The following is a 66,313-nucleotide window of genomic DNA, read 5'->3' on the forward strand; positions in this document are numbered from 1 at the left end:
GGATCGTCGAACTGGAAACTGTTTGGAACCGGAGCGCAAAGATTACATCCGAGCCCGATGGCGGAAAAAAACAATCTGAAGATGGAGCCCAAGCGCAATACCATCCAAAGGAGGAGTCACCGACCTCGTGACTTCCAAAGACTTTCCAAGAGGAAAAACAAACTGCAAACATCCGGGCCCAACACCAGATGCCGATCTATGCAAAAGTGTGTAATCTGCAGCTTATATGCCTCGAACTGTTTGTTTTGAGCACCTGCAGCAGCCCACAGGGAGAACCCAAGGGGAGGGCAGAGGCACTGTAGCAGGATGGTGGCATAGATTAAAAGTTGAGGTTTGAGTAGCAGTTCTTACTGAAAGTCAAAGAGCTACCATTGTGTATGAGATTTACCAACAGGCCAAGATTCAGTCACTGGGTAGAGAAAAGAAAACTATGCCTTTAAAATTGCAACCCTTCCAGAAAGTCAATGATGTGTAGCATATTAATGTTCATTAGAGAAAGTAATTTACTACTGTTAGACTTGGCATCTTTACCCTGTCTTTTTGACCTCTCGGTTTTGGCTCCGTTTTCGCTGGTTTAGTGTGTCTGCACACTTTCTCACTGAGGTTCAGTGTTAAAGTGCAAGTGCTCTTGTTGTAAATTGTATTATGGATTGGTGTTTGCCTGATTGGCACATTTGATTTACTAGTAAGTCCCTTGTACAGTGCCAGAGCCTGTAAATCAAAAGCTACTAGTGGGCCTGCAGCACTGATTGTGCCACCCACAGAAGTAGCCCTCTAGAGGTATCTCAGACCTGCCACTACAGAGTCTGCGTGCAGCTTGTAACTGCCATATCGACCTGGCAGCTGCACCCACTTGTCAGGCCCTAATCTGCCCTTTGCTTACACATAAGTCACCCCTAAAGTAGCTCCAAGGTACCCCTGTGGGCAGGGTGCTGTGTATGTTAAAGGTAGGACATGCACTGGTGTGTCTGACATGTCCTGGTAGTGTATTACAGTGCATTTCGTTTTCACTATGGAAAGACTATCTGTCCTATAGGATAGAATGGGAGTTTTACTTTTAACATCTTATAAGCATAACTTCCCATTGGGACAAGATAAGAAAATGGAGTTTAGTATGCCTGGACTCAGAATGTAAAAATGCATATTTTAGTAAAGATGATTTTTATGTTCTGTGTTTGAAAATAACACTTTTAGAAAGTAGGTATTTTCTTGCTTGGCCATTCTGTGTGCCTCTGCTGGGGTTGTGGATTGACTCTGGCTTTGGAGTGACAGGGGCTGGGGATGTGAATTCTCTTCAGACAGCCATTGGAGGGAGGGGTGGGGGGGGTGGGGTTGAGGTGTTTCCTGCCTTTTGTTGATGAGTCAGGGCTGGGCTGAATAGACCTGGGCTGCATTTAGAGTAGCGGGAGGAGATTTTGTTGCACCTGAATGAGTCTGGTCTCCTTTAGACAATGCTGTTTCCACCTCCTGCAGGGAAGTTGGGCTGGAGAGGGCCAAACTGGTTTGGACTAAGCAGACATTCTCTGCCCGGCAGAACAAAGGAATTTTGAGTATAAATATTAGGGCCCAGACCCTAGAACTCACTGGCATCAAGGAACCTGCCAAGAAGAAGAGCTGCCAGGAAGAGTACTGCCCCTCAATTGGTTGTTGCTTTGTTGGGTTGGCCTGCAGTTCCTGCTTCTGCCTTGGGCAGTGAAAGGACTGGACTGAACTTTCTTTACTTGTGCTGAGTATCTCCAAAGGCTTGAATTAGAGTGTAAAATTTCCATTAAAAAGATGCATAAATCCAGTAGAAGGTAGAAGCTGTTTAATAAATAGGGCACAGTACTGCTCAGTCCAAATCAAGGAGCACAATGAATAGGGATTCCAGTTCTAAATGCAATCACAACTAACTGCAAGGCAGGTGCCAGGGTTTAAAGTATTACAGGGAAATTAAAGGGGAAGGAATAAGAATAGAAAAGAAAATACAGCAATGTAATAGGCAATGTAACACATTACTCCCCTTAGGGAAATTTACGAAGAAACATTAATACATTTAGAAACTCGTTTGCCATTCCAAACTTTCCCGTCTTGAGTAACAATACTGTTGCGATTAAGTTTGACAACTATAATGGGTCTACCGAATTTCATCTCACCCTTCAGTAGAACACCAGGCTTTCGTATCCTTAACCATTCTCCGACCACAAAATGGGGTACTTTAACTTTCATTCGGAGGTCATAATAAAGTTAACTTCTCTGCTATTTCTCTTCCACTTTGTGGGCTATATCCTTCTAATTGATTTCTGAGCTATGGTTCCCTTTGGCCTTTTTAAACCACCAAGGGCACAAATTGGAAACTGTTTCTCTTCCCTTTAGCAAACGAAAAGGGGAAACTTCAGAGGTTGAGTGGGGAGTTATCCGGTACAACCACAACTTCTTCCTCAATTTATCCTTCCACTGAGACCCAAAATTCTGTGCCCATAAAATGTCCTGTTTGAGAACTCTGTTGTATCTTTCCACCTAGCCATTCCCTTGAGGTTCGTACAAGGCTGTAGTGACATGACGAATATTGAAGAACCTAAGAAAATCGGTCATCTCACGATACTTCATTTGTACACCATTATCTGAGATGAGAACCTTAGGGCAAAAATGTATTTTAAGAACACAATGACGCTCTCAGAAATAGCATGAGGGACCAGCTTCACCTCAGGCCACTTGGAGTGGTAATCGACCATTACCAAGGCAAATCTACAGTCCTGAGGCAAAAAATTAAAAGACCTGCTACGTCCAGACCCACCTTTTGCCATGGGTAAGCTGGCCATTAAATGGGAATGAGAGGTGCTGGATCACATTTAAGCATCTTCTCACTGCTCACACATTCAGGACACTCTCCCACCATTCTGTCGACATCTGTCCAAACCAGGCCACCAAAAGATGGATAAGTCTTTTCATAGAGGACATTCCCAAATGGCTCACAGATAAAATATGACTACGAAGAGACAAGCGTGGGTTGCACTTTCCTTGTCTAAAAGTTAGGTCACCCTCTATGACTAAGTCATTGGAGATCTTCCAAAAAGGAAATAAGTCAACTGAAACTTAATTTGACGGCCATCCTATTCTAGTATAATTGATAACCTCACGTAAAAGGTCATCCTCACTCGTGGCCTTTTTCCACATCTCCTCATTAAATTTCCCAGATATGACCTCAGAAATGTCAGCAACAACTTCATCTTCACACACATCACTGGTATTGTAAGGAAGTCTGGATAAACAGTCTGCAGTAACATTGATTTTGCCTGGAATGTACTCAACTGCACAACAGTACTCTTGCAAGCGGGACATTAATCTGGCTATACGGGCAGTGGCATTAACACCCCTCCAGGCGTCAAAATAAAAACCAAAGGCTTGCGATTTGTCCTTAAAATAAATCGCGCACCCCAAATGTAATTGCAGAAATGCTCCACACCCCGACACATGCCAACAATTCCCTCTCAATTACAGCGTAATGCCTCTCAGTAAGGTTAAGTGGGCGGGAGGCAAATGCAACATTCCACTCTTCTTTTACCGCACGTTGGGATTACACACACCCCAGACCATATAGGCTAGCGTCAACAGTGAGTATACAAATCTTCCCTATACAATAAGGTTTCAGTGTGGGAGCAGCCATCATTTCAGCTTTGATACTCTCAAAAGCTTTCTGTTGCTCTTCCCCCCCAAAGAAATACAGCATTTTTCCTAGTTAGTTCTCTTAAGGGTTCCATTTTGGGTGCAAAATTCATAATAAATTTGCTGTAGTAACAGAGACCTGAAAAGGAAAGAAGTTTGTCTTTAGAGTCAGGAGCTGGTGCCTTTAAAAATAACAGAGGGATTTTTTTGGAGCCACCCCGTCTTTGGACAGCATATGTCCAAGATATTCAACAGACTCTTGAAACAGTTTGCATTTACTGTCTTTAAGACTCAGTCCATATTCTTTGAGGATAAGGCATACATTTGAGATGTTCTGTGTGTGCTTTCATGTCCGGAGAGAAAATAAGGATGTCCTCCTAGACGCACTTCACACACGATTGCATGTCCTTAAAGAGATGACACATGGACCTCTGGAACACAGAGGCCGTGTATGGCAATCCAAAAGGCATCCTTTTGAATTGGAAGAGACCTCGGGGGTGATGAAGGCAGTCATGTGGCGTGACTCCTCGGCCAGTTCAATTTGATGGTACGCCGACCTAAGGTCCAGAGTGGAGAATATCGTAGCACCTCCAAGCATGCTTACCACCTCGTTGATATTAGGCAATGGATGGCAATCGACCAGAATTGAATATGCTACTTACCAGTATGCATCTGTTCTTGGCATGTAGGGCTGCTGACATTCATATCTGTGCATAGATCGCCGCCTAGTGTTGGGTCCGGATGTTTGCACGTTGTTGTCCTGGAAGAGTCTTCGAAGTATCCTGAGATAGGTGACTCCTCCCCTGGACCACAGTGCGCATGGGCATCCTCTCCATCCTCAGATTGTTTTTCGCCATTGTGGCAGTGATGGAGTAGATACAGAAAGTGATGAACATGCTATACAGTAATTCTGAGAGCTGCAGCTGCTACAGGCGCCGGGGAGGAGGGTGGGCGATATGAATGTCAGCAGCCCTACATGCCAAGAACAGATGCATACTGGTAAGTAGCATATTCAGTTCGAGGCATGTGGGCTGCTGAATTCATATCTGTGCATAGAATACATAGCAGTACCTCCCATTAGCGGCAGCTACCAGTGCCAGCTGCAGCGGTCTGAAAAAGAGTTTTGAGAACAGCCTGTCCTACAGCTGCCTGCTGTTTTGAGTGTACATCTATACAATAGTGTTTGGTAAATGTATGTATAGTGGACCATGTGGCTGCTCTACATATATCATGTAAAGGAATGTTTCCCAGGAAAGCCATGGAGGCCCATAACTTACGTGTTGAGTGGGCTCGTGGGGGAATCGTTAATGTGCGTTTAGCCTTTTGATAGCAAATTTGAATACATTTAACGATCCATCTGGCTATACCTGCTTTGGAGATGGCGTTGCCTTTGTGTTGTGGGGAAAAGGCAACGAAAAGTTGTTTTGTCTTCCTAAAGTTTTTAGTTCTGTCTATATAGTACATGAGGGCTCTTTTGACGTCTAGTGCATGGAGCATTCTTTCAGCGACATTTTGTGGATTCTGAAAGAAAACGGGCAGTTCAATCGTTTGATTCATGTGGAACTACGATATTACTTTAGGCATGAATTTGGGGTTGGTACGTAGTACGACCCTGTTTGCGTGAACCTGTATGAATGGCTCTTGAATGGTTAGTGCCTGGAGTTCACTAACTCTTCTCAATGAAGTGATTGCTACTAGAAAAGCCACTTTCCAGGTGAGGAATTGAATCTCACATGAGTGGAGAGGTTCGAAGGGTGGACCCATCAGTCGGGTGAGGACCAAGTTGAGGTTCCACACTGGTGCTGGTGGGTGTCTTGGGGGAATTACTCGTTTAAGTCCCTCCAAAAAGGCTTTGATGGCAGGCACTCTAAATAAAGAGAGGTGCTGCCTGTTTTGGAGATAGGCTGCTATTGCGGTTAAATGGATACGTATTGAGGTGTATGCCAGATTGCATCGGTATAGGTGTAAGAGGTAACAGATTATGTTTTGAATGGATGCATCTAGCGGGTTAATGTCATTGTTATTGCAATAAATGACAAACCTCTTCCATTTGGCTGCATAGCAAGCTCTGGTAGTGGGTCTCCTAGCTTCCTTAATGATCTCCATACAGTCAGGTGGCAGGTTTAGGTAGCCAAACTATGACTTCAGGAGCCAGATCGCCAGGTTCAGCTGTTGCGGATCTGGGTGCTGAATTTCTCCATGGTTCTGCGTCAAATGCGCGGGTTTGATCCGTAGCCTTTGATGCGGCACCACGGAAAGTTCCAGAAAGGTGGTGTACCATGGCTGGCGTGCCCATGTTGGAGCGACCAGGATGAGTGTCAGTGAGTGTTGTCGCAGTTTGCGTGCCACCAGCGGTATCAACGGCGCTGGGGGAAAAGCGTACGCAAATCTGCCGGACCAGTTCATCCATATCGCATTGCCCTGCGACTGTGGATGTGGGAACCTGGCGGCAAAGTTTTGGCATTTTGCGTTTTCGCTTGTGGCGAATAGGTCTATCTCTGGATGACCCCACTGTTGGAAGTACGGTTGGAGTACTGACGGGTGTAGCTCCCACTCGTGCATCTGGTGGCTGTGTCTGCTGAGCAGATCCGCCATCTGGTTGTCCTTGCCTGGGAGGTGTTCCGCCATGAGGAACATGTTCCTCTGAATGGCCCACTTCCACATGCTCTGAGCCAGATGAGACAACTGTGGAGAGTGCGTTCCTCCCTGCTTCTGTATGTAGTACATGGCAGTCATGTTGTCCGTCCGGATCAACACGACTTTGTTGCACAAGTGTACTTTGAATGCCTCCATGGCTAGGAAGATTGCCATCAGTTCCAGAACGTTGATGTGCATCTTCTTTTGTTGTATTGTCCATAGTCCCTGCACTGTGTAATTGAGTACATGAGCTCCCCATCCCTGGAGAGACGCGTCCGCTGTCAGTATTATTTGTGGAACAGGCTCGTGGAACGGTCGGCCCTTGCAAAGGTTTTGTGGATTCCACCAATGCAGAGAGTTGTATGCCCGACCGCTCACCAACACTAGGTCTTTTAATTGCCTGTGAGCCTGATTCCATTGACGTGCCAAGCACTCCTGAAGCGGGCGCATATGTAGTCTCGCGTGCGGGACTATGAAAATGCAGGAGGCCATCATGCCTATCAACTGCATGAACACTCGCGTAGGAAGGGAGTGTTGGGGTTTGAACTTTGAGATCAGCATATGCATGCCGTTGATCCTCACTAAATTTGGCTGAGCTGTGGCTGCCAGTGTGTCTATGGTCGCACCTAGGTACTGTTGGACGTGTGCGGGTTGGAGATGTGATTTTGGGTAATTTAGTGAGAATCCCAGACTGTGAAGAAGGTGAATGGTGCGGGACATGTGGCTGGCACATTGCTGGGCTGACTTTGCCTGAACAAGCCAGTCGTCCAGGTAAGGGTAGACGTGCATGTGTTGCCTCCGTAGATGTGCAGCCACGGTAGCTAGGCACTTTGTGAAAACCCTGGGTTCTGAAGGGAGAGGGCGTCACTGTTTGTTTTTGGGGGAGGACCTGGTATTGCCGTAACCGCGTCCTCTGCCCTTTGTGCTGGAGCCACGATATCCACCTTGTGTGTTCTTATCATAGGTACTTTGTGTGCCCCCTTTATTGTAGGTTTGCTGTGACCCTTGTCCTCTACCCGCTCCTCTATTTCCGGGGCGACGAAAGGAGCCACTACGAAATGTCTGCGTTTGCAGAGCCCCCATTGATTTTGCAGTGTCTGTGTCTTTTTTTATCTTTTCTAGGGTGGTGTCAACCTCTGGTCCGAATAAGTAGTCGGGGTTGACAGGCTGATTGAGGATGTTATTTTGAACCTCAGGTTTGAATCCGGAGATTCGTAACCAGGCGTGTCGTCGTAGCATGACGCTGGTGTTTATGGCTCTCGCAGCTGTGTCGGCGGCATCCAGTGCACACTTAATGGATGCGTTTGTGAGAAGTTGTCCCTCCCTGATGAGGAGCTCCGCTGCCTCTTTGTACTCGTCTGGTAGGTGTTGGAGTAGGGTCTCTAACGTGTCATAGTGTAAGCGATCGTAGCGAGCTAGGAGCGCCTGTGTATTGGCAATGCGCCATATGTTTGCCGCCTGGGCTGCAATCCTTTTGCCGGAGGTCTCTAGAACCTTGGACTCTTTGTCCGGGGGAGGAGCATCACCAGTTGTCTGCGAGTGTGCCCGTTTGCGAGCATTAGCAACTACGATGGAGTCCAGAGGTAACTGGCCTCTAATGTACGTGCAGGCTTGTATTTTTTCTCGATCCTGGGGTTTATTACCCGTGCCCTGGTGGTTTCTTTGAAAATGTCCTTTGCTGGCTTGAGGACACCTTTCAACATGGGCAGAGTCTTTACAGTCCTCTCTGAGGATGCGAAAGTGTCCACCAAGAAATCGTTCTCGATTGTGTCCGAGTGGAGTTGCACTCCATGATTGGCTGCGGCACGTTCAATGAGGGCGTTGAATGCAGCAGTGTCCTCTGTGGGAGACGTTTTTGCGCCATAAAGCTGCGTGTCCTGTGTATCCAGAGCGGCACCTGGGTCTACAGGGTCATCCCAAACTTGATCAGGGTCCTGCTGGCCTTCAGGGTCCATATCCCTGGGGTAGGTGGTGTCGTCACCCATGTAGTCCTCTACTGCATCCGTGTCGGAGTGCGTCGGAGAGAAGGACTGTGGATCTGGGTAAGAGGTGTGGAGGCGTTCATAAAGAACGGGTTCCGAGTCCGCCGGCAGTTTTTGCTTTAGCGGGATCCTGTAAGAGTCCAAAGCCTGCTCGGAAGTGATCTTCCGCTTTCGGAGCATGAGCCTGCCGGTGTCGGCGTCGAAGTGGGACGGTGATGTCCCAGTAGGAGAGTGTTCAGTAGATGGGGGCCTTGTCTGGGTGACACGTGTTCTGATCTCGAATAGTTTCGGCGCCGTGGATGGCGGCAAACCAAAGGTGATGTTGGTTGGTGCCGAAGGTGCCTTTTGAGCCTTTTTCGGCTCGGAGCCCGACGTGGCCTGGAGGGCTGCCTTTTCTCTGATGCGTTGCAAGGACGCTTGAACTTGTCGCACCTGGAACGCCGACGGTTCTTTGGCGCCGAGTGGTTCCGTAGAGGTAGGTGTGGACTTCTTTGGAGCCACAGGGTCATAGAGTCGAGGAGAGGTAATAGCTGTCGACGGCGTCGATGATTGGACCGTAGTTGCTGCTTTCGAGGTGGATTGCGATGCAGCGGCCATTTTAACCTTGGTGGTCGGTGCCGATTGTTTCGGTGCCGGGGGCCGAGGCGCTTTGGCGGTACCGATGGCCTTTCTCTTTGGGTCGGCGCCGACATCGGCTGCAGCGAGTTCGGCCCCGAAGTCCCTTTTGGTGCGGTCAGAGCAGACTGGTTTGACTGGCGTCGAAGGTGTGGTGGTCCTCGAGCCGATCAGTATTTTCACTTTCGGTTTCTGTTGAACCGGTGCGACGATTGGTTTCGGTTTCGTGGAAGGGAAACCAGTCTTTTTGGGTAATAATGGCTCTCGCTGTATGTCCGAGGCCGGGCCAGAGGGCGGGGCCGAGGAACTGCGGGATTGGTCTTGGGTAAGGCCCGAAGGCGATCCCTCGACCGGAGCCGTAGACTGACGCACTGGGATATCTTCTGTTTGGACGGGTAGGCCCTGCTCGTCACCAGAGCTACCTTCTTCGGCCCCTAAGGCCTCATCGTAGTCTCCTACCTCATCGTCTGCTTCTTCCCTGTGAAAAAGCTCTTCATCTACGTCTTCCGATCTGGAACCGTGTTCGGAAGCGGGGCTGGAGGGTATGTTTTCCACGCTTTCAACATCTTCGTCCTCGGTGCTGAAGATGTTGGTCGGGGCCGGTGCCGCTTGCTGCGCTTCAAGTCTCGCGGCTCGTCGATTCCGTAGAGTCTTCTTGGATCTGAATCGGGCACAGGCCATACATTTCGCTTCGTCGTGATCCGGTGAGAGGCATTTGTTGCACACCGGGTGGACGTCGATATGTGGATATTTTGCGTGGCAAACAGGACACCGCTTGAATGGGGTCCTCGATTCCATCGTCGATGTAGGGTCGATGGTCGGATATAATGGATCCGAAAAAGTTGTTAAAGTCGCTAAACTAACCAGTAAACTGTCGATACCGATCGGGAACAGTACCGACGAAAACTAAAGGCCTTTTGGCCTGAAAACTAAATTTTCCTAACGTGAGTCAAGATAAGCACATCCGAACCCAATGGCGGAAAAAAACAATCTGAGGATTGAGAGGATGCCCATGCGCACTGTGGTCCAGGAGAGGAGTCACCTATCTCAGGATACTTCGAAGACTCTTCCAGGACAACAACGTGCAAACATCCGGACCCAACACTAGGCGGCGATCTATGCACAGATATGAATTCAGCAGCCCACATGCCTCGAACATTAGCATTTAGGGCTCTGAGGTCAATGCATAGCCTCAATGATTTGTCGTGTTTGCATGCCAACACAATCGGAGAAACACATTCAGAAGATTCCACCTCTTCAATAACACCCTCATCTAACATCTCCTTTAAGGCATTCCCTAATTCTTCCCTCACGTTAATAGGAACATTCCTGAGTTTGTCTAACAGGGGGCACTCCTTGCTTAAGCTTAATTAAATGAGTAAAGCCCTTGAGCTTGCCTATGGTCTCAGAAAATACTTCCGGAAAGTATTTTTCAATAATACAAGGATCAGCACTATCCTCTACCACCATGACAGGTTCTTTGCTGCGGGGATTGAGAATGATCCCTAGTCTCCATTGGTCCCTCCAACCCAATATGTTAACTCCCTTCTTGGCCACATACAATTTAATGAAAGCAGACCTTTCCCTAAACTTTAGGTCTGAAGCAATGTACCCCATAGTCAATAGTGGACCCACCAAAACCTTGAGCTATGGTTTTAGGAGGGCACAGACTCCTCGTGGACATAGTATTACCAAATTTTTCATTGAAATAATTTTCTGTAACAATTGACCAAGGTGACCCCGAATCTGCCATAAGTTCCAAGTTTTCATTTAAGAGTTGAACAACACACTTTGGTGAACTCAAAGTCTCCCCTTCGAGAGCACATATATTGACTAAAGAAACTACAATACCTCTCTCACCTACAGGGTCGTCATTAGAAGGCTGAGTACATCTTACACAGGAAACTTCACTAGTCTTAGTGGGAAAACTTCTACCTTTGTTTATGGTTTTCTTCCTGTCATCCCTGCAGGCTCTAGCAAAATGTTCAAGTCTACCACACTTGACACATTCCTTTCCTATAGCAGGATACAACTTGAATGAAGCCACATGGTTAGTACTACCACACCTATAACATTACACTTCTGTCACTACTTTTTCCTACCAAGGGCGTTTAGGCAGAGTTATTGGTAGAGTTATTCATGGCACAAACCTCATCAACACTTGTGTTACTCTTATCACCTTTAGCATTGACATCCTCAATGGTTTTTAGCCATTTTTACTACTGTTCAAATGCTTTCGCAGTGGCTATGGTGTCGTGTAAGTTAGGATTCCCTCGAACCCACAATTGCTCCTGTATTTTTTTGCTTTTAACATTCACAATTATTTGATCTCTAATCATTTCATCTGCTATGACTCCAAAATTACAAGAAATGTCCACGGTTCTAAGAGCAGTTAAAAAAAAACCAAAAGATTCAGAATCCCTTTGTGATCTAGTATAAAATGTATATCTATTTAAAGCTATACTGGTGGTGGGCTTAAAATGTGTTTCCATACGTAATAATGCTTCATCAAAAGTGCTGAGTTCGCCTTGCACCACTGGAAGAGTTCTGAAAATAGCTTGACCCTCAGACCCTAAACAATGAAGAATACTTTTTTTCTCTTTCATTTACCATCCTATCTCCATCAATGGCTTTCATAGAAGTAAAAAATTCCTCCTTCCATCTGGACCAAGGAATAGGAGGATCACCCTTGGATTGAAGAAATGTGACAGGAGGTTCAAACTGCATGTTAAGATAAATACTAGCAATCCACTTATGCAATTGCAGGAATTACAGTATAACAGTACAATAAGAGCCTTATATAGTCACATATATCGGAAGAAATAATTAAAGAATTACGGGTAGCTATGCACATCAGCGTGGTGAGGAGATGTTAATAATTTAAATTTGTGCACAATAAAGTAACATGACCATCAATACCTTTAGTTAGAAGATGCATAAATCCAGTAGAAGGTAGAAGCTGTTTAATAAATAGGGCACAGTGCTGCTCAGTCCAATTCCAGGAGCAGAATGAATAGGGATTCCAGTTCAAAATGAAATCACAACTAACTGCAAGGCAGGTGCCAGGGTTAAAAGTATACAGGGAAATTAAAGGGGAAGGAATAATAATAGAAAAGGAAATACAACAATGTAATAGGCAATGTAACAGAGCTTGCCTCCTATTCTGAAGTCTCAGGGTCTACAAAGACTTCACTAACCTCTGGAACAGTTGTTTCAGTTTCCACAGAGAAGGAAAAGCAACCGACTTAGTCAAAGACTCAGTCGCTGGCTCTGTCTCCTGAAGGTACTGCCGCATCTTGCACGGCAACCCTGGTCTCACCGACCACGACAACTGCTGCCACCCCCGAGCCGCTGCTTGCACCGTGACCTATGAGCATCGCACTGCCTTGCTTCACTTCGCCGCCCTGGTCTCACCAACGGCATTGCTGCCTGCTGACTTCGACACCTGCGACCACATCGTGGCTGAGGGCACTGCTCGTAAGTTTCACATCTCACCGCCTTGTCCCACACCGTAGTCTGGACCGACCGACACCAGCTCCCGCTAACCGGCTGTCACTTGCACCGTGACGTGCCAGCCCTGCAACAAGCACCGCCTCACTCCAAATCGTAGTTCTGGTCTCACTGATGCATCTGGACGACCGTCACCGAGCTGCTGCCTGAACCACGCCATGAGGGCACCACACACTGCACCGCTTCACATCGCAATAACGTCAATTGCCATGACCACCTTGCACCAACGCGTTGGCTGTAACTAAAAAAGGTACTGTTTAAAAGTCTGCTGACACCCCTGACCGACACGGGTCAGACGGAACTGTTTGAGTCTGTTTTCAGTATCGCGGTAGCCCCGGATGGAGATACAGACTCGGAAGAGCTGTGTGAGATATTTCTGCAATTTTAAAGGATATCTTGCAAAGTATATATTTTTAAGAATTGTATGTTTGTCTTCTTGTTTTGGTCTTAGGTTAGATATATAAAAATATTGGATATTTTTCTGAACTGGTGTGGCGTCCTTTTGTAGTGTTTTCACTGTATTACTGTTCGTTATGTGCAAATGCTTTACACACTGCCTGAGATAAGCCTGACTGCTCGTGCCAAGCTACCAAGGGGGTGAGCAGGGGTTATTTTAGGAGTGTAACTCCGTTATCCTGACCAGATGGAAGGGTCCCTATTAGGACAAAGGTGCAAACCATTGCCAACTTGAAATCCCCATTTCTAACTACTCCATAGAAACCTCAACCAGTAGTTAGCTCATGAGGCATCTGGGGACTACAGGCATGCATATGGAACAAACTGTCCTATAGGGGACAATGTCAGAGTTACTATCTATGCTTTATGGCAGATAAAAGAATAAAAGTTTGCCTTATGACTCGTATAGACTTTCAGAAATAACGTGGCATAAGAGTCACAAAGGTAAATTTACATTTTTGTGTACATTTACTACTCCTTGGTATTCACAAACTACATATGATGTTTCACTACTTCCACTCTCTATAATTGTGTGCGGAGCTCTCTGCACAGAATCGGCAATCAGGGTGGAGAACTCCGCACACAAGTATAGGGAGTGCAGAGTCGTAAAGCTCTGCACAGTCTAAATACCAAAAAGTAGTAAACTTACACAAAAGCGTGAGTTTAACTTTGTGAACCTGGCCCATGATCTTTACTTTATTGGTCCTAAGAATGATTTACTTGAAAAATCCACAGTGAATATAGCCCCGCCCTGATTAATACCTTCGAAATAATTATTTCCTCTGGTTCCACGTACTGGTCGAAACGCGTTGGCTCCTACCCGAGAGAGGCTCAGAGCAACCTACATAACACTGCTTGCACCATACTAGGTGCACTTTAGTATAATGTTTGAAGCGCATGACTGGAGTTTGTGAAATAACCCTCTGACCTTTCTAGGACCTGTTGTAATTTAGCGTATTGAGGACAAAAGAAAATAGTCCCTTTACTGTATGCGAATAAGTAGGACTGCTTTTAGTGTAATAGGGTCACTTTACTTAACATCAATATAATTTGAATTATTGTTGGTCACTAATCACATGTACGTATGTAAATAGTTTCTATGTCACTTGTATTTGTCATTTGTTGTGCCAAGAGTTTTTTTGTACAAAAAATAAAAGGAGTAGGTCTTAATGTGTCACGTGGAAGGAACTTCCTTTTTTCTAAACAAAGTATAAAGTATATTATAAATAAATCTAACCCAGGGTTAATTAAGAAGACCGCTGTAATATAAGAACTATCCCATTGATGGTGTCACAGGTATTTCCTTTTTCGAGTTCATGCAAGGACTCCCCACTGAAAAAGTAGATGAATTTCTAAAACATACTTTGCGAGGTATACACCCTGGAGAATTTTGTCCTTAAATAGCTGGGCATTCTTGGACAATGGCCGAATTAATGTACCAGGTTTTCCCTATACAACCAAAGTAATGACCAGTAACAAAAGAAGCCAATAGACCTGTCAGAGACCACCCAGTGTCACTTATGGGGCTACAACAACTAACCAGAAGCATCTTATAGGAGGATCTGAAGGGTAGCTACATCTGAGCCATGTCGAAAACGGCTGAGATTGTGGGAGCATTATTATAAATTTACGGTGAAGACAATCTTTACATGAATGTACAAGATAAACAGATCCAAAGCGAACATTATGACTGACAAATGTGACTGTTCCTTGGAGTAAACTTGGTGATCTTGTGATCAAGTAACCTTTTCATAGACATTGATAAAATAAGTTCAACACACCCATAATCGAGTTGAGACAACTGTTGAACAGTCAAACATGTGACTGAGCAAGGGGAGGGCGTGGCGCCAGCTCTTAGGTGCCTAAAGTTGGAAAGGAAAATACATTAGAGGCTGAGAATGGATTGTTAGTAATGGTAAGCAGGTTAAATCTAAAAATTAATGGAGAGCAGAAAGTTGTGATGTTTAAAAAATGCAATACTAGTTCGTGAAAATATACTAGAGGCACTATGCTAAACAGCCTTTCAGAGGACAGGCATTTGAAGAATATGGCTATGTCAGTATGATTCTGAGGTTTCAAGGACATGTGCTACCCATTCCAAGAGGAAGAAAATGCTGTGAGCTGCCTAATGTTTTGTTTCCCTCTTCACTTTCACATGTTAAATGCATTTCAGGTCATTTACCTCACAACCCCCTAACCTCCTGCCCAATCATAAGCTGTTTATGCACGGGCCTCCTCAATGACATTTAGAATATTCTGATGGGTTTTGGCAATGAGGAAGCCCTGGGAAGCTTAACTTTGTTTGGCTGAGACCTGTTAGGTGAAGCTGCGCTTGCCGCATGGGTTATTACAGTATTGCAGTAACCTGTGCCGCTATGTGTGCAGTTCCCAAGAAATGGTTTGTGTTTGAATACTACGTACGGATTGCTGCCACCCTTCTCAGTCCACTGTTCAACCTGCCAATTTCTCCACCACTCCGGAAAGAATATGGTGATACCAGTATTATGTATGCATTATGGACTAGTCAAAAGCTTGTGTTGCTGACACAGAACTGTCTTAGAGCTGTACTGTAGTGGCATTTATATGGAATTTCATGCCTCACTAGGCACAAAAGCATCGAGCTCACTGGTATGTGGTTCAACAGACAAAAAGTTCAATCCCCAAATAGTAACTATAGAACTCACAGATAAAGGTAACATTGTGAAGAAAGGTTTTCAACATAGATAGGCTTATGTAATTTCAGAACATCACACAGTGGGATTTAAACGGTTCAAGCAGCTGGCTTGGAGTAGGATGGTCAGAATGGTGGCACAGAGGGATTTTGAATTCACAGATGTCAATAAGATGGCAAAACATGATGGCAGCACTAAAATGAAGAACAAGGCACCAGACATGCCAACTTCTCAGCACTTTTAATGTTGTTACAGATCGTACACGTGCCATTTAAGGCGTGGGTCAGAGTTCAACAATGCTCGTAGGTTTGTCAGTGTCTCGGAAGAACTTTGGAGCATGATGCAACATCCAGAGAACTGTGGCCTGGAACAGTTGAACACACTCACTTTAGAAGGATGATTAGGCAAGGGCTCACTTTATTTTTGAAAAGTACTCTTTGCTGTCCTTCACTGTGGGCTTAATTGTATCTTTTCCTGGAGTCCAGCCAGCAGGACACACTATAAGGAGGAGAAAAATCCGTAAGTACTATAGAAGAGACATCTAACCCTACCCACCTTCTGAGCAATTGCTCAGATCCTCCCTTTCAAGGCTCTCTTCCCAAATCGCAGCCCAACCCTCAACAAGCCACCCACCCTCAACTCACAAGTTCTAACCTCCAATCTCTCCCTGCATCCCAGTTTAGGCATCTTAATCACACCTCTCCCCATTGAATCCTGCCTACTGAGCCTTTAAAGAAACAGAAGGGGCAAAAATGGGTGAAGGGGCATGAAGTGCCCAAACATAACCTTATGTCAGAGCTTTGAATACAACTCAGATTGGAACTGGAAACATTAAAAGCATATTTATAACTTCAATGTTTTGACCCTAAGCTACAAATAAGAGCTGTTGCTAGCAGATTAACTTACAGCTAACAGACTTCATTGCCACTCAAGCTTAGTGGACAGGTAGTAGAACAGGTATTTAAGTTCACTAAACAGATCATCATGAAAGATAAGTGTAGATGGCCAGCTACTTATACATAGCTTCCTGGCATTAAACTGTCTGCCAGTGCTGGCAGATCAGTGAACCGTGGCGCACAGCAAGGTTTGTTAGAGAATCGATGCTGTGGTTTAAAGAAAGAACTTATGCTGCCAGTCAACAATCACTAACCCGCATGTTTCCAACAGAAAAGCAAAGCATATAGGGCCATATGTAGGAAGCCAAATTGCGATCGCAAATGCTGAAATTCGCCGAATTTCGGCGTTTGCGATCACAATTTGGGCAGTGTGCTATGTAGCACACAAAATCCCACACGCAAAGTAAGGAATCGCAAAATTTGCGATTCCTTAGTTTGCTAATGCATTTATTCCTTAATGCAATGTAGGAAGCACCCAAGTTGTGCGATTTTGGCTTAAGGAATCGCATATTACCATCAACCTCAGGTTGGTGGTAATTTGCGATTTCTCTGAAAAATGCACTTTTTTGCATTTTTCAAAGTGCCATGTGGCGCACATACATGCCCGTAGCGCATGTATGTGCGCCACATGTGCACACATGTTTATTTCAGGGGTGCAAAAGGGTGTCCTATTGACACCCTTGCAACCTTGAAATTGCATTCTCAATTTGCGATTCTCTAAGTGAGAATCGCAAATTGAGAATCGCAAATTGAGAATGTCTTCCTATTCATTCCTATGGGCCTTCTAGCCCATTGGAATGAATGGCAAGGTATTCCTTATTTGCGAATCTCAATTTGGGATTCGCAAATAAGGAATAGGTGGGAATCGCAAAATATTTTGCTAATCCTACCTACATTCCGTTTTGCAATTCTCTAATTGCGATTCCCTAAAAATTGCAATCAGAGAATCGCAAAACACGTTTTACCTACATATGGCCCTTACTCTCTTTGCCCTACACGTTGTATGTTTTTCCTGCAGTGCATGTAGATCACTTGTCAAGAAAGAAAACTAACCTGCAGAGGTAGCTAACTAAGTTCGCTCAATTGAGAAAAGTAACCTTGTCTTTCCCCCCTTATGATAAACCGCACACTCACCATCACCGTGCTCGTCTGTGAACTGGAAGGCTTGCACCAGCCGCAGAATCTCATCAACACTGCGACCCACAGGCAGGTCATTGATGGTGATCTGGCGCAGGATTCCCTTATCATCGATAATGAAAAGACCTCTGGAATACAACAGTACAAGATGAAGTGGGGTAACCGATTTGGACTTATGAGCTAGGCCAGTATATGCCCAAATATAGGAACAGCACAGCACTGCATGGTAATTGAGGAACTTTCCTCAAGGAGAACCACTCCAGACTGAAGAATTTCCTCACCTGAATGCAATACCATCGGCCTCCTTCAGCACACCATAGTCCCTGGCGATGCTATGAGTCAAGTCTGACACCAGCGGGATGTCCATGGTACCCAGTCCACCTTCATTGCGTGGTGCGTGTGTCCTGCAATAGAAGAGGGTCAATAAAGACTAGGTTACTCCAACAATTCTGCAAAGCTGGGTATATCCAAGGTCTGGCAACTGCCCATTAAACAAATTAAGGAAAAGAACCCCTCTTGCAAACTTGCGCCAGCCAATCACCATGTGGTGGTACTGGAAGCAGTGCCTTACATGTTAAATACTATGCAGATAAGTTCATACATAGGCTTCACTACATATCTGCCAGATTATAAGCCCATGGCCTGGCTGCGGCAGCTGATTTCATCAGGTGTTGGTTTGATTTTAGCATTTATATAGCGCAAGAATGCCCTAGGGCGTCTAGGCGCTTAGGCGCTTATACCAGCAAGATCAGTGAGGTGCCGAAGGAACTGTGTAAGACCTAGTTAGTTGGCAAAGAGCCAGGTTTTTAAGGATTTCCTAAATGCCAACAGCGTGGGGCTGTTCTTTATGCTGGCTGGAAGTGCGTTCCATGTTTTGACCGTCCCTTACAGAAAGCTTCTTCCACCCCATTGGGTTCTCTTCATCCGGAGGGCGGGGGTGGGTTGTAAGTTTATGGTGTGCTGAATCTTAGATTTCTGGAAGGCGCATATCAGATCAGGTGTTTCTTCAGAAATTGGGGATGCAGGGTCTTAAACGATAGGCATTGGGATTTAAACTTGATCCTCTTGTCCACTGGGAGCCAGTGCAGAGTTTCTGAGACAGTAGGAGACTGGCTGGGACCTGGGGATATCCAGCTGTAGCTTCTGCAGAAACTGTTTGGATACCCATGTACAAGGCATTACCATAATCTAATCTGGACAGGGCTAGGGCTGTTACAAGTGTTTTCAGAGAGTGAGGTGGGATAAATGGGCAGACTTTCTGGATCATTTTAGGATAAAAAAGATAGGAGTGTATTGATCTGGTTAATAAGAGTCAGTTTGTCAAAGATGAAACGTAAGTTCCTGTGACTGGGCAGAGTTAATTGACCTGGCAGGTGATGCCTGAGTTGAGTGCTACTGGAAAGATCTTCGTAAAACTTGGATAAATTATACTACATTGAATGTTGCTCCGATGTTTGGTTCCCTTTACGTGGAATGATATTTCAATAGAGGAACAAATACTATGCAAATGCTCGGTGCAGAATGAGACTTGTAGATGTTGTGCCTTTGTTTCATGAAAATACTATCATGACTGCACTGTTGAGGTGTCAAACTCCATCCTTAAGGTTATGTTGATGTATCATGGTGCACAAAATAAATTTAAAAAGTTCATACAGAGGTATGCACGGCCTATTTCTATTAAAGAGCTTTACAACAAAGTAGCAATCTTAGGGAATATCAATAATTACAAAAGCTAATCAGCACCCTGAAGTGAAAGGTGATCAGGGCACCAAGTTCAAAACTGTGCAGGAGTTAAAACGACGGCCACTGGTACCACAAGGGCCCACCCTGGTCAACAAGAGTTTGCTGCACAATCAGTCTCTGCATTCTGTAGTAATACAGTTTTTCCTGCAGACACCAGCATGTTGAGTACAGACAGCAGGCACAGGGCAGATTCTTGGGTGTTACAAAGCAATACAAAAATCCACACAAGGATGTAGATGTGCTGTGACTAAGTAATCAATGTGGTCCCATTAGAAAATGGCATAGGGTTCAGTCTCTAACATACATTCAGTGCTCCTACAGTTAGAGTCCATATAAAACCAAAGAGTGTTTGGGTAGTGCGAGTGCAATGTCATAACAATTGGCAGATGCAGCAACTCTAGTGACGTTTCTGTGGTACACAGATTCTAAAGACCAGTTTGGCTTTGCCCCGGTAAGGCAGGAAGCAGAGTTCTGCAACTCAGACCTACTACTGTGCATGCAGGATTGTAGAGGCACGGATTGCCACCTACTCCAGGGTACAGTTTGCACAAGACCCCTACTGAAATGTGCTTGTCTGATTAGTACAAGAAGCACGCTAAAAAGTAGTATTAAAAAAATTAGCAAAGGAATAATTGGACCTTCGGACCTAGGGGTTTTGCAAACACCTTTTAGCCATGCAGCACTGCAAGAGAGTTAGCGAAACAGGCTGGGGCGCAGAAGCAACACCGGGGTCAGGTGTGTAGGTGTCTACTGTTTGCTGTCTGGTAGAGAGGGAGAGCATCATGGAGCAGTGGGCTGGGAGAATAGCAAATGAGCAAGAACACAGGTGGGGAAGCATAAGGGCGAGTGCATCAGGTAATCATCAGTAATGCATCTATGCCACAGAGGAGGGACAAACAAGCATGGAAAATCTGGTAACTCACAAATAAAAGGCCGGCAAATGAGTGACAATGAAGACAACCAATAGCAAGCAATATGTGGACTCCAAGCCTACTGTTCGCTAACAATATTTCACAATAGAATAGGCATACATTGTCTAGAGGGTGAGATCCGAAAACGAGTGCATGCTCAGCTTGTTTCGGGCTGCATGGGATCTAGGGATAGGCTACCTATGTACATACATTACACCAGATGGGATGAAGAGCACAGCTACACCAAGCTGCCGCAGCATTGCACATGAAGACTGAACCTTACTGGGGCAATAAAAGCACCCGAGCTCCAGCTAGCCCTATTAAGACTCTACATGTACCAGAGAGTGGTGGTTGGAGAGTGGTGGTTGGTGTTCCTAAAAATGGTGCGGCTTCATACTTCATACCTCTTTCAAAATTTTCCTTTGGTGCCCTCACACGCAAATGTACTGATATACTCACTGTTTTTCACTCAGACACTTGCACACTTACACAATCACAGAATCGCACTCACATCTACTGGTTCTGATTTGAAATCCTGTGGTAGAGCTGACCTGCTTTAATAAAGCAGCAGGTTCCAATTGTCAACTCTTTCTTTTAAGACTCCTCTTCTTGTCTATACTCTGCATACATCCTCTGAAAACAGCTTACAGTCACGTGCATGTTTACCCTAATACTTATTATTGTATCTCTGCTAATTGCCCACAACTTCTCCTTTGAAAGTCAGATCATGCAATCTAATATCAAATATTCTGTTAATCTATGAATATCATCCAATGCAAGAATTCACATACTCCTCCCCCCCCCCCTTAAATATCACACCCAACACTAACTACTTTAATCTACCACATATAAACTGGAGCAAACGCATAGCATGATTTTCTTCAGAGCTCAAGACTTAACTGAATGAAGCACCATGATTGCGACTAGCCACTGCTACCACAAGGACCCACTGTGTTTTGCTGCAGGGCCAGTCTTTGAATTCTGCAGTAAAGGTTTTTGCTTCAGACACCAGTGTGTTGGGTACAGAGCAGGCATAAGGCACCGGACTAATCACAATAACCAAAAACGCCTTCTAACCCTGCATTCCAGAGCAGTGTGCTGTCTGGCATAAAGCACTGCGATGGCTCATCTGGGGGATTAAGTGTTATATAAGCAGGCTGCATAATAATTCGCTTTTACTGCTTGGAACTTACACTAGACAAAACTACCAAAGGTCATGTCCATCAAGTACTGTACCAACCCGCAGCAATAGGACACTCATCAACTGAACAGAAAAGGAATAACCGACTACATCTATTGCATGCCGCTGACCAACTGAGGACTTTCACTTTGTCCACCACTGTAGGTCTAAACTAGCTATATACTACGACTGCTTATTGACCTCTCACAATTACGATCTGCTCAGTCCCAGGAGATCTCTCAATTTCTCCCTTTAACCTATACCTGCTCAAGATCATACACCTTAAAGATAATATCTCAGAATGCACAAACCAGTGCAGTAAGCAGCTAAGTGGACTATGATCATGAAATACCATAAAGGGACCTGGGGAGCTACAAGCTTACTGAAAACCATAAACTACATGCCTCATGCACTTCATCCATCACATGGCTGAGCGTGCATCCCATAACACGATAACTGCACCAAGATGGTCATCCCCTACGACATGGAAAAGCATGCTGCAAAGGTTCAAAAAAAGATAACGCAATCATGCACCTTACGTGGTGTAGTGCAGCATCTAAGAGAAACTGGGTTGTTATTGAGTAGGGTGTTGACCCTGCTCAAGCAACAGCCAAAGAAGTCACTAGATTAACTTGTGCTTAAACCATTTGGTAGCTTGGCACACAAGCAGTCAGGCTTAACTTGGAGGCAAAGTGTAAAGTATTTATGTAGCACACAAAGCAGTAATTAAGTGAGGAGGGTGGGCGCACACTGCCTCACATCCCAGCACTCAATTTGCCCCGATGCATCATAGTAAATGCAGTGCATGATAACACTTCGGTGTCAGGCTTTAGTTTTTCACCCTTGTTGGTGCAGCCAGTGCTGTGCATCTCTAACACGTGTTTCAGGATAGTTGTCCTTCAGTAGAAAGCAACACATTCTTTTTGGGGGTGCTGGAAATGCTGCCTTAAGTCTTCTCATGTCTCTGTATCAACCAGAGCTCGTCAGCACATTAGCTCAAGGGAGCCAAACTGCATTTAATATGATGCATCGGGGCAAACTGAGTGCTGGGATGAGAGCCAGTGTGCGCCCACCCACCTGTTTGAAAAGGCTCCCTTGAGCTAATGAGCTGACAAGCTCTGATTGATGCACCTGCGCCCAGCAAGTGGTACAGAGACCTGAGAAGACTTTGGGCAGCATTTCCAGCACCCCCAAAAAGAGTACATTTTAATAAATTTGACACCAAAAACAAAAATCCAATCGGTAGAAGCAGTTATGACTCAAGTTTACGGTACAAACTAGCACCTGAAAGATCTAAGCACAAAACAGACATCTAGTTGCGCTAGATCGGGTCAAAGTCCCAAAATATGGCTGACCGTGATGGAGAAATTTAAACAAACAATGTCTGAGAAAGTGGAAATTCAGCAGGGCTAGGCTGCTGGTGGTGTTGGAGGAGGAATCCTCAATGAAGAGCTACTGGACAAAGTCTCAGTGAAGATTTTCATGTTTAGAATTAGTCTTTTTTTTGGAAGTTAAAAGTCTCCAGCAGGACAAGGCTGGAGCGGACGAGGGCTCCACAAGGCCAGATAACCCTTCTACAAAAGGACCGGTAAACAGGATTTGTTCTTTCAGAGAAGAACATAGCAGGAGCGGCTGCAAAGTCAATCCGACTTGCAGTGCACCTTCGGCAGACAGATAAGCAGGTTAGTTCTAGCCTCCTCTCAGTTCTTAGAAAATCTTTGGCTAAAAACTGCTCAATGGCATACGTTTTAGATTTTGGCTATCTGGACTTTAGCACCACTTCCAAGGCTCAGGGCTGGAGAGGCACCGCTTGGAGGGTTGGGACTAAATTAAGATGGGTCCAGGTGTGGGTTTACGACGGTTGGAGTCTTCTTTCCCTGAAGCTCTTATCAGGCCAGCCAACTAGCCCTTGAGTCACTCTGGTGGTCCTGTTTTCAAGAAAAAGAACAGGGCTCAAGCAGCAGGGCATGCTTCTGAGGGCTCAAGGCAGACTTCAGGTAGCAGAGCAGTCCTTCAAGGTGCAGCAAAGCAGTCTTCTGAAGTACACAGCAGGCAGTCCTCAGAGTCCTTCCAAAAGTCAAGAAAGCGAGCTGAAGAGTGGGTCGGAGGGACCCATCTTCAGTGCCTTTGTAGAATTAGTCGTTTCTAGAGAATTCCCTTTGAAGTACTTGGTTTCATGCCTCCCCTGCCCTTGTTCCAGCCTGGCTGCCTGAATCATGCAGTGGTGAAGGCAGGTCACAGTTTATGGATTTGCAAGTGGGGCTGTACACCCCCCCCCATCCTGCCAGTGATCGCCCATGCAGGCACACCTACTCCCTCTATTGTGTGGTTGTCTGGAAGGAATAAACAAAGTCCCTCTGCCATCTACACCCAGGACCAGGTTGCAAGCACAAAATAGTTAGGGCAGAAAAATACCAACTTTCCAAAAGTAGTATTTTCAAAAACTGAAACTTAATATCAGACAGCCATTTAAGGGGATATTAAATTACTACATCTTTGACACCAAACATGAAATTTCTATCTGTTCGCAATTGAAGATATCACTTATTAAAATTAACAAGGCAACCCAATGTTATCCTATGGGAGAGGTAGGCCTTGCAGTAGTGAAAAACTAATCTGAGAGTTTATTACCAGGATATGTTAATTTTAAATTTATATGTCCACCCTTTCAGTTACAATGCACTCTGTCCTATAGACTTCCAAGCGCCTACCTTTGGGGTCACTTGTGTGCAATAAAAGGGGAGTTGGAGGCTTGACAAGGAGGTTATTTTGACAATTCAATTTGGCAGTTTAAAACTGCATTTAGACTGCAATGGTAGCCCCGGAACATGTTTAAAGGAGCTACTTAAGGGGGTGGCACAATAAGTGCTGCAGGTCTACTAGTAGCATTTCATTTACAGGCCATGATATATGGTATACCACTTTACTAGGGACTTCTAAGTAAATTAAATGCCAATCAGGTGTAAGCCAATACCAACTCAAAAATAGGAGCGTGAAGTTGAAAAATTTGGGAGTGGCCCAGTAAAGAGCGCCATGTCCAACAGTTTACCCAATTGGTGGGTCAAGACCCATTGGTGAGTCGCAAATGTCCTGGTCTATGTAAATAATATTTTAAATGATTAGATCTGTTTATGCACCAGTACAAAGGTGTTGAACAATCTCCGTAAGTACAGCTTTAAAACAAAACCTTGCAAGTATCCCCAAACAAGACTCCAGCTAAACCTTAGAGTACTTGTTGCTGCTGTCTTTACTTCACGAAGTCGTTGCAAAAGAGAAAGTGCTCACTATACATGATCATATGCAACCATACTACTTGCGTATTACTTCCACACAAATTAAGACATACGGATGTGGCCAAACACCAGAGCTGCAGACTTTGAATCTGGTGAACAGGTTAGAGTTCTTGTGTTGGCTCAGCATTCTTTGATTATGGGAAATCACTATCTCCTGTGCTATTGATAATTAATCAGATCTTATGTAATATAATCTGGTGCATATATGAGGGGCTCTAATTCCCTTGGGCCATGTTTGTACTATAAAACTGCAATATATGTGTCCAAAATGCACCAATGGGCTTTGTTTTAATACAAAAATGAAAAAGAACCCTTATCCCATTCACTGCTGCAGAAGGGTTTTTCAAAATGTACTTAAATCACTGAACACCCAGATTTTTCTGAATCCTTATTTTAGTAAACAGATGTGACAAGTCCGACCCCACTTTTAAAAAGTGTTACAAGCTTCAGACTCCACTGCAATTCACTATTTGCCACTTGCGGGAATATCAATATCTTAGAAAGTCAGATATCGAAGGGCGTGGTCAAGGTTGTGAAGTTTACAAACAATTGCTGTTGATACATTAAAGAATCTTCCCCGCGCCATGCCCATTAAAGGTACGTGGGTTGTGAAAGTTTGTCATTCGGAAAATTTTGTTGAGGGTCTAAACAGTTTGGGAAGCACTGGTGTAGCATACTAACAGTAGGAAGGGTGTATAAATGCACCGTATAGGAGTAGTAAGAACATCATAAGGGGTAGCAGCTGGCTATCCATAACTGATGTAGGTTCACATTCATCGAATTTGCAGTCTATTGCTCGTTCACATGGTAACTCTAAAGCACTTGTTGTCAAAATAAGGTAAATCAAATTGTTTTTCTCCCTCTGTGAAGTAAGACTGAGCTACTTTACTGGTGACAACCACTCGAGATACAAGAACAGGGTTTCTTTAACGCAGTTATTTGCACATGACCACTGAAGCTAGATGTTTCAAGTGACAAAAATACCAAGTTCCTTACCTTATGTAATGCCTTTTCTGTTAGAAACTATATAACTGCAGAAGTCTCACCTTGGAATATGCCCCAGTCAGTCAGGATTCTTAAAATTATGAGCATTACCTCTGTGTGGGTTTAGGTGGCGCTGATCGGCTCCACGTTAAGTATTGCCACGCGCCCGTATAAGCGCTCCCTGGTACTGACTTCATCTTCTTTCATGACCATCTCCGTGCCAAAAATGCAGAATACGCACACAAAAAAATTTGACCAGCAAAAAAACCATTTTAACCAGAGAGCATTATCGAACAGGATATGTAGGGTGAACAGCCCAGTTCGGGGGGGTGGGGGTGGGGGTGGGGGGGGAGGAATCTGCAGTTTGATAGTCTACAAGAAAAGGCGTTACCAAAGGTAAGTAACTTCTGATTGAGACTTCTAACCACAGATCCTTACCTTAGAATAGATACTCAAGCAATCCCTCCCTGGAGGAGTGTCTGAACTGCCTCAAACCAGAAAATCGGGTCTGAACTGGCTCAAACCAGAAAATCCTGGAGGACCAGAAAGGCAAAATGCTAGTCTTGATGGACCTGATCATCCAAGCAGTAGTGCAGCGATTCTTAACCTGTGGTTGGAGGACCCCTGGGGGTCCGCAAAGCCAACTCACAGGGTCCACAATTACTTAGAAAATTAAATATATTAACATATCAATAAAGTGTACATCAATAATGCCCCCCCCCACTCTCTCCGCACTTGAGCACATGCTGACCAACCCCTCCCCGCGCAAACTCATCACGCACCTCTACAATATCACACAACTGCACTTTCCTGGTAGCTATATCAAAGGCGCGAGAAAGCTGGCACTCAGATTTAGACTAACCTATCACTGATGAGCAATGGGTATACTGGCTGCGGCCAACTGGGACACCTTTCCCCTAACTACAGATTGAGACTCATCCAGTTTAAGTTTCTTCACTGTATCTCTTACCCCACTGCAGATACGTTGTATGGGTCTCAGGATTAATGCAAATTGTTGGAGGTGTCTGATGCCACGAACCACGTTTTTGCATCTTGCATGGCAGTGCCCACCTACAGCTGAAAACTGGGTCAAGGTTTACGACATCCTCTAGGTCACTGGACCCTTGGAAGGGTTTGCTGGGTTATGTCAAAGACAGCCAGCACGTGGACCGTCGCCTCCTTGCCATGATGCTCCAAGTGGCGAAGCGTAGAGTTACACTAGGGCAAGTTCTCCGCTCCCTAAATTGACACATGGATTCTTGACATCACATTCTGCCAAGAACACCCGTCTACCTTTTGGGAATTAATGCCCCCCACGTCCAGACCTAAAGATATCTGAGATCCATTCACATCCTGGGTGTGTTGAAGGAAATCAGATCTCTCCAATCCAGCCGAAACACACTAAAAGCACATTAACCTCCTACACTGTTGTGAATATGGGAATAATAATGCCTCCGTCATTACATGCTAAAAGCTGAGGGGATATGAATGTATTGCACCGGACAAATTGGATGCTCCTGTACATTCGGCGCGGTGCACGATTTTGATCTGTTTACCTCCCATTGACGGCATTATCTAGCTGTGATGTTGAGTCCTCAACCATATCTGAGCCCTGGGATGTGTCCGCCCGTCCCATTCCCTTTTCTGTTATTGTCTTTCTTTGTTTATTGGCCATGCATTTATCCATTACTGTGAATTCCAGAATACTATACGGCTATGAAAACCAAACAAAAAAAGTGTATATCAATAAAGAGGCAAAGTGAACAGTTAAAAATGTTAAAATGTTCTGTAAATGTGAAGGAATTTGAACTTTAGGGCAAAAGTTGAACGTAGTAACCGCAAACTGATTCGTGGGAGCAGTGCAAGAACACCAAACAAAATATGGACAAAGGCCCTAAATTGAAGTTAGAAATGTTCCAATCTCCCTATCATTTTTTTATAGTGGTTTGGGAATCAACTAAATATGTAATCGTTTGATTATTTTTGGTGTCAGTGTTTTTGTACACCGTTTACAGCTCAAATCATAGAAAATGCTAAGATCGGGTCCACAGCTTCCAGAAATGACTCAGTGGGGGTGCCCAGATTCCAATAATGATTCACTGGGGGTACCCAGGCTCCACTAATGATTAAGTCAAAAATCAAAAGATTAAGAACCACTGCAGTAGTGCTTCTTGAACGTGTATAGGGACACCCACGTACCTGCATGACAGATTTCCAGGACAGGTACACAAGGCGCCAATGCAGTAGTAGCAGCCTTGCCCTGGCAGAATAGGCCAGCAAGCCTTCAGGAGGCTTCTTAGCTAATGTGTAGAAGATCCTAATGCAGAGTACAATCCATCAAGGGATGGTCCGCTTCAGCACAGCAATGCCCTTCGCTTCAGTGAAAATGATGAAGAAGATAGTCGTCCACCGAAAGTTCCTTAGTGCACACACACTTAGAATGAAATAACTTTAGGTCTCTGCAATGGAGTCTTTCCTCCTCCTTAGAAGGGTGAGAGAGAGTGAAAAAAAGTAGGTGATGTGATGATCTGCCCAACATGAAATGGAGTGCCAACCTTCAGAAGAAAAGAGGCACACAAACAAAGAACCAGTTTGTCAGGGAAAAAGCTAGTGTACAGAGGATGAACAGAGCTTGAAGCTCGCGGATTCTTCTGACTGATGTAATGGCAACCAGAAAGATTTGTTTTGATTGTTAAGGGCTACAGAGAAATAGCTGTTTAAGGAATCGAAATGGATCACATGAGAACCATGAAGACCACATTGTGATCCAATTGAGGCATCACAAAAGGGATAGGCGGGAACAGTGTCAAGGTGGCATCACAGTCCTCAGGAGGAAATTCAAAAACTCAAATGTTGCTGCTCAATCTCCATGCATGAAGGTGGCGAGAGCGCAGGTTCAGGTGCAAGACCCTGCCCTGTTGCTGTGACAGGAGACCCTCTTGAAGAGGCAGCCTGACCGAAGGACCAATGCTCATGTCCAGGCCAGGATACCAAATCTTCCATGTCCAATCCAGAGCCACAAGACAGACTAGGGCCCGCTGGTCCTGATCTTTGAGTACACATACAGGAGAGGTATTGGCAGAAAGGTGCTTCGGAGTCCCACATTCTACTCAAGACAAGAAATCTTAGAGCGAGAACTACTTTGGACACTCCAAAGAGCATCAGCGCTCACAATGTGCATTCTTGGTGGAGGCGAACAGATCGAGCTAAGGTACGCCCTAAACGCAGAAGCGACCATGTGCCACCTACAGATGTAGTCACCTTTTGTGATCCGCAAGGCATTGACAGCTGAGTTTGTCTGCTCTGGCGTTTAGTGAGCCTGCCAGGTGTTGCACAACCAGGAAGATGTTCTGGTGCTCCATCCACGTTCAGAGGCAAAGAGCCTCCTGGCACAGGGTTCACGACCTCACCCGGTCTGTTTCAATACCACATGGCGGTGTGGTTGTCCATGAACATCTGAACCAGCCTTCCTTTCATGGACACAAGAAAGGCTTTCTTTTTATTTATTTTTATTTTATCATCTCAGAAAAGCAGTAAATACAGTGAACCAACATCGGAAGATATCTAATATAGACATTCAGAAAAATAGTACACAACAGACCACGTATTCTATTGTTCCATAAGCGTACTACAGACTTGGATGTCCCTTTTCTTTGCCCTCCAGCCTTTACATTTGTACAAACCCATCTCAAAGTTAAATACATAAAACAGTCTGGCGTACCACGCTTGATATGTCGGAGGGTCCACATCCTTCCATTTTGATGCAATCATTATGCGAATTATTGCGGTTACCTTAAAACAAAAGCCAACTCGTGTTGATTCCAACTGTAAAGTCTCATCACAACCTAGTAACATCATGGTCGGAGTTAGTGGCACCGCCCGCGATAAAGATTTACAGAAAAGTTTAAATCCCTGGTTTTAATTCATTAAGTTTGATACACTCGGAGAAAATATGAACCATATCCCCTGTGCAGACCTTGGACAGTGGTCATTTTCCCCTTTCCCTCAAGCAAATAATTTTGCCGGGTGTAAAATATAAAACTAAAGACGGTTTTAAAATGTGGAGTTGGCAGATAAAAACACCGTGTTAGACAACAATGATCTACTTAAATCAACATTCTGGTTCCCCAGTTTGTCTGCCCATATGGTTTCGACTCTAGGTAGGTCATCCACATTGGCCACAGTCAAGATGGAATATAGATCCTTAATAGGCGGCTGCTTATATACCAAACACTCTAACACCTGTATTCTGTCCTTATTTATAATCTGTGGCTCAATGGGTCTGATGGTCTCCCTGATTTGGGCATACCTAAAAAACGAACTGGAGTCCACACCATCTCTCTCCTGGAGTTCTATGAATGACATAACTCCATTTAGATCAAATAGGTCTCCTATACTATTAATTCCAGCCTGTTCCCATCTTTTATCCATTGCATCGTATAGTGGGGCAGGAAAAACTGGTGACCGCCACAATGATATGTATCTCGGTAGCTTTGGGATTTCTAGATGCTTACACACTGTGCCAAACGTTCCATGCCGCTCTGAGAGGCTTAAATCGTGTGTTTTTTTTTAAATATCTCCCCTCCAGCTGCCTCAGTAGAATCACTGGTGCTGCACCACCAATGGCCAATTCGAAAATAGATGGAGGAAATTCATCCTGTCCTACCGGGGTTGTTTCTGCCTTGGATTTAAACAATATACTTATTGGCTGCAGCATTATGGTCCAATAGTGATATAGAAGGGAACTGCCTCCCCCCCCCCCCCCCCCCCCCCATCTTGTGGTAATGTCATGAATGTCATGGATCTCCTGGTCTTTCTGTAGTTCCATATGAATTGTGAAAACATCCCATTTAAAAAAAGCATTTGCAGGTTCTAACGGAAAACAACAGAGTAGGTAGAAAACCTTAGGGATCATTGTCATTTTGATCACATTACTTCTTCCTATGATAGACAAATGTTAGTTTTCTATCCTTCTTAAATCTCTACCTATGTTCTCTATGTGAGGAGCCGCATTCATATCCCATATGGAACCAACATCCGCCGAGATATTTATCCCAAGATATGTAGCGGCCTCAGTCTTACGTGGATCCTGACATGCCGTATTTTTGGTACACACAATCCTGTTCTTGTCAGTATTCAAGCCATACCCAGACTCCCTGCCACATTCTGACGCCAACTCTTCAATCCTTGCTAATGCACCTATTGGGTCAGGGGTGATGACAGCTGTATCGTCAGCATATGCTAACACCTTGGTATTAACCCCCCTGACCACAAATGGTTTGATTACTTGATCTTGTAGGATTGAACTTATAAATGGGTCAATGTATAATGCAATAAGGATTGGGGAGCAGTGGTATCCCTGTCTTGTAACATGGGCTATCGAAATCCTTTCTGTTTCCCTACCCATCAATTGAATCCTTGCAAAAAATTGCACGTACATAGCTCTTATGGCCGTTGATATGCGTAGTCCAAAACCTTTATTTCTAAGGTTGCCCCAGAGATATGCCCATTCGACCTGATCAAAAGCTTTTTGTTAGTCGAGCAAAATAAGGGACATCTGCTCCCTGGAGGCTTCCACTATATCAAATAATGAAATTGCCCAGCGTATATGGTCCGTAGTCCCTCTCCCTGGTATAAAGCTGTGTTGCCACGGGCATACCAGAGGGGTAATAATTCTAGCTAGTCTAAGCGCGAGGATTTTAGAGTATAACTTTTCATCTGCATTTATCAAGGTGATAGGTCTATATGAAGACGGGTCTTCTGCTGCTTTCCCTTTCTTTAAGAAGAGAACGATGTTAGTCTCTTGCCAACACTGAGGTGGGACTTCCTTCTGCTGTATAGCCAGGAACAGGTCCAAAAGGAGGGGGGCTAATTCGGTCTGTAAAACCTTACTGATTTCCATCGGGATATCATCTGGACCTGCTGCTTTTCCTGAAGCCATCCCCTGATGAGCATCAAAAACTTCACCAATTGTCATATCTTCCTCCAATTCCTGCATTATAGGGGAGTTTGCCTCAGTTTCCAGCCGTGTTACCGTAGGAGTATCATGCTTAGACCAATACAATTACCTGTAAAACTCAGCAAATATTTTAAGAACTTCTTGAGGTTCAGTAGCCACGATCCCGTTCTTCCCTTTGAGCCTCACAATGTTATTTGCCGCTGCCCTTTGTCTAAGAGGTAGTGCCAAATGTTTTCCTGTGGCCTCGCCATACTCAATTATCTCGAGCATGGGTTTGATATATTTCGGCCACTAAAAAACCCATGAATTTTTGCCTGTATCCTTAGAGCTTCGAGTCCTAGTTGGGTTTGTCGCTCCTCCTGTTCTCGCGCGATAGCTACTGTATGTTCTTGCTCACACTTGGACATTTCTTCCAATAATTGTTGAATTTCTACCCCCTGTTGCTTCCTTCGAAATCCTACAAAACTTACAATCTCCCCCCCTTAAAAGCATCCCATACCATTTCTCTGGATGTGCTGTACCTATTCATATCAAAGAACTGTCGGGTCCACCCCCTGATGTGTTCTGTGAACCCTTCGGTAACCAGTAGTTTCCAGTCTAAAGTCCATTTAGTCGGCAATCGATCAAATCCCTGTATTGGTATTTCCAGCATTAAAGGGTTATGATTCGATAATACTTTTGGTAATTTCCTAATGTTGGCACCCTCTATAATAGAAGCAGAAACATTAAAATAATCCAGTCCAACATTTTTTATGGAGGCACAAATAATATGTAAAACCTAAGTCTCCTGGCTTTCTGAGGGACCACATATCTACTAACCCGTGACTTGCCACCAGGGCGTTTAAAGCCTTAAAAACCTGTGGCTTCCTCCCTCGATATTCTTTCGTAAATGAGCCATCGACATCTAAATGACAAGGGGGGATGGCCAAGATGCTAGTTCTAACTAGTTCTTTCAGCAAACCAGGGTCATCAAAATTCGACCCGTAGATAGTGCAAAGTGTTAGTCCACTCGCTATTGAAGCTATAGCCCACCGGCCCCATTCGTCAGATAATGTACGTTCGCCTTGTGGAATCAGATGAAAAAACATGAATTGAGACACCTAGTCGTGGTGGACCGAGATGAACAAATCACCTGAGTAAATCCCGGGATCACATTAAGCCCTCTCTGCCATGGAATGTGTGTTTCTTGTTTGCAGATGTCAGCCCCCCAGGGTCGTAGTACCTGACTTGCCCTGCCTCTTTCCCCTACCGTTCAGCCCCCCGATATTTATAGAACAAATAGACAACCTACCCATCCCAAGAGTTCTTGAAGCACCCAACTTGATTGTTGTACCATTTACTCGTGATAATTCGTACCTTACTTCTTGAATTACACCAACTTTCTGCCTTCTTGAGTTCTCCCCCCCCCTTCCACCCACACCTCCCCCCAGGCTCCCCTCCCCCACTTCCACTTGAGCAAGCCCATCCCCGTCAATTCCCTGCCCCCCACACCTTGAACTATGAAGCAACAGACCTGTCTCAGTCTGTTGGATTGACGGTGGTTCCGCCCCAATGGTGACATTATACATATTAGTGACTTTTCTTGAACCACCCCCCTCCCCCCAAGTGACACCAACAAACCCTCCATTTTTAACAAGAGAAAAAAAATGTGGAACAAAGAATAAAAAATGTCTTCCTCTTTTCCCCCACTCCCTCTAAATGACATCTAGAACTTAGCACTCCCCTTTAACTCCTACGAGCAGTATTACACCTAGAGAGGCAGATAAAGGTAGAAGATAGAAGATAGAGGGAGCGTAGAAGTAGGAAGAGAGGCAAAAGAGACGATCAGTCCAGAAAACGTATTCAAACTGAATCCTTTTGACTCTAAATCCAGAAAGATAGAAGAAAAGAACCGTTCATTCGGGATCATGTTCTATCTAAGTCCTTTTGATGTCAACTCAAAGACAGTCAGAGTCACTGAATCATACCCCTCCTGCATTTAGGCACTCTTTAGCTTTGATCTGATGTAAAGAATCTCGTGCGCTCGTTCCAGATCACTTTCAACCGTGCTGGATTTAAGAGGAAGGCCCGTGCCCCTTTCTCCTGGAAGGATTTGATCATTTGACGCAGGCGTCAGCGCCGCTCAACTGCGAAATGACAAAAATCAAGACTTGTGAAGAATGAAAATCCTTCCGCTGCACGTTGGGCTTCAGGTCTTGACTTTTCAAACACCATTTCTCTCAGCAAGAAGTTTCCAAAATATACCAGAAATGCCCAGGGCTTAGTGTTTGGGCTGACTGGCAGGCGGAGAGTAAACGGAACTCGATTTGCCCTTTGAATTTTGTGGGACCAGTCTTCGATTTCCGGAAAAGATTTTTGCAAAAGTTGTACCATATACATACGTGGGTCGGACCCCTCTTTCCCTTCAGGGATTCCCAGAAATCGCAAATTATTTTGTCTGACGATTTTCGCTTTCTTAGAGTTTCCACTGGATGTCAACTAGTTGGTTTTCATGGGCTTCCACTTGACATTTAGAGCCCGCTATGTCCATTTCCAGGGAAGGTGTTCTCGTCTCCAAGTCCGACATCCGGTCACTGATGGTATTACAGGTTTTAGCGATTTTCCTTACTGACCCCTTCAATTTGCGAGCTGCGGTCTGAGAGCATCTGCTTTCCTGTCTAGCTTCCTCTCGATGTGCCACAACACATTGCAAAATGGACTCCAGTGTTGGGGGTATTGAGGGTTGGTCGTCGCCAGGAGTCAATTGCCCCCCCAAAGAGTAATCCCACCTCAAGTCCCTTTGATTCGGTTTGTCTATTCTGCCCGCTCTTGAAAGGTCTTCCTGGTTGTAGCGATTGAATCTTTGCCACTGGTACCAGGTACACTATCCATCTCGCTCAGCTCTGAATTGGACCCTATCCCTGACCCTTCATCTGACCACGGGGCATCTGACATTGGAAAAAAACAGTCAAAATCATTAGTCTGAGTCCATTTCCCTTTCACTCCTGGCATGTGGAGTCCTGAGGTTTCTTAAGTCCCCCCCCCCCCCCCCCCCCCGAATTTTGATTATTAGCTTTGGAGGGATTCAGCCCTTGTAACCCTGCTAGCCCATCTTGCACCTTATTGGTACCCTTTTTTTTGCTCCTGTATTATTCCCCTTCATGATTCGATCAGCTTGCTGTTGCGGTGTTTGTTTTGAGCTGACTCCTGCCAGCTTAATGGTTCTTTCCTGGCAGATCCTGCATCTGCCACGCTGTCATTCTGATCTCCTAACTCCAAGGGCCCTTCCTTAGATGTTGCCATCTCTGCGATCTGTGTTGGGTTTCTCCCCCTACATACTGTGTCTGCTGAGTATGCTGTAATTGTCCCGAAGAGGGAGTCTCTTGGGACCCTTGCTCCATCTCTACCGGCTGCCCTGTCATTTGCCCACTGAGTAGCTCTACATCCGCAGGGCCCCCCGGCACCCCAGAACCAGTCAGACTTACCGGTCTGCGAAAAGCACTGACCACTTTCCTGGCCTGGAGTCTCGATACGCTGTTCGTGTCCTGTGTAGTGGAGCTGCTCCCAGCTCCTCTGAGCATTTCCAATACTGAAGTGCTGGCCCGCTGTAGCTTGGGCTGGGAGACTGCACCCCTCCCCTTCCCGTCTGGGAGATTCTCTATCCGGACCTTTTGCTTCCGCCCGACTTGCCCCGTGGCTGGAGCCGCTTCTGCCTCAGACGTCATCTGTATTGATGCCTGGGCACCAGCCTATCGGAGCGCCCCTCTCGTGCCAGGTTTCGGCCCCATCGCGGCCAGCAAGTTGTCCGCTTCGTATTGCCCAGACGTGAAGATGAGTGCTTGTTCAAGGTACTTGCAGCCGGAAATCAGTCGCTCTGCCTGCTCCACCAAGACTGCAACCCAAGGGAAGATCCCAGTAGGTTCCAAGGATCTTATAACTTGCTGAGGGTTCGTCATATTTACCACCTCATTGTCCTGTGCTTAAATAAATACCGCCACTTTCGGGAGCCACCTACGACCGACTCACACGGCCGCCATCTTGCCCCACTACAGGGCCCAAGGAAGGCTTTCAATGTCAAACGAATCCCCCTCAGCTCCACAAAGATGATATGGAGCTGGGACTACAGTGGAGACCAGAAACTTCCGATTTCCACTTCTCCCAGGCAGCTGCTGGCAACTCAGAAGTGCAGCAATGGTCACCACTGTCCGCTCTGTGTGGGGAAGGGAGGGGTCTGCTATTGGGCCAATTGCTGTTTGCAGCCACCACTGCAGATCTTGTGCAGTCCTATCCGATATCCGCACCAGGTCAGAGAGATTTCCCTGATGCTGCACCCACTGGGTTGCAGGTACCTCTGCAGAGCCTGCATGCGTCAGGCATGGTTCACCAGCAGAATGCCATGAGACCCACCAGTCTCAGTCCCACCAAATTCTAGGATAAAGGGTGTAATGTCAGAGTTATAGCCTCAATATCCTGGACTCGCTTCTCCAGAGAATTGGCACAGAATCACCCTGGGTCGGGATAGGCTCAGATGAAAGGGAGCATCTGAGAGTGGCCTCAATGACTGATAAGTTGGTAGTAAACCCCAGTGAATGCAGGAGGTCCACTATAGTCTGGCTGTGGGTAGTGATTGCCTGTGGCGAGCCCGCCTCCTACAGGTAGGTAGAATGGAACCTCTGAAGATGGGCTGCAACCACCACCACTTTTGTGAACACCCAAGGGGCACTGGTAAGGCTGTAAGAGCACAGCGAACTGGAAATGCTTGTGGCTAACATGAATCCTAGGTAACACCTGTGAGCCAACAGGATGGGCATGTGGAAAAATGCGTCCTGCATGTCCAGCCCTCCCATCCAGTCTCTAGGGTCTAGCCATAGGACGGAGGCCTCCATCCCCGTTTGTGCACCAGAAAGTAGCGGGAATAACAACCACGCGCCACTTCTGGTACAGAGACACTCAATGGCTTCTTTAGCCAGAAGAACCTGTACTTTGACAAAGCAAGGAGACATGGTCCTCCATCAGCAGTTCATGGGATGGTGGCATGGGTGGAGTGGTTTTCACAAATGTAAGGGGGTACCCCTTTAAAACAATCACAAGCACCCACTTATTGGAGGTTATTGCAGACCATTGGGGCTGGTGGTGCCAGATTCTGCCGCCAATGGGGTGGCTATGCTGAATGGAGGGTGCAATAAAGAGGCTTAGTGATAGTGGCTGCAGGAGGGGTGGGAGCGACTGGACAGTTCACTGGGTCCAACTCTCATGTCCTCTTTCAGATTCACGGAACGGCCCAAAAAAAGTGGCAGTGCTGGCAGGTATTTCAGACACCCATACCATCCTGGCCACAGCAGACAGGGACAAAATGACTGCTGTTGGGGCCAGGTAAATAGGAAAAGCCCAAGAGATCTAGGGGTGATTTCACAAAAGCGCTCAAGCACAGAGTGAACATTGTCATCTAATAGGCCATCGAACAGCATGTCAATCGTGGAGGCTTGAACATCCAATGAAACCCTGAGGACCACAACCAAGTGTGATGATGCAGCACCAAGGCGATATCAGGCCCACAACTGATGACAAACTTTGCTGCATCCTGACCGTCTGATATGGCTTGGTTGAAGAGAACACAAGCCTCCTTGGGAAGCAGCTGTGCAACTGAATCCCACAATACATGGGAATATAGTGCCAAGAGGCATGCAGTGTTCACTGACCGCAAGGCTAGCCTTGTGGAAGATAAATATGCTTTTCAAAGGTGTCAAACCTCTTGGATTCCTGGTCCAGTGAGTTGGAAGGGAGCGCATTTGGGTTGGCCCTGGAAGCCGCAGCCAGCAAGACCAGGCTCTCTGGGTGAGGGGTGCTGGGAGAGATAGGCTGGGTCTCCTGGGGCAAGACATCTGCCAATCATTTTTTTTTTGTCAAACCATTTTTATTGCAGGACCAAGTACAACGTACAGCAACTAGGATGCATGTCAATAATGCAGGTTTCCCGTCCTCCCCTTAACCGTTAGTCCGTGCAGTATACACAGCCGTACTGCCCACATCCCGGAGGCCGGGCGGCGTCACATAGACCCATGGCACATTAATACAAAACTGTCAGGAGCATGCTTCCGGGGGAGCCCCGCTGCCCGCTTTTGATCACTTTCCCTCTGCTCCCCCAGATACGCTCAGAACTTACACTCTACTTCCAGAAAACCTTAAACTTATAAACTCCCCCTCCACCCACCCCTCCCTAGTGCCCTCCCCATTGCGCCTAGTCAGGAACAAATAGCATGTGTGGTGGGTAGCAGGAAAAATGCAGTAATCCCTAATCGTGTGTGTTTGGCAGGGGGGCCAGTGGCACAACTTCGTCCGCTGCGTCCTCAGAGTTCTCACCCTCCTCCCCACTGGCTAGGCTGTCCCGCAGGGCCTGTACCATCACCTCCCATACCATTGCCGCCGCCTGTGCCCGGTCGTCCGGTTTTCGGTGAGCTAGTTGGTATCTGAGTGTGCTCTCGCTAGCCGCCCATTTGAGAAATTCATTCAGCCATCTCCGGTGTGTAGGCCCCGCCTTCGACTTCCACCCTTTCGTCACCTCTCTCTTTGCTAGGAGAAGGCCCATGTCAATGAACTTGCTGGACATTTTATTCTTGGGCGTATGCGGGAACCAGTGGAGTATACAAACGGCCGCGTCGTATTGTAGGTCTCCATCTGCCACGTCATTCAACGTGCCGCCGACCCCCTCCCAGTACTCCTGCAGGTTTGGGCAGGTCCTCAGCATGTGGACCAGGTCCGCTCCCACTCTGTTGCATCTAGGGCACGCGGCCTCCGCAGCGCCGAAATATTTCCTAATTTTGTCTGGGGTAAGGTATGCCCTATGGAGCACATAAAAATGTATCAATTGGAAGCGCGCATTCCTTGTGCTTTTTCTGGCTCTGCGCACCAGCTGCGCCCAAGTGGTGTCAGGGATGTCCACCTGCAGGTCCAGCTCCCACTTGTTTTTTAACGCGGTCAGGGGCTGGAGGGTCTCCTTCACCATCCGTGAGTAAAGGCACGTCACTGCCTTGAAGGTGCCAGCCGACATCTTGGTGTATCGGCACGCCTGCGTCGTTACAGGTTCAACTAGGCCCTCACCCCAGTGCGCCTGTATGGCTCTCACCAAAGCCGCATGAAAGAGGAAATACCCACTCGGGAGGTCGTAGCAATCCTGCAGAGTCTGGAACGGGGACAGCACGCAGTCGTCGTACAGGTCCCCCAACACCTGCAGACCTGCCTCCTCCCACAACTGCAGCCTCGACCCCTGCCTCCTCCCACAACTGCAGCCTCGACCAATCGCCCCCATGAGGGAGTGCTGTCACCATGCCCAGTGGGATTTCGGGCGCATATGGGTGTCTGACTCCTGCTCTCCTCTGCGAACTGTTCCAGCATAGGGAGACATCTGCCAATCATGTGCTGCACAGGAGCCCCTGTGCACGGTTTAGCCCAAGCCCTGCGGAGAAAGTCAGTGACGGCTTTGTTAAAGTGGAGCAGTGGTTCAGCCAAACCGGCTTCTGGGTGAAGCACTGCAGTAAAGTGGTTGGTCTTGACCTCGAAAGCTGGCAGCTGAAGTTTAAGGACATTTGCGGATCTGCACATCACTGATGAAGGATGCACCTCTCCCTGACAGGGCACAGAGGGGAAATCATGCCAGAGTGCTGTGAGGTGTCCAGGCCACTGGCATCCCCCAGCTCCTCATACCAGTTTCTTCTAGGGGACCAAACCCTTCCTCCTGATCTCCTTCAGGAAGGAAGGGCTGATCTAGGGGTATGAAGTCAAGGGATAGGTAGGGCCTGGATGGCACCGGCATAGACATGGAACAGCGCTGGAGTGGCCCAGGTTCAGTTAGGGATAAAAATGGGCTCATCGACCGCCGTCAGAGGGCTCTGGAATTAACTCTGGGTAGCTTAGAGTGAGCTCAGATGCCAGACCCGAAGGTGTTGTGTGGCAACGGGGCCTAGAAGCACAGCATTTGGATGGGGGAAGGCAAAACATGCATCAACTTCTTGTGCTTATAGGACATACCAAACGCGAGGATGAAGTCTTGGACCTTGAAGACTATAGTCAGCGGGAACGGCTCCAGAAATATCTTTGCGATCTCCCACAGGAGCTGTATCGGCGTGGAGTCGTCGTCTTCAACACAACCAGGAGCATCAACACCCACTTGCAAATCGCCTTCTGATGGACCTTGGGGTTGTGGCTCAACCCCAGGCACCATAAACCAAGTATGGGTCAGAGACAGACATTTGTTGGTGCTGAACAAGTTACTTACCTTCGGTAACACCATTTCTTGTAGAGACTAGCCACAGATTCCTTACCATAAGAATTATCTCCAGGCATCAGAGTGGATTGTAACTTAAGAGCAGCACCAAACGCGTGCCAGTAGGTGGCATCAGAAGTGACATGCGTTATGCCTATATAGGTGCCACCCCAGCATGTCAACAGAAGTTTCTTTTCACGAATGTTCACGCCACGAGCCACAAAACACTGGCCACTGGTGTGGAGAACAAGGTCCCTGGGAGGGGAAATCCCTGTCGGCTAGATATAGAGTCTACCAGATACAGCGATGCCGAAGGTAAGTAACGTGCTCATTTGATAGAGACTTTTAGCCACAGGTTCCTTACCTTAGAATAGGTACCGGAGCAATACTTTAACGTAGGCGGGTCATTGAAACAATTTCCCATTTAAAAGTCCTGCAGAACAAAGCGGGCAAAATGCCCACCCCTACTGACCTGCCTGTCCAGACAGCAGTGCTTGGAAAACATGTGCAGAGATGCCCATGTTGCTGCCGGGTAGAAATCCAGAACTGGAACTCCACATGCTAACAGTGGTCACAGCCTTGGCTCTGGTGGAATAAGTAAGCAAGCCCTCCAGGTGTTGCTTCTTGGCCAGTGTGTAGCAGATTTTTATGCAGAACACAGTCCATTGCATGGCCCTTTCGTTTTCCGCTCCAACATACCCCACGAAGAGGTGGTGATCCACCCGGAACTCTTATACAGTCAAGGTAGAATAACGGCGCTCTTTTTTGGGTCCAGAAGGAGAAATCGCTCTTCTTCCTTGGAGAGATGTGGCAGAACGTAAAAAGTAGACAGGATGAGGACTGGCCTACATGAAAGGGAGTGACCACTTTTGGCAGAAAAAAATCTCTAGTTCGAAGAATGAGCTTGTCTGGGTAGATGCACAGGTCTTGCTGCTTAGATGACACCGGAAGGTTCCACCCTCCAGGCAGATGTTATCCCCACGAGGAAGATTATCTTGATAGTAAAGAGCCTGGGCGAGCAATTGTGCAATGGCTCAAAGGGAGAGTACAAGTCAAGACCAGATAATGTCCCACTGAAGCATGACGAAGGGTGAAGGTGGAAATGTGTTGCAAACATTTCAAGAGTCTATTTACAACAGGGGATCTGAAGGGGGGAGGCTGATCTGGCAACCACAAAAAGGCTGATATGGAAGAAAAGAAACCCCATTAGGGTGCCCAGAGCAGAGCCCTGATGGGCAAGAGAAAAGAGACGGTTCTGAGAGAGGGGTGCAGAAAGAGGGTCAACCTGTTTCTCTACAGACCATGCCACAAACTTTGCCGGAAGGCAGGCGCATACAATGTTGCTGGTGGGACACCTGGCTTCCAAGATAACAGTGCAGACTTCAGGCGGAAGGTTGAAATCTGTCAACTTGTCGCCCAAACTTCACGCATAAAAGGCATAGCATTGACTGGTTTGGGCGGAGAACCCTATCCTACTGCTGTAACAGAAGATCCTCACGAAGAACTAGCCTTATCAAAGGACCGATGGCATAGTGCTCAACGGCTCGGGATAATAAAACTCTTCAAGCCCAGTACAAAGCCACAAGCATAACTTAAGCCCAGTCTTTCCTGACCTTGAGAACTCTGGTCAGGAGTGGTATGGGCAGAAAAGCGTAAAAGAGGTCTGAGCAACACTCGAGACAAAAAGAGTCTCCGAGCGAGAGCCTGCTTGGAAACTCCAGTGCACAGAACTGCTGACATTAAGCGTTCTCTGCCATGGCAAACAGATCTAACCAAGGTTCTCCTCACTGCTGACAGATCTTGGATCAAGATGGAGACTATTTGTGATCTGCTAGGCATCTTCGGCTGAGTTAGTCTGCCCTGGTGTTAAAGAGAGCCCACCAGGTGTTGAACCACCAGGGTTATGCCCCGACGTTCCATGTATGTCCAGATACACAGGGCCTCTTGAACAGTATACACGGAGCTCTTGAACAGTGGGTCCACGAGCCCACCCGGCACCATTTGCTGCAGTACCACGTGGTGGTGGTGTTCGTTAACACCCGAAATAGCCTTCCCTTGATGGAGGGTAGAAAGGATTTCAATGCCAGCTGAATCTCCTGGATCTTCAGTAGGTTTATGTGGAGTCTAGATTCAGCCAGAGACTCAAGTCCTCTGATCTCCACCTCTTCCAGATAGCCACTTCATTCCAGGAGTGAAGCATCTGTCACCACTGTCAGATCTGGTTGGGGAAGGGAGAGGGGTCTGCAGATGACCCAATCGCGGTTCATTAGCCATCAATGCAGAACTTTTGCAATTCCCTTTGAGATCTGGACCATGTTGGAAAGAGACACCACCCCCCCCCCCCATGATGCACCCACTGAAACTTAAAATAAGACTTTAGAGCCTGCATATGCGGGTGGGCATGAGTCACAAGTAGGATGCAGATCATAAGGTCCAGCAGCCTCTGAGTCAGTCACCCTGAAATCCAGGATAGTGCCTGAAACATCATCCTAGCCTGAATATCCTTGTCTTGTCGTTCGGGAGGACAGGCCTGAAAATGCACTGACCTGAACACTTCTGATGAAAGGAAGCATCTGAAATTGTTTGGTGACTTCTGTACATTGATAGTACGTCCCAGCAAATGCAGGAGGTCCGCCAAAGTCTGGAGGTGGGAGACTACTGCCTGGAAAGAGCTTGTCTTCAACAGCCAGTTGTTAAGATAGGGGAAGACTGGCACCCCTGATCTCCGCAGATGAGCTGCAACCACCAACATCATCTTGGTGAACACGTAAGGGGTGCTGGTTTGGCCCAAAGGGAGAACAGACAACTGAAATTGCTTGTGGCCCACTGAACTGCAAATGACGCCTTTGGGCAGGCAGGACGGGAATGTGGAAGTATGTGTCCTGCAAGTCCAGCACTACCATCCAGTCTGATGGGTCCATGACAGAGCTCGAGTGAGTATCAGCATTTTGAACTTCGAGGAAGAACTTGAGAGGTTGCAGGTCTAGGATAGGACAATGGCCTACATCCTACTTGGGCACCAGGAAGTAGCAGGAATAGCCATGACCAAATTCTGGCACCAGCACCCTCTCTAAAGCTCCCTTGGCCAAGAGAGCTGTCACTTCCTGGTAGAGCAATCACATCTGTTCCAACATCAGCCTGACACAAATGGGTGGCATGGGTGGAGGGGCAGTCACATAGGAGAGGAATTAGTCCCGCTGGATAATCTTAAGAATCCAGGTGACTGATGTTCTAGACCTCCAGTGGAGCAGGTGATGGCATATCCTGCCTTCTACTGAGTGCCCACGATGAGGAGGGCAAACTAAAGGGGTTCGGAGGCTGCCGGGGAATGATGCACTGGCCTGACCTGTGGTTGCCCAACCCAGAGCATCTGCAGGTATAACATCCTCTGCCACACAGAGACTTGGAAGCCTGCATTCTGTGGTGGCTGGAAGCCCCTTCCATGGCCACAAAAGGAGCAGAAGGGTTAGCGAAAGCCCATTGAGAGACTCAAGCCCTTGGCCATAACTCAACTATCCTAAAAGCGATCTGGCACAGAGTTTGCCTCGTCTCAGAAGAGACTAGAGCCACCTAAAGGCACGTCCATAAGCGAGGCTTTGACATCCCAGAAACGCCAGTTCTCATCCAGGCGTGGTGCTGCAAGGCCACTGAATAAACCGCTCTACCCAGCCAGGTAGTTGTGTCCATCCCACATCGATTTGTGAACTTCACTGCATCTCTCCAGTCAGACATAGCTTGGGAGAGTATGGCCGGGGCCTCCTCAGACCATGGGCAGCATCTGTGGAACCAAATCTCACAGGGCATGGATGTAACAGCCCAAAAGGCACATGAAGTCCACAGACCGCATTGCCAGGCTGGTGGAAGAAAGCATTTTCTTCCCTAAGGTGTCCAGCTTTTTGGATTCCCAATCTGGTGGGGAGGTATGGAATGTTCCAGGGTTTACATGGGAGATGGAGGCTTGGGTCACCAAATTCTCCAAAGTAGGGTGTTGGGTAAGGAAGCTGGAGTCCCATGGGGCAGGCCGGTGGGCAATCGTCCTGTTCACAGCAGGACATCATTGAGGGCTTCATTAAATAACAGAAGTGGTTCTATGGGGGAGGGTGGGGGGCTCTCCCGGCTGGAGCATCTCTGCCAAGACATTAGTCCTGCTTGCCACTGGGGGTAGGCTAAAGTTCAGGACCTTGGCCGCACTAATCACCATAGCAAAGGAAGCTCCTCACCGATAGCCACGGTTGGCGGAGAGAATTTGCCACTATCAGGAGATGTGTCCAGTCCACTGGCATCCACCAAATACTCACATCAGTCCCTGTTGGGGGTCTAAGGACTGGTATTCTTCAGGGTCCCGCAACCCCTTCCAATCCTTCCAGAGTTCCAGCCCATTAGAATAGGATTTGGGCTCCATCTTGGAAGGCATGGCTCCAGTCAGTGCTGGAGTATGGCGAACCCCTTCACCTCCCTGTTGGGAGCCAGGGATGAGAATGGAGGCACCACCGCAGGGGGTGTCGGCAGCACTAGGAGCATCAGGACCGGTGCCAGGGAATGTTGAGGTGGTACAACCAGCACTGTTTCGGGTCCATCAATGGATCTAAGGGGCCCGACTGAAGCCGGGGGAAAAACGCCGGCTGAGAACCAGTGCAGACCTCCTCCTGAACTTGTGACATCTGAGCGTGTGCGCTAGAAATAACAGGCAGCCCAAATATGGGGTGCATGGCCTCAACTCTCAAAGTTGGGCGGGGGTCGCTTCGGCTCCCTGAAACTTAAGGGGCCCCGAGCCGGCTCAGGAGCAGGCTCAACCATGAACCCAGGCCTCATGACGCTCCCTCGTTTCAGACGACTTCCACAGATGAGGCAAAGACAAAGAGCTCTTCGACTTCTTACTCTTCTTGCGCTTGTAGGACTCGAAGAGGACTTGCAGTGCAATGAGGATCTTGGGCTCCTCGACCGATCCCTTCCTCTCAACTGGAATAGATACAGTCGCTGCATCACATGGGTGGCAAGGAGCGTTCCTTCAAAGCCTTGGGGTTCATGGCGCACCAGTCGATGCAGGTCTTCGTGTCGTGGTTGCGCTGAAGGCACCAGAGGCAAATAAGGCGCAGGTTTGTCACGGACATGTGCCGGTGACAGGAGCTTCAGGGCTCAAAACCAGTGTTCAACGTAGCCGAAAAAGGACAGTCAAAAATTGACTGGGGTTAGCTTTCTCGAGATCTTTTCTGACTGGTGCACAAAGAACTTACATCAGCGTGCTGGGGTGGCACAAATATAAGGCCCTGCACACGACACTTCCTGTGCAAACAACGTTGGCGACCAATGCAGATTCGAATTACGCCACCTACTAGTGCGCAGGGGTACTGCTCACAAACAATATCCGGATTTAGTCTGAAGCCTTGGTACAGGAATCTGCAGATAGAAGTCTATCAGATATTCTTCATTCAGTTTGAAAATCATGGGTTTATTGGGAGACATGAACCTAGCATCCTGGGGGATACAGCTCAAAAGTTAAAAAATGTGGTAAACAAATGACAGAGGGAGCTCTCTGGATCTGCGCTGTTGGTGCAGGAAGAAAGGAAGTCATGTCACCATGCCGGGGTGGCACTTATATGGGCACTGACATCACTTCTGATGCAGAGTCCACTGATGCCACCTACCTTCGTGCAGAGGTATTGCTTAATATCTTCAAGATCCAGTCCGATGCCTGTGGAGTATTACAAGGTGAGGAATCTATGGTTAGAAGTCTATCAGAACTAATGTTTACTAGTTTTAGATAAGCCCTCCCATTTGCTGGAGACATTTATTTAGCTCTTCTACACACTATATGGGGGTAAGAGGGAGGGGTTCAAGGCATCAAACTCCATGCATAAAGCATTCACTGTTATATGTTTCCCAGGCAAAGCCATCTGCACATGTGTGACCACACAATATGTAGGCAGAAGGACCACCCTGCATGCACCCTTATAAACACCAAAAGCACACATTCAAGATGAAAGTCAGAAGAGTGATACTACCACGACAAACTGAAGAGGAACCTGCACCTACCATGCAAGATGGGTGAAATGAGAGTCAACCGAGGCACCAATGATCTCGCAGTTGATCTTGCGAAATTCTTCGGCACGGTCACTGAAGGCTGTGATCTCGGTGGGGCAGACAAAGGTGAAGTCGAGGGGATAGAAGAAGAAAACCACATACTTTCCTGAAAAGTAAAGACAAGTGAAATGACAGCAGAACTACTGACTTACAGTAACCTCAAAGCCCAGAACATCCCAACCAGTCTTGGAGTCCTTTATGTAACATGCAAGGTACTGCAGCCAGGAAATATACTAAGTGTCCAACAGCATGCAGGACCTGAAGCCAAAGGTCGACGTGTGAAGAACATCTTGTGGCCATGCTCTACGGAGGGCAGGGAGTCAGGGCACAAGTGTGGTAGATGGAAAGACAGCGCAACAGGAGCTGCTGCACAGCCGGGACAGCGATACCCATTAAAGTACGCTTAGTCTCTACAATTACACAGTGCCTACTAAATTCATCTCAGAACACTTCGGTGACTACAGATTGGGTTAATGTCTAGGCACCCTAAAAGCAGGCCCTCATTATCTTGAGCATACAGTACTGTGCTGCAGTGTCATCCTGCAAATCTATACAATCTTATCCCAACAAAAATACAGACAAAATGATAGTGTGCATTAACAGTTTTTTATAATATGCTGCTTTTTAACAAAAGCACAATGATTCATAGTAGCAGGTAAAACTGCTCAGCGGTTTAAAACCCACTGCGGATGTGCATAACCTACAGGTTAAAAAAATCTGAATGTGTGTATGACATCATAGAGGGTGCGAGCCTGAAGCGCAGTTGCCCAGGCAACTTGTAGATTACAGGTTAGGGCACCCCTTCATACATCACAACTATTACAATGATATACTTGCCAGTACACTGGTAATTTGTGGCATTTTGGAAGTAAACATGCTGCATTTGCAAGGAAAAAGTATATTGGTTTAATATTTTTTTAAGGCAGTAGTGAATGAGGCTAGAAGAAAACTATGCAGATTCATTTGTACCATGGCGTATTCCTAACACATGCAAACTAAAATTGGACCCTCCATTCCAAGTACCTCTGTAATTAGACAATTTGATTTCCTTAAACTCGCCGTTCACCACTGCCGTGGCTTGGAATTCCGGAGCCGGCTTTCCGATGCATGCGTTGCCAGATGCCATTTTCTGTTAGAAAAAAAACGAGACAGAACCCCCTGAGGGGGTTAGCAACTCTTACAAGGTTGGGTTCCCAAGAAGTCATTCAGTGGCAACGCAGATGTGTCACTCGCATACTCTTCTTAGCTTGGTTAGGAGGGCACAGAGTGCTGGCACACGGCCTACACTATTACAGCAATCCACTTAGCCATGTGCATTGCCTTCCCCCCAAGTAAAAGTATCACCGCCGAGACCTCAACTCCTGACAATGGAACCGCAGCGCCCAATTCACAAGGGTGCACCCTAGAATAGGTGGAAGTGCACCACAATGCTGCAGCCTGCAGTAATCTGCATTGTGTCCCTGCTGTGTCTGGAACTCAAAGCCTGGACACAAGTAAGATGCGGCACTGACAACTAAAAAATAGAATGCTTGCACTCGAAAATTAAACTGAGCAATTTAGGGTCACCTCCACCATCTACTATTGGTACTTTTCTACCTACCCAATTAGTGCCCGCTGGTGGGTCTAGCATGGACTCAGGCGACACTGGTGGGCCCAGAAATGTTTGAATATGGAATTTAAAAGTAATTTCTGTAATTCTCCAGGTCGAGCATCTTGCAATGTTTTGCTTTCCAGGACAGACACCTCTGATTCCCAAACCAAAGGAATGCGAAACAATACTACACAGCTCTGGCTAAGCCTCGCAAAGCAGCCCCATACCTCATACTAAGCTGGTGGCTCCGTTGTGCTCCGGGCTTGTTTCTCACTTTTGAAGTGTGCCTACACATCACAGCCCTCCACAGACTGCCGCATGCTTGAAATGCTATATTATTATCCCTTGAAGTGGTGTGCACAGATCGGAAGCTGTCCGCCAGGCCGCTTTCACCAGAAATCCCCTTCACATGAGCAGCATTGCTTCTGAGCCCCCGGGCCTCAGTCACCTGCTCCGGCTTATAGTCACGCATTCCCACGATCCCCTGCGGATTAGAAGTGAAGCCCTGATCTACCTGCAGACTCTGCATAGACATGCAGGCCGGGACCCAACTGGAAAATGTGCTCTGAGACTGCCACCCACTTTGAGATGGAACCATTCCTCGGTGTGCTTCCGCTGAGGCACCTTAAAGGAGTAAACCCTGTTCAGACCCCGGTTTCCATCATCAGTTTGGAGGCACTGCACAGAAACAAAATATGTAAACCTCCCAGAACGAGACATCCCATTGGTCAGATCCGGTGCTTTTCCACAGGTGCGGATGGAAATGGGAAAAGCAGGCCATCATGACTGACCTGCACTCAGTCACTGCCCATGCACGATCAGTTTCATGAGACATACCCTTCACTCTCCAAGATCCCTGGCCAATTCCTCACACAATTACCTATAAACACTAATAAACTAGCCTGAAATAAATTAAGCATATTTTTGGGACAATACATTGGCGAGAGCGCTAGAAACTCTCTAGGTCCACACTAAAAACAGCCTGACAAGGAAATGAAGGACAAGAAATGTTGAGGTAGTAAGAGATATGAAGTACGTGCATTCCATCTACAAAGACCTGCACACCCTAAAATGCAGTAATGAGCAGTGAAAAACTGAGCACCTCATCAAGTCAACGCAACAAGTTTTAAACACCAAAAGGAAAAAAAACAAGTGAATAGATTAGGGCACGTGCCTCATCTGTTACCATGATTTGGACTTTCTGCAAATTAGTGAAATCTCCCCAAAAGACAACGGAACAGCGGCATATGAACACCCTCCCCACCTGAAGACACTAACCACAACAAACCTTAAAAGCCAACCATATAAAAGTCATTTTCTCCATGCAGTGCTTTATTTTCACAATGGGAGCAAAACAGACTTAATTTGCACCTTCCTCCAGTACAGTGGGACTTATACAAAAAATAATCGTTAAGCGTCAACGTCCAACAATCAGTTACTACAGCAGAGTTTAAACAGCATCATTGGCACGTGAACACCTTGTGGCAAAGGCGGCCATGGTCTTTGTTTTACAGTGGCTTAATAACTTCCCCTGCAAATCTTCCACTTGAAGATTCATTTTTGGTTGAAACAAGACTGACCACGTATAGATGCCTCAACTTTAACAAGTGACCCATCTGTTTCAACACTCTTAAATTCAATAGGTCAACCCCCAACTACACTGGGTGGAAAGCTTCGCCACACTAAATTGTATAAAATCGTTCTAAAATTGATCCAAGTGTCAACTACTTGATAGCATTCAAAACAGGGTATCACACAGTAACCAGTAAACCCTAGGGGCAAGGGATCAGACTACGACTTGCGCAAGTCCAACTCCACGGATGAGTAAGGGCTTCCACTGGCCTCAGTTCTTTCAGAAGGCTGTCTGGGCGCCGAAGATAGTTCAGAAGAGAGCCTGTGAAACAGTGGACTTCAGCAATTTACAGGCGGGTGCGGTGGTCGCTGTCCACCTCTGCGCTGGGAGAGGGCGGCGTCACTCCTACCACAGCCAAGATAATGTATTATCAGACAAGTGCAGGCCTCCATGGGTGGCACCCAGACGGGGGCGCAACAGATCTCATTCAAAACTAATTTCGAGTGCGCCATGCCCCTCCGAGCATGGTGCTCGGAGCCACAGTCGGGCCAGAGTGTACTTTTATTCGCAAGCTCATCGCATGCCATCTACGAGTTGAGTTCCAGCTTCAAGTACAACAGACTAGAAGTAACATCCTGGAGCTCAGTCTGCGGTTCATGGGCCGTACAGTCCAACACGCTATCTGAGGAAGTGGGCTACACTCAGCGAGTGAAACAAGCCACAGTGCATTTCATCGAGGAAGACCACTAAGATACATTCGCTGAGGAGGTAACAAGTAGTATGTAGCGGTTTATCAAGTTATTTAAAATAAAAACGAATACAAAACTGCTCCTGTTGACTAAAAGGCTGAATGGACCCTGCACGGTTACCAACCACGGCACAACTCAACCACCAATTAAACCCAACACCAATCACTTCTACTATTCACCCTTCATACGCCATTTAGGCAAACTGCTGCACTCATTTACACTTCACAATGTCCCTGGTTTGAAGAGTCTGGCAAGCATTTATTTTCCTTATCAAAAGACAATAGCAATGATTGGGGACGAACTTTCTTTTTACTCATAGAACCTTCTCACGCGCTTCATTTCCAACTTACATCAATCCCTCACTAAAAAAAACTCGCTCTACATCAATAACCAAAGCCCTACGCCCATCCGTTCGGTGCCTTTACAAACCAGAACTACCCATGCTACACTCGCCTATACAAGCACTAATCCTCCAAGCTACCGCTGCCACACTGACTCCAACCCACGCACATCGCCTTTCCAAGTTGCAGACCGTTCACTGCTATCCCGCTATTGTGCCATTCTCGTACACAGTGCCTTCCCCCCACATAAGTTTCCCTTCTGTAACCCATGCAGTCTATCCAGACTGTACTTTCCTCACAAACACTTAATCTGCCCCCTCGTGATTTTTACAACCCCTTTACACACAACCTCTAAAGTATACAGTACATTTTTTCTCTTCCTCGCTCTAAAACGTAGTCATACCTCAGACCTACACAAACACAGCCCACCTACCACGCACTCTCAAACGGATCCCTATCTTCACCGCTTACTCTGCCCACTTCTACCAAGTGAAATACTCCACTATATACAGCAACTACAAGTGGCCAACCTCAACTATATGACCCTTCTTGCACCCATGCCTGTCTCTCGTCCCCTTCACACACCCACCGACAAGGCCGCCCCTCTACGGTACCCCGTGTACCTACCCTCGTGGTCTCCTCAACCCTATCAGACTGCACGCGCTTCGCCCCCTACACTGCAGCTGCCACGCGCGCGCCCGTCCCCCGGTCATTTATAGCCGGTGCAGGGATGCTCGGAGCGCACCATCCTGCAGCGGGGGTGTGAATGTACTGAGTAACAGGGTGAACCATTCACCGAAGGGGGAGTGGAGGGTTAAATATCCTTCGGTAACTAGTGCTAATCCCCCTTGTTGAAGCCGATCTTAAAAAAACACACCGGCAGAAGGAAAACTAGGAGAGGAACACCCCCCCCGCCCTCGGGAGATGGTATCTTCCGTCTCGGGAGTGCAGGTGCATGAACGAGCTGTGCCTTTGCAATAGAACTGTGTGAGGGGGGGTACGAGTTGCGCAGGTTGCAAGTGACGCACGCAGACTTTGGGGTTTCCCCGGAAGAAAGAGAGGGAAAGCAAGTAAGAGAACCAGCATTGACAAAGCCAATAAGTGTCGTATTTGGGACCTTATGAGTATTTAGCCATGCTGCACATTTTCCTGGGTGCTACAACACCTACTGTTATTTTTCGTGCCAATGGTGACGTGACGATGCATGGATATATAAAGACCTCCTCCAAACCACAATCTTTAGTAGTAGCTGCAGACCTTACAAATCAAGTTTGACCCTCCCAGTCACAACTTAGCTAAGAAACGGTATAACAAAGGGTCTGAGGGAATCTGGTAGAGGTGGGTAAGATTCAATCCCACTGAAATGGAAAACCTTGCACTGCCCGAAGGGGCGCATGGCATGCCAGAGGCTTCAGTAACATGTGTTATCACAAGCAGTGTGTATGCCATGTGGATATTGAATGAAAACGAATTAAGGTGCATTTAAATAAATACTGCGTGAATTGAAGCATGAGCGGGTCCTGCTCAGAGCCGCCTGTTATCAAATCTGGAGCACATTCACATCTCAGCCCAGCGCTTGCAAAGGTAAACAGCGACCACCGAAAGACGTGCTACACCCAGGAAACTTCCCGGAACGCATGTAATAGTCTCTGACCAAGACACCTGTTGGGTGCAAGGGCTTATCAGCCTGCCCTGTAAAAGAATAGCTCTATGGGATAACATGCCCATGACCGGGGAGTGTGAGTGAGACATGCTTTTTTTTTGTGTGTGTGGGGGGGGGGGTGTTCTTTGAGGAGGAAAAAACTCTTTTCAGTTCCACTAGCAGACCCCATACCACAATTTTCATGTATTGAAGTAACCAGTGTCCGAGATGTGTGCTCTGTGGGTAAACACCTCATTGCTGTGTGTCACGTTACTTATTGCAACTGGGGACGTGTAAGAAGCTGGGTAGTAAAACACACACCGGCCACTGACAGGTTTGCATTTGAAGTGCAGGCTCATCACGGAGAGCTCTCTCTTAGCCCCGCTTCATATCGGAGAGCAGCGTCTCAGCCAGACAAAAATAGTCGCATGCTGAGCTGAGTTTAGGTTGTGAGATGCGAGGTCGCTGCTCAGCGCACACTAGCTTTTTTTTAAGGGCATGGAAGTGGAAGGGGCAGTTAACAGAGAGCAACGTAGGGGAGGAACGTGCTTAAGCAATTTAGCAAAATAACAAAAGGATATGGCATAACACACAGAGCTGCTGACTTGGGACATGGGGAACAGGATTCGAGTTGCAGCACCAGCTCTCCGGTGTCTACCATAAAAAAAGTAAACAATGGTGATTTGAAACAAAATATATAACTCAACAAAATTACAAACTCCTAAATGCTGGTCCGGAACATGGTTGAACTCCCTTAGAATGAAGTTTACAGGATCGGGTGAACACTATAGGAAGAAAAGCCCACATTAAAAAAAAAAGCACGCCAAATGAAGGGGCCGTGAACATTTCATCAAGTTGGCACAAAGTAAACAAAACACGAACACTTAGCATGTGCAGAGGCAGGCTAACAAAAAAAAATTAGTTTAGTTTTCTCAAAGTATCCTAAATAACATGAAGAGTAAGAGCACATGTAACAGGGGCAATCCTCATGGGAGAATCCATAAGTCCAAAATGAGGGACTACTAAGCGTATTCACCAAACAAACGCCTGCATTTACAAAGGACAGTACGAGGATCAGATACAGCATATCTCAAAGAGAAAGCGCGCATGCGCTGCTCAGGCAAGACCTAAAAATGCAAGGCAGGAAAACATTGTGCCAGCAAACTCTCCCTCAAGACGCTGTGCAAGACTCAGATTAAATACCAACAGCAGCTTCCATCAGAGAGTGCTCAGAATATGGTAGAAATGTGGAGTAGATGTTTTAATGAAAATGCATAACTATATTAACACAGTTTGGTTAATATATTGAATTTGAAATATTCTGTTGTGAAGTTATGTTTATTTTAACACTGATGACGTATGCCTCGAATTCAAAATGGGTTTTGCAGTTTGTTGGCGTCTTAGTCTTGCACACATTTATCTCTCTGTCCTTTATACACGGTGCATCCAGCATAGTAGTGATGTTTTGTAGGCAATGCTTTGAACACAATGTCATTCCCCATGTACAACATGATGCTTAGTTTTCATGCTTCATTTTTGTGCTGTGTTAGAAAAGCAAATGCTTTTCCAAGGTCTCATCTTTTAGGTCCACAGTGTGATTCTCATGAGAACTCAATCTTGATTTTCAGCAGAATTTGACTCTTTCCTGTTGAATTGCCTTTAATTTTTCAATAAACCTTCATGATTTCCATCATAGTACTTGCCAATCCTTATCGTGAAGCCTAATGTGCTTCATATTTTATTCTGAAATGTCATTTGATATTGAAATTACATGTTGACCATGTGCAGTTTTGGAGCAACAAAAGTCTTGGGGGATTTACACTGCTCTTGGTTCATCAGTGGAAACGTACCTCAATCCTTCCACTTAAAAAAAAAATACAACCTGAACAGCACTGAACCCTCCTATTACCGCCCTATCGCAAGACTCCCTTTCGCTGCCAAATGTATAGAGAAATTAATGAACAAACAAATCACAGAACACATTGAAACAAATTAATTGCTAGATGAAACACAACATGGCTTCAGGAAGTATCATAGTACTGAATCTGCCCTAATCATAGCAACTGAGGAGATCCGTGAAATTCTTGATGGAGGTGGGTCGGCGGCGTTGGTGCTGCTTGACCTCTCGGCAGCCTTTGATACGGTCAGCCATGAGATTTTGGCTGACCGTCTCCATGGGGCGGGAGTAAAAGGCACAGCATTAGATCTTTTAAAATAATTTTTAACAGATCGACAGCAAAATGTGGCAATGGGGACGGCTACCTCTAAGCAGGTTTCCCTACCATGTGGAGTCCCTCAGGGCTCGGCCCTGAGCCTCACACTTTTTAACCTATATGTAGCACCACTAGCCCCGATCATAAGAGGCGGGTTTCTGCCTAGCTTCATATGCCGATGACACGCAAATTGTGGTGTCCCTAACAAATGGAGGAAAGCACCGGGAGAGGCTTTTAGTGCATGTGTGAAGCACGTGAGAGAGTGGATGGATGGAAACCGCCTGAAGCTGAATGCATCAAAAACAGAGATTATTATCTTTGGTAATAAACCCTCCCTCTGGAAACCCGACTGGTGGCCATCAGTATTGGATGTGTTGCCCACACCTTCTACCAAAATAAAGGATCTGGGCATCACCATAGATAAGGAACTTAAATTCAAAGAACAAATTAGCAAAATCACTTCTGTTTCCTTTTTGTTCCATAAGACTAATCAATAAAATAAAAAAAAACACATACCAGGGGAACTCTTGAAAACAGTAACCCTGGCAATGGTTCTCTCACGTATAGACTATTGCAATAGCCTGGATCTTACCCTCAACTCAGGTCTGGCCAACAGGCTCCAGATCGTACAAAATGCGGCAGCTCGTCTCATCTTTAAGATTCCAAAAAATGTTTCAGCAAGAGAAGCTATAAAAAAGCTGCACTGGCTGCCGGTTAGACAGAGATGTAAGTTTAAAGTCCTCTGTCTGGCTTTTAAATCTCTGCACGGTCAGGGACCATTACAGTTTAGGAACAAACTAAAGTGGTATGTCCCTAACAGAACACTACGGTCAGGATTGGCCAGGAATATGGTAGTTACTCCTTTCAAGAAGGCTACCTGGGGAGGTAGAAGCCTCTTCGGGTCAACAGCGCTGCTTTGGAACAAATTACCTATTACCTTAAAAACAGCTTAATCCCTGCTGTGTTTCAGGAAAAGTTTAAAAACTTGGCTATTCACACAGACCACGTGAAATAAATATTTTATTCTTTTGCCTGTTCCCAGCACTAATGTCCCTTCTGTCTTCAATCTCGATAGCGCCAAGACGCCTTCGGGCAGTAGCTGCGCTTTATAAATCCGATTTACAATTACAATTAGTAGCACTTTAGATTAGAGATTAGGGAAAAAGCCCAACATCAGTTTTCTGGTAGCAGAGGATGGTTAAAGAATGGGGCATCTGGATAGGTTCATTGGATTTGGAAATTGAATCCCCAAACAAAATTGGCCCGGATTCCTTGTAGATTTCTGAATTCTAATTGTTCTGTGTGAATTATAGCAGTGTTTCAGGCGCTGATCTGTGAATTGAGAAGGGAAATAGGTAGGGAGATGCAATGTGGTAGGAAATGCCATTGAAAGCAGTGTACTTTACGTTTTGAGCAGTGCATTGTGGGAATTGTTGTTTGGGTTTCGGTGTCATGAGATGTATGCCGGTTGTGAGTGTTTTGGCTGTGCAGCTTTGATTTGTGAGATAGTAGGGACCTTGGTTATTGTGTTTTTGATGCTTCTATCTTATTTTTGATTTACGGTTTTATGATGTCTAGATCATGTTCATGAGGGTGTAATGGCGTATGCATAATCTTAATTCTTCTTTTATTACACTTCACCTTATTGTAATATGCTTTATGGAATTTTTTTTAACATACTGATGGTGCATGCTATGGAATTGTTATGCTTTAACTTGCTGACCCATGGATGCCCACTCGCTATGTGAGTTCTGAATGCTACTGCTAGGCAGTTGCAGACAGAAAGCACAGGATGTGACCGCATCTCTGTGGGCTCCTGCTTTTATACAGTAAACTTCAAAGAAAAGATTCCTCCTTTCTGAGCGGGATCGGCTCACACTAGATCTTACTGGAGTCGGTGTCACCGTGCAAACTGCCCGATCATATTTTAGACGATCGGAGGACCACATCGTGTGCTTCAGCTCACATAGACTGGCTCGCATCCTCTTCTGCATCTCATGCGCGACATATTGCGAGTGCTTGCATTCTTCAAAACTGATGTCACATTCCATTGGCTGTTGTTTGTCACGTGACCACTGATGTCACGACACGACATGTGGCGGCCATCTTAGATTGGCACCTTTGAACTGGAACGGCATAGGATCAGCTGTGTGTGTGGTAGGTCCTATAATTTTACTTTGTACTTCATTTGTTTTCTTTATTCGAGAATTTAAACAATGGCAAATACACAACTGTTAGTACATTTTGCGCCATTCTTAGCTCTTCCTGTGAAACCCCTGGTACCTTGGAAGATATTGGGTTGTTCATTTGAAAACGTCCTCATTGCAACTGATGCTGAGAAATTTGCACCAAACAGAAAGCTTGTACTACTTTTCAGTTATCTCGGCAATGCGGCACAGCACATTTTTGACAATTTGCCACTACTGAATCCTCCCTCTGGAGATGCTGAAGACTGAGATGTTTATACTGAAGCAGTCCAAAGACTGAGTAAAAAATGTACTGTAGGAGAGTGGCATCGACTGCATAGTTGCCCCCAACTTTTTGCTGATGGTTTGACTGTTTTCTGACCCTAGCCAGGCTGTGGCCCTGCTATCCAGGACCCCAGCCTATCTGCTTCCTCTCTAAACTGATGTGAGTACCCTAGGTACATCCCAATTGGATACTGAGGACACCCTATCAGCCCCTTGTAGATGGTACCCTAGGTACCCAGGGCATGGGTCCCTCAGAGGCCTACCAGGGGCTGCAGCACTTATTGTGCCACCCCTGGGACAGCCATACAAACTGACACCACCAGACCACTACTGTAGTCTGGGTAGGGTGGTGCTTGCACCCCTTACAGGGATATAGGTATCCTGTATCCCACTCCATACAACACATATATCCTCATAGGTCCCCCCTAAGGCAGGCCTTGCTAATCCTACAAGGCAGGGTGCTGAGATATGTGTGAGGGGGAACCCCTACCTGAGTAGGGCCCCTCTGCAACCTTCGTAAAACTATTGCTGGGTTGTTTGTAGTGCAGCCATACCATATACTCTTAACCGCATTATAAGTAATCGCGATAGCGTGATAACTTGAGAGTGGCTGCACAGAACCATGTCGTGTTTGGTGTCAAACATATAGGAATCATACCCCCAATCCAACCATGGGAGTGAAGGCATGATTCCCCCCTGCTAGAGGGGCGATATGGTAAAAGCGGCAGATTTTAGACACCAATTTAAAAGTGCACACGTAGTACAAAATGGATGCTACCCGCCACCCACACAACTCTGGCTGCCTGTTGCTGGGCAGAACTCCAGCCACGGCAGCTGGACAATAGGGATCTTGTTGCAGGGAGGTGCTCCCACCTCCCCAGACAGACTATGTGGATTGGAACTGGGTGGGTGCACCATAGGATGTCTTTCAGACTTGCACATAGGCTTCTCCAGTGCCTACTTCTGCATACACCGCCTCAAACCGGTTCAGGGGCATCCTGTCCCCTGCCCACGCGGGAAAACACACAAAGGGGAGAGGGTGTAGCCACCCTTTCCCGCTTGAACTCTCATTGGTGGGTTCTGATCTGGACACTCCCCTAATCTTTGGATAAAGGTGAATACAGGGTCCCCAGAGCCTCAGATTATTCTTGGACTTTACAGACTTGAACTTCGACTTGCTGCCGCACAGCTGAATGAAGAAATCTCCCTTGGGGTAAAGGAGTTACCCCCCTGCTTGGCAGGCACCTGAAACACTGCAAGTGACCCGGTTGGAACTTTGCTGCTCCTACGGACATCGACGACTCTTACCTACCTTGAGGTGGGTTTCCGAGCATCTCAGAGGCCAGTGAGTGTGCACAGCAAAGCTCAGCACCGTGGACCCCGTGGGTGCCGAGATTCCCAATACCCGAGGACACCGGCCACCTCTGGCACAGCACACGAACCCGACGAGTGGGGAAGTTGTGCTTTGGCCCATTATTGAGCCAACCTCTCAGCATCATCTGTGCCAAAGATCGACGCCCTAGCCCGCTCCGGCGACCCGTGGGCGCATCTTTACGCACGCCAAATTGCTGCCTCCCGCGGTCCCTTGTCTCTCGACTGGTGGGCCCTGGCGGAGGTCAATCTTCACTTCCAAGAGTTCCCCTGGTTGGTCCAGGCCTGCTCTTCAGTCTCCTCGCTGGAGACCTCGCTCAGACCTTGTGGGTCTGCACCAGTAGCTGTTTTGTGATTTTTGCGTGGGTTGCGGTTGCCAAGGCTTAGTGGATCCAATCCGCACACTAACACCGCAGCGACCCTCATCCTTCGTGGGACAGTTGCCCTCCAGAAGCTGGCCTTCCTTGAAGCCTCCTGGACCCCATGGCTGAAGATCCAAACTACCCATCTTCCACCTGGAAGCACCCGACATTGAAGGGCTCTTTCTGCTGAGCCCCCTGGTCACTGTGCCGTGACCCAGACTCTGTCCCCTCTGCTTTCAGGTCCTTCTCTTCAAGATCTACATCTTCAATCTTCACGACATCGACGACGCTTCTTGCTAGCAGCAGTTCTTCACGTTTTGCCATTGAAAATCAGCCCGCGACTCGACATCGAAAACGACCTATGCACCCGGCTTCCCTGGGGCAGGTAACAGTGGTACCTCGGTACTCTCGTGGGTGTGGGCCCTTCAAAAGCTTAACTCTAAACTCTTGAACTTGAACTCCTGCTAGAAGTGTTTTTAATCTTGTAAAATTCAACCGCGACATTATCCATAGGCTTTAATAGAGATCCCAACAGTAGCTTATACCACTGCACGCGTCTCCCGTGGGTCCCCTTCCTCACTACCTTGGGTGGTTTCACAAGGGGCCAGCGACCCTAAATGCCCTAGGCATTGTCTGTAGAATTGTCGTGGTTCTTATACCACTTTTTGATATATGGTTTGGTCCCCCCTGGGGCCCTATGATTCCAGTGCTATTTATTGTAACTATCAATGCTTGTTTGAATTGTATCTTTACCTCCAGCCTCATAAAGAGACTAGTGGGATTATTCTTAGAATAAATACATATATTTTCTATATATACCTGTGTGGACTACTCTTTCATTTGGTTATTCAAGAGGGTATCTATGGTAAAACAATAAGCTTAACACTCCTTCAAGACTTAGCCTGAAGGCTGCTCTCCACAGCTACCACTAGGATAGCTTTCTTTAAAGGTTGCTTTTAACCTATCACCATAAGAGTCGAATTGGAGTGGTGCAAGGTGTCCCCTATAACTAGTGGACAGCATATGCCAGGCCAACTTCTCACATGTACGTACATATGATCTTCACAAAATGGTACTAACTGTTGATACTGATGTTGATTCATAAATGAGTCAAACAGTTAAGGATCCATTTTGAGGGGTCATGATTGGTGATTTTTCACTGCACGTAATGACAGATTCTGGTGCTCCTGTTATCATAATCCCAGATGAGCGTTACACACAACATTGGTCTACCAAGGTTCCCCTACAACCAACAGATATTTTAGACACTGCCATGCTGGGCTATTTAATTGAGAACGTGTTATATTTGGGTAGATATGTCAAGACTAAGATATATGTAGCAGTAAAGGGCAAAAATATTGTTGATTGGCAGGATTTAGCACAGATGGGTTTAAAACTCGTTCCAGGTTCAGAGAGCCCTGTACAACTAAATTACATACATGTTGCTCTCATAAGTGATGTATATAATAATGATTTAGAGAAGCTTCTAGGAATTTTTCTGAGGTATTTGATTCTAAAATTGGTAATATCACAAAGTTTGAGCATTTAATTAAGCCTAAATAGAATGCTATTCCCGTAGTACATTAAGGGCCAGATGTACGACGCACCAATTTGTGAGTTGCAAATTGTTTTACATTTGCGACCTGCAATTTCTGACTTGAAAATTGGGATGCACAACAGTGTCTGAGACCCTGTTTGCGATTTCCCAATGGAGTCACAAATTGCATGCCTCATGCATATTAACGAGGCTGTCGCAATTTGCAATCCCATTAGGAATGGCTGGCACTCCAAGGGATGGTGGCCTGCTGGGGTCAGCAGACCACCGTGTCTGGGACTGCTTTTAAATAAAGCAGTTTTTAAAAAAATGCGGCCGGTTTTCCTTAAAGGAAAACGGGATGCATTTAAAAATAAAACTAAAACTTTTCAGCTTAATTTTTTAAGGGCAGGCAGTGGTCCCTGCCAGCCCTTAAAAAATATTTGGAGAGCCACTCACAAAGGGGAAGAGGTCCCCTGGGGACCCCTTCCCGTTTGCGAGTGGTTTACCACCCTTCTGTGAAGGATGGTAAACTGCGACTGTTTTGCGACTGCAATTGCAGTCACAAAACAGTCATACATAGTTTCAGGAGTCGCTATTAAGAAGGGACGCCCTAGGAACGCCCCTTCCTAATAGCGAGTCACTAATCCTATTCTGCAAGTCGCAAATAGATTTGCAATTCGTAAAATAGGATTAGTACATGGGCCACACGTTTTTTGCGGTCGCAAACGGGACTAAAACCCATTTTGCCCTAAGATAATTTCTGGGAATGAGTGACTACTACTTCAGGTTTGTTCTGGGGTAAGCCCAAGTAGTCCAACCCTTTTACAATTTGCTTAAAAAGAGAGCATCATTTAAGTGGGAAGCCATCACTGATACTGCATTTATTGCTACTCATTTGCTAATTTTTGAGGTTTGGTTACCGAATTTTGTCAAAAATACAAGCTCTCGAAATATAAACTTGTTGGTACTTGTTTCCTAAGGTGAGGTTTGTTTTGTGAGGTGCCACATTCATACCATGATAGGGTTTACTAAAGGGCAAGTTGCAAATGTGTTTTGATTCAGGTTAGTGTAGTTAATGCCTTGGTGCGTATGATTAAATGCATTAACCAAAGGTTAGATCTCACTGGATGTAGTCACGGTTAGTGAAATTGGTAGAGCTACAAGAGTGCTGATCTCCTTTAAGCCATTGGTAGTTTTTTGTTTTCCCATTTAGGTAAAGGAGACAAAGGTCATTGTTAATATTTGTTTATCTGTTCATGTGTATTATCTCAAAGTAAGCTATGTTGCGCTGTGACCAGTGGTTCAGTCATTAGATGTCACGATCAGAGTCGCTGGTGGCTTCCAGAGCTACACTGTGTGATTGGCTAACCTAGAACTGGACACGCTGGAACTGGTTGATCGTGTAGTGAATTATACTGTGACTGATTGGTTGTGTTATCAGGTTTCACACTTGGATTGCCTAGTTACTGCAGAGTGCTTCATTCTGATCGTGAACTATTGTTGTTTTTATTACTTCAGTATGTAGGGCGAGATCCAGAGGGAAAAATGGGAGCTTTTGTTCGGTAAATCTCCTCATCCTGTTTGTAAGGGTGTTAAAATAACACTTAAAGGCACACCTTCCTATGAACTCGCACTCAATAAGCGGTTCTTTACTGTCCTCTGAATTAAAGAATGTAATAAGATCACCTTTGATGACAAGAACATGTAGTTTCCCCTGAATGTAACCTTTAAAGTGAGAAAGCGTGAGGGCTAGAGACATTTGATGTATGATATAGAAACCCTAACATAGCCCCTCTCTGTTAGAAGTATTGAGTGCATGTGAGCATGCCAATCACATAAAAGAGTGCAACATAATGAATACTCAGGTTAGGCACTCCGTCAGTAATTGGTTGGGTTGGGACCCGTATTTACACGAGCCAGGGAGCGGAACACAGTCCCAGGGTCCTCCGCTTCTTCCTGCAGCATTCTCCTGCGCAAGACCCCGCTTGGATGCTGAATAAAGTATTTTACTACTATTAAAACATTTTAAAAAAATTGGTTGGATGCGAATTGTAACTTGAGATAGCAAGCAAGCATGGTGTGAAGGTATGAGCGATGGTGTGGGTACATACATTGCAATCGTGAGGTAGAACAAAAGGGAGATGATAGACATGAAAGAGAGCCAGACTTACGATCAAAAGAAAGACAGAGGCACAGAGTCAGATAAGGAGGAATGAAAATATTTTTGTATAATTTGTTGAGTTTGTGCGCACCTCCATATCAGGTTTTACCCCCTTCTGTGTGGTCCGCGCCCCAGTGGTCGGGGACAGGAGGATCAAGAGCCCTCTTCAATGGAGAAGTGTAATCACTACACCAAGTGTACCCCAGAAGAATCATCTCCCTCTGTATCAGGTACATCTATTGGTGCAACTATTGCACCTACAGTTACCACTGTTGCAGACTTGGAATCACAGCCTCCCCAAAGAGAACCAGCCCCCAAAAGATTGATGTATTAAGACTAAGGGTGAAATTTGTAGATATTTATAAGGGTGCACTCGATCCAGAGAGATTGAACACTTACAACGAGGCATGAGTTGAGATACTTGAGCAAGGAGTGGCTATGCCTGTCCACAAGGCACATAAGAAATTAAGAGGAATATAAGATTAATATAAATTAGAAGGAAACTTTAGGGAACATTTGAGAATGGTTATGAGGGATGAGGCAATACAAGCAATGAAAGTGCCAAGTCTGAAGGTGCACAGTAAATCATGAATGAAAAACACAAAAGAGTGCAGAGAATCAAAGAAGTTCAAGGACGAGTGGTCAAAGACAGAAGGGATAAAGGTGATAAAGAAAAAGACAGTGAGTAGAGCTGAAGGGGGTGTGAGTCTGAGGTTGAAAAGATTGCCGAATTCCCCTTAATAGAAGTGCACATAGGAATGTATGTGCATGTTCCTTGGAGTTGATCTGATCTTCTTCCATTTACGAAGAACTTCCACTAGCTGTGAGAGAAGCCAGGAAAATTGTACAAGGTAGAAAGGATTGTGTCTGTGTGAAAGGTGCTTTGGGAAGATTTGAATACGTTGTTTGAGATTATTGTCCCTAGGGATTTGTGGATTGAATGTAAGGGAGCCCTGAATTGGCCAATGCAGGAACCCTTTATGACCAAATACAGCGAAATGATTGAGAATTTGAAACTGAAAGTTCCACAAAAAGAGGTGAATTAGTCCAAACATATGAGGGGCACCCAAGAGCCCAAGAAATGGGTGCATGCTTATTAACAGAGGTCAATACAGATTTACAGACCTTATAGCGGCCTAGAAGTTCCAGCCCATACAAGCCTTAGTGATTTCATTTCAGTGTTCATGCTTCGCTTGCACCCAGAACTTAGGGGGCTTATTTACAAGCCCATTGCACCAACGGTCTGCGCAATGGGCTTGCCCATATTTACAAGGGCACGTAGATTCACCCTGTGTGACTTTTCATGACCTTGTAAATAAAGGCTCCTTTCACGCATTACACTGCGTGAAAGGGGCATTCCATGGGTGTTGCTGTGGGTGTTCCCACCCAACATCCATGGAACTTGACGCATTCCCAGATTCACAACATTTTGTAAGACTGGGAATGCGTCAGAATCCGCAACAAGGAGAAATACTTTTATTTTTCCTCTTTTTGTATGCGTTCAGTACACGTTTACAAGGAATATTGTTCCTGAAGGAGGCAGAGGTTTTGTAGATAACTCAAATGAGAATGCCAACAATAACTCCCTGGAAAATAGCACCCATGTCATATTTGTAACAAGGTTGGGCATTGGAAATGAGTTCAGAATGTTGATCCGATGAATTCTAAGAAAATTAATGTTATGTCTCAGAATGGGGCGATCAGTCCGTAGCATCATCCCAACCGATCTCTGTGCAGAATTTTCAGAATTAGAGACCAAGTCATGCTAAAGGGCCACAGGCCCCAATAGTGCAGCAAGACATGAGAAAGAGAGGATTTAATCTCCAGCAAAGTCCAAGATTTCAGTAGAATCCTTTACTAATCAGTGATAGTGTTCCCTAGTTTTTCGCCGCTACTGACAGTCCCACTGGACTTGGCCCTAATCAATCACAATGACAGTGCCTGAGATGGGAGGAGGGTTGCATGCTTGCTGCAATCATTGAGGTAAAGCAGATGGTTTAAATGTAGATGGGGAGCTGAATGGCTACTCAGTATAATTTCTGATTGATACTGGGGCTACTCTCTCCTCAGTTCGTCCCATAGATGTTTTATACCTACCTCTCTCGGGAAGAGAAATTCCAAGTTGTAGGCATCTCCAGCAAGGGGATTTCAAATCAAGTTTCAGCAAGTCTCCTTGTAAATATTGGTCCTACTGAAGATAAACATGAGGTCATTATATGGGACATGAGTCCTGTTAATTTACTGGGAAAGGACCTTTTGTGTAAAATGAATTGCACCGTTTTCTGTATACAATTGCAGACTGCCAGCCCAGCGGGATCCTTGATCACGGTGGAGCCTGCGGTCTTGTCCTGGTACGACCACCACATTCTGAACACTGCGGGCGGACCAGCAGTGTGGCAGTGGACGGACCTCCACCACGAGTATGGTGGCCCTGAAGACCGCCGTATTCGTAATAAGGCCCTCAGTATTGTTATAAAAGACACATGGCAAGCGGCAAGGACATTTGCTTTAGTGATTATGATATGGATGTTCATAATTGATTAACTAGTGGGATATAGCACTTCAGTCAGGTATACTTGACCCAAAATACGAACTAAACAGACTTCAGAAGATGAGAGAGTAAAATTTGACATGAAACTACTGCATAGAAATAACTGTAGGTAATTATGGTGAAAAGTTATATTTTAAGTTGTTCGATAAATATTCAAAACTCATTGAAGTCCAGGACTGATATATTTGCATCTTTCAGCCTGAATCTGCCACTGAGGGAGTAACTTATCACGACATCCCCCTGACTTACGCTCTATCATGCTCTGTGTTTGCAAGCTTGTGTTATCAACAGGACTTTCTTGACCTGTATCTTTCGAATACAGGTCAAAATTGTGCCTTTTGTTAGGTCTTCATATACTCATTACTGAATCTAAATTCAGGGACTATGTCGCACACTTCATGCAAATTATCCAAATTAACAATGGTGTTCATAAATGTAGATATTTATTAAATACACGTGGGAAGGAGTTTGGAGAAAAGCTCAATGAGTAGAAAATAAGATTGAGTAAAAGGGCTGGGGAAGAGAAAAGAGTCAAGTTTGACAGGGAAGGAGAGGAGGTTGAAAATGTAAAGATGTATCTAAGATTTAGTCTTGATAAGGCAAAGAACAGGAAAATAGGCATGGTACCGGAAAAGAGACAACATTAACCTTCAGAAATAGAGGGCTGGAGTGAATGTGAGGAAAGTTATGTGCCAAATAAAATGATTTTGACTAGATGAGAGCCCATTATTAAGGAGATCTATTATGTTTGTGGGATAACTGCCTATTTTAAACTCCCCCGTAACTGGGTTTGGTAGCTGCTATTTAGGCTTAGTGTTTCCTCCTGTTCATCACATAGATGAAATGAGTGAGAATAATAATAAAATCATGAGGAGAGCCCAGGCTTTCGCCCTCTTCTACAAGAAACAAAACTCCGTAACGGCGGACAGGGACCCGATGGAAAGTAGTCTTTTCCTTGACTCAGCCATCCTCCCAACCGTCTCCAGGGAGGACTCCCAACTGCTTGATGGCCTCATAATGGTGGAGGAGATTGGGGATGCCCTCTCGGGTCTGAACCCTGGAAAAACTCCTGGCCAGTATAGGTTCCCCCTGGAGTACCTGGTGAAAAACCGCAACTTACTTCTCCCTCACCATCTAGCAATGTTTGAGGAGGCGTGTCACTTACGAGGGGATCTGGACTGTGCTACGATAGTAGTAATTTCCAAGACACAACTCCCAACCACATCCTGTGCTCACTGCCACCCCATTTCACTAATCAATTGCAAAATTAATGTTTTTGCCACAATACTGGCCCAACAGAATAAAAAGAGTACTGCTGACTCTTGTCCACACGAAACAGTGTGGCTTTATGCCACATAGAAGCACACAGCATTGCATTTGACGACTCCACGTGGTACTAGCCCACCGTCACTCCTTATCACAGGATCTAGCCTTACTCCACATTGATTTTGAGAAGGTGTTTGACACAGTGGATTGGGTCTACCATCAAAAGGCGCTGACTTCTGCTGGCCTCTGTCCACGCTTTCTGGACATGGTCAGTGTCCTCTACTCTCACCCCTCGGACTGTGTGCGCTTGAACGGGGTCCTATCAGACTCCTTCCCCATAAGGTGAGGCACAAGACAGGGCTGCCCCCTAACCCCTCTCCTCTTCGCCCTGGTAACGGAACCTCTGGCCCAGCTTTTCCGTTGAGACCTGCAATACAAGGGGTGGTTGTGGTGTGTCAACCATGAAGATCGTCCTCTATACCCTCCAGAACTACCCAGACCTAGTCCCACCTGCATTTTTTTTTTTTTTTTTAAAAACCTTTATT

General features: G+C 46.1%; 1 protein-coding gene across 2 annotated transcripts; it reads right to left on the reverse strand.

Annotated features, from left to right (window-relative positions):
- Positions 1 to 15,740: 15,740 nt before the first annotated feature.
- On the reverse strand, positions 15,741 to 50,941 carry PRDX2 (peroxiredoxin 2). Of its 2 annotated transcripts, none has more exons than XM_085654473.1 (6): positions 50,822 to 50,941; positions 46,964 to 47,069; positions 45,893 to 46,046; positions 17,832 to 17,954; positions 17,548 to 17,678; positions 15,741 to 16,015 (listed from the first exon to the last, which is right to left on the reverse strand). In XM_085654473.1, the coding sequence occupies exons 2-6, from the start codon at positions 47,064 to 47,066 to the stop codon at positions 15,930 to 15,932; spliced, it is 597 nt and encodes a 198-aa protein (XP_085510599.1). In that variant the 5' UTR covers positions 47,067 to 47,069; positions 50,822 to 50,941; the 3' UTR covers positions 15,741 to 15,929. The 2 variants fall into 2 exon arrangements, with proteins under 2 accessions (XP_085510599.1, XP_085510600.1); XM_085654474.1 differs by lacking the exon at positions 50,822 to 50,941 and adding an exon at positions 50,725 to 50,779.
- Positions 50,942 to 66,313: the final 15,372 nt, after the last annotated feature.

Source organism: Triturus cristatus, chromosome 4_1, assembly GCF_964204655.1.
Source record: "Triturus cristatus chromosome 4_1, aTriCri1.1, whole genome shotgun sequence".
Lineage (NCBI taxonomy): Eukaryota > Metazoa > Chordata > Amphibia > Caudata > Salamandridae > Triturus > Triturus cristatus.

What these genes read in the sequence shown, in the direction of transcription:
- PRDX2 (XM_085654473.1), bottom strand. Translation starts at nt 47,066, where the DNA reads ATGGCATCTGGCAACGCATGCATCGGAAAGCCGGCTCCGGAATTCCAA. An exon ending in CAAATTGTCTAATTACAGAG is followed by an intron (nt 46,047 to 46,963) that starts GTACTTGGAATG and finishes TTTACTTTTCAG; the next exon opens with GAAAGTATGTGGTTTTCTTC. An exon ending in CATTTCACCCATCTTGCATG is followed by an intron (nt 17,955 to 45,892) that starts GTAGGTGCAGGT and finishes CTTCTATTGCAG; the next exon opens with GACACACGCACCACGCAATG.